This window comes from Cervus canadensis, chromosome 22 (genome assembly GCF_019320065.1).
Source record: "Cervus canadensis isolate Bull #8, Minnesota chromosome 22, ASM1932006v1, whole genome shotgun sequence".
NCBI lineage: Eukaryota > Metazoa > Chordata > Mammalia > Artiodactyla > Cervidae > Cervus > Cervus canadensis.
In genome coordinates this window covers 34,126,381-34,198,469 of record NC_057407.1, presented here as the reverse complement: position 1 = coordinate 34,198,469, position 72,089 = coordinate 34,126,381, and the positions used below count along the sequence as shown (strand labels likewise).

Genomic DNA, 72,089 nt, shown 5'->3' with positions numbered 1-72,089 from the left:
CTATTCTTATCTCCTTTACTTTATATTCACATCCAGCAAAGTCTGACTCATCCTTAATGGATCATCTCCAATGTTACCTCCTCCTTGAAATCTTTATTAATCTCCCCAATTAATATCTGTGTTTTTCTCCCTTAAATGTTCTCAGTGCTTTAATCTCACTGAGTGAATGCAGAACATTGTCTGCTTTACATGGTATTCATTAGCATAATAGACGCATCTCGGCTTTAAAACTACAAACTCCAGGATAGAAATTTTTCTAGTCATCTTTATATTCCTGTTTGATAGCATAATGCCTGGTCTGGAGAGGCTATTCAAAAAATATTTGTTAAATTGAATTGGATAGGAGCATTTAATACAAGTTATAAAGTTAGCACTTATTAGCAAGAAGTTGTATCACAAAGAGTCAGACATAACTTTATACATATGGCTAATATTGAAAAATTGCAATTAAAAGTTAAAAGAGTATTTAATAATCTGTGACTGTATATCTTATCTTTCTCTAATTTACTTTGGAACATAAATAAATAAAATATTCTGAATCATTCTTATTTTCAGAATGGATAAATTTGATTTCTTACAGGCTATTTGCGTGGTATGTAGGCACTGGGGAGATTCACAGAGAGAGGAGAAAGCACCATCAGGTCTCAGAGGTAATTTTCATAGAAATGCATGTCTTGAGCTATACCTCCACTTACCTAGTGTTCCCTGAGTGTTAATTAGCAAATCCTGAAGCCAGAGACCTCAGAAAGGTATATCTGATGTATTTTTACTTTAGCATCAAAAAAAGTAGATCAGAGCTTTGGAAGTACAATTTCTCTGACTAACCATAGGATTTAACAAAGGCATAAAATCTGAGATACCTCTATGGAAAACAGAATTTGTGCCTTTTTTCTCCTTCATCACAGACTTACTTCTCAGTCATCTAGATTATCTTTTCTTAATCAAAGAGGATTATAATATTGAGGAAAAATCCACAAAGAGCAACAAATTTGATTTTTTTTTAAAAGAAATTCCTTCTCATTTACCACAGATAATAGATATTTTACCAACTTCATGTTAATACATGTTAGAGATGCTCAGGTAATTAAGTATCTAAGGCCTCTAGAGAAACCAAAATCATTCAGGGACTTGGCCAATATTTAAGTTAAAAAAGATATAGCTCTCTATAATTACAATTTGCTGGTAGTCAGTCTTAAATAACATTAATATTAAATAACATTAGTTATCTTAAATAGTGCTTGGCACACTTTTCCTTGAGTGTATAATCAAAGGACATAGATGTTTATTTAAAGCTGAAAATTTTAATGATGATGACATTCATTCATTTCAGTCACCTTTTTTTGGAGTAGGACTGTTTGAACAGTTTTTCTGCTAGAGGTAACAGGGAAAGCTAGAGTCTCTTTTCACTTTTAATAGGTAGATTATAATATTACATGCTCTTGAGGAACTGACTTAATGTTGAGACAATGGAGCATTTCAGGCTTATAACATTAAACTATTAACATTTGGCTTTCAGACATTAATTATTCTTTGTTAAATGGCCTTAGGGTCAGAATTTGCTTATACATTTGTCCAACTCATAGAATTATGCACCAATAAATAAATACATTTTCGTTTCTGTAAATTACACCTGAAATAACCTGTCTTTACAAATAAAGTGTGGCTAGGAGATGAGCTGTCTAGGAGTTTTAGAGATGGGAAAATGTGTTTTGATTTTTACTTTGGGAATGCTGGAGACCTACTTGAGATTTAGAGTTAAAGAGTGAAAATATGTGACATAATGATTTATTTGTTTGAAGCATATAGGATGGTCCTTCTATAGGTGGGTATATGATTAGAAGGGATGTGTGTTGTAAATTTCCTGTTGCTACGGTTGCTGAGGAAACATCATTCCTGGTAAACCTATCTACTTTCCTCTTCTGAAAGACAAGAAGGCACACTCACCAAGGAACCTACTTTTTGTCTATCTATCCATCTGTCCATCCATCCACCAACTATCTATCATCAATTTTAGCTTATATTATTCTTCATACAATGAAGTGTTCTTTTATTTTTATTAAGTATATTTTAATTTTTTTATAAAATATAATATTAAATGCCACCGTGCTTTATTATTATTGTTATTAAATCTAACTGTCTAAAGTATGCTCTTCTTATAGACATTTTAAGAACTCAGGTCTTGGTGGGTGGTAGCATGACTTATTGGAGAGGCTATGGGCATTGGAGCAAAATGACAGGCTGCGTAAAAACTCTGTTACATACTATTGATGGATCTCATGGAATTGTGTTTACCTTCTTGGCATCATCCTGGTAATAAATAAATAATGTTAATAAATTTCCATCATGTAGGATTGTCTCATTTTAGCCATAAAACAAACCTACATGGTGAGAATTACTAGTATATGCTAATAATATATGTCTATAGATAGATACATGGAATGAGTACCTATCATATGTTATTCATTATATGTCAATTCTTCCTCCATCCTCTGACCCTCTTTGCTAACCAGGACAACTTACATGATTTAAACCTGTTAATACTTTCTAAAACAACTTGTTTGACTCATATGCTGAACACAAAAACCTAGTAATTGAAGTCTACAAACTAAATTCCATATTTTTATGAACTATATCTTATGCTATACTTATAATATATTTACTTACAGGATAACTTATCTTTATAGACTTGAGATGTTAAAGTCTCTGATATTTCTGTTATGCCATAATATAATAGTCTATGTATCTTCCTTATTCAGAAATGCTATGGAAGAGGAAAATCAACATATTAGATAAATGGGGAAAACTGTCTAAACCCTGCATAGCCATTTGTTAGATGTCTCTTCAAACAATTGAAAAAGACCAGGCGAATGAGTATTTTTAGTCTTAAGTAACGATTGGTCTTTAACCAATCTCTTTATTAGTTATCTCATCTGTACTATGAGAATACTGGACTAATCGTGGCATTGCTGGAATTACCTATTCAACATAAAATGCTGCTTCTTTTACTGTTATACGATTTTCCTTCAGGAAAGCACTCAGCTTCAATTCTTCATATGTTTCTACTGTACTGGGGCTCCGCCACCGACTCTAAGGGTTTATTTAAAACCTTGGCCCAGGGAATCTGAGCATGACAGCTCACTTGCCCCTAGCGACTAGTTCAGGGATGAGGGCAGGGCCCTCATAGCCCACAATATAGATTGTGGAAACTTTTTCTAAGATTCCTGAAAGTAAGAAGTAATATTTTTTTCTACTAAATTTGATAAGTTATGGGTAGCCATCTCTCATCACTTAGAATGTTGAAATTAAACCAGCATAGGGGAAAACTGAAACAATATAAATTAAAGCTGGGTCCTAATGACATTTCAAACCACTAAAGCCAGTTATGCCTGAAGTTATAATTGTCTGTGAATTAAGTTGCATGTAATATTCACATTACATATACATATTTATAATCACATGCTTGTATGTATTACATGAAAATGTGGAATAAGTGTTTTAAATGATCAAGTTGGCTAATGTATGAAAAGCTTGCACAGAGAAATAGTGACTTCCCTTTACAAACCAGATAATTAAAAAAAAGTAGGCTAGACATGTCACCAAAGAAGATATACAGATGGCATATAAACATATGAAAATATGTTCCACATCATATGTCATTAGGGAAATGCAAATTAAAACAGCTAAATAGAACTACATACCTACTAGAATGGCCAAAATCCAGAACACTGACACTCCAAATGCTGATGAGGATCTGGATCAACAGAAACTCTTCTTTAGTACTAGGGGAATGAGAAATGATACAGCCAGTATGGAAAAAACATTGACAGTCTCTTATAAAACTAAATATATTCTTACTATACATATGATCCAGCAATTATGCTCCTTGGTATTTACCCAAAGTTATTGCAAATGTATGCCCACACAAAAACCTGAACACCATAGTTTATGGTAGTAGCTTTTTTCGTAATTGTCAAAACTTGAAAGCAATTAAGATATACTTCAGTAGATGAATGGACAAATAAACTGTGATACATATAGATAATAGTATATAATTTAATATTAGAAAGAAATGAAGTATCAAGAAAATGTGGAGAAAAATAGTGCTGTAATGAACTTTGGGGTGTGTGTATCTTTTTGAATTATGGTTTTCTCTAGCACTATTATAGCCAAAACATGGAACCAACTTAAATGTCCATTGATAGATGGATAAGAAAGATGTGGTACATATATACAAAGGAATAATTTGCAGCCATTAAAAAGAATGCAACAATGCCACTGCAGTAACATGGATGGGCGTAGAGATTGTCCTATCTAGTGAACTGTCTAACTCCCTGGTGGCGCAGATGATAAAGAATCTGCCTGCAATGCAGGAGACCTTTGATCAGTCCCTGAGTTGGGAAGATCTCCTGGAAAAGGAGATGGCAATCCACCCCAGTATTCTTGCCTGGAGAATTCCACAGATGGAAGGACCTTGGTGGGCTACAGTTTATGGGGTCTCAAAGAGTCTGACATTACTGAACTACTAAGCACCCACACACATACAGAACTAAGTCAAACAGAAAAAGAAAAATATATGATATTGCTTATATGCAGAATCTAAAGAGAATGACACAAATGAACTTATTTACAAAACAGAAACAGACTCAAGGGCTTAGAGAAATAACATGGTTACTAGAGGGAAAGGGTGGAGAGAAGAACAGATTGGGAGTTTGAGATTGACATGTACATCAGTTCAGTTCGGTTCAGTCGCTCAGTCGTGTCCGACTCTTTGCGACCCCATGAATCGCAGCATACCAGGCCTCCCTGTCCATCACCAACTCCCGGAGTTTACTCAGACTCATGTCCATCAAGTCGGTGATGCCATCCAGCCATTTCATCCTCTGTTGTTCCCTTCTCCTCCTGCCCCCAATCCCTCCCAGCATCAGGGTCTTTCTGCTGTACTTAAAATAAAAAATCAACACGGACTTCTGTATAGCACTGGGGAATTCTGCTCAATCTCTGTAATATTCTAAGTAGGAAAAGAATTTGAAAAAGAATAGGTATATGTATAACTGAATCACTTTTCTCTACACCTGAAACTAACAATGTTGCTAATCAATTATGCTCCATTATAAAATTAAGAAAAAAAAAAAAAGAAAACACAGAGACGATGGTCATGACATTAAAAGTTACTAAAAGCAAAAATCATCATGTGAGACTAAAGTATTTTTTTATAAACCTATATGTATATTTTTATTTTTATTAAATATTATTATATATATTTATTATATACAGATGGCATATAAATATATGAAAATATGTTTTATATGTATCTATATATAAATATATATAAGTATATATTTATATAGAAATATATATAATATGTTTATATATATTTATTACATATATTATATATATTTATTTATATTATATATATATAATTTTATTATATTTTTTATAAACCTATATTTATAAAGGTGAAATAAACAACACTGTTTTAGTTTTAAAAAAGGAAAAGAATAGTGTGGGAAAGAAAAGAAAAGAAATACCAACCAAAGATAATAATATCCATTTTGGTACATATTTTTTCTTTTAAAGTATTTTTTTGATTACATTTAGTTTTCTGAATCTTTCTTTTAGCATAAACCATGCTTTTCCCCATGCTATTAATTTTTTTCATAATTATTATTTTTAGTGGATAAATAATAGCACATTGTCATGTGCCACGTATCAACATTAACATAACACTATGTTAAATGTGTAATATGACACTATGTGTTTAAATTTAATGTTTATCTTATAAAGAAAGTTACATCTCAGTCTTAAAAAATAATTATAAATAATTATAATTTTAAAAAGACATGAAGGAAACAAATGCATATTACTGAGTAAAAGAAGCCAATCTGAAAAATCTACATGCTAAAAATTTCATCTTAAGTGATGTTCTGGAAAAGGAAAAAATTATGGAGACAGTACATACATCATTAGTTGCCAGAGATGGATCAAATGGAGAAAATGATTAGACAGAGCAGAGAGGAATTTTGAAAAGTGATAGTGAAGTCACTCAATTATGTCTGACTCTGCTACTTCACAGACTGTAGCCTGCCAGGCTCCCCTGTCCATGGAATCTTCCAGGCAAGGATAAGGGAGTGGGTTGCCATTTCCTTCTCCAGGGGATGTTCCCAACACAGGGATTGAACCCAGGTCTCCCGCACTGCAGTTAGACTCTTATACCTTCTGAGCCACCAAGGAAGCCCTTCTAGATGGCTTCCCTGGAAGCCATCAGGGAAAACAGAGGAATTTTAGGACAGTGAAAATGCTCTGCGTGACGCTATAATGATGGATACATGTCATTATACGTTAGTCTAAACGCAAAAAATGTACAACAACAAGAGAGAACCCTATAGACTTTGGTGATTATTGTGTGTTAGTCAGTGTAAGTTCATCCTTGTTGAAAAATGTAACAATCTGGTGAGTGATGTCAATAATGAGGTTGCACATATATGGGGGAGATGGTATGTAGGAAATCTCTGTGCCTTCTTCTCAATGTCGTTGTAAGAGTATAACTGCTTTTAAAAAATTGTTTTTAAAATTTGTTTTTAAATAAGCTAGAAACATTTTTTCCTGAATTGTAGTCCTAATCCTTTTTCAAACAAAGTGTTAATTATATACAAAGGTTGTAAAATACAAATCTTCAGTATTATCAGGATATAATAAGTCTTCATAACTGATGGTGAATAATCACTATGTGTGTCAAGCCTATGAACCAAATTACACCTTTGCTAATGAATAGTGATGAACTTTTTAAGTAAAGTGTGTCTACCTTCAACTTCCTTGGTGGCTCAGATGGTAAAGTGTCTGCCTATAATGTGGGAGACCCGGGTTTGATCCCTGGGTTGGGAAGATCTTCTGGAGCAGGAAATGGCAACCCACTCGAGTATTCTTGCCTGGAAAATCCCATGGATGGAGGGGCATGGTAGTCTACAAGTGTCTACCTTCAGATTGTGAGTCAACTTTTGCTCTCTATCCCCGAATCCCAAGTCACACTTTGGAGACAAGTTTGGAGATTTTTTTTTTTTTTTGTCAAAGCCAGGATTCCTCACAGTAGATCATCTACAAATTGCTCCTATTATTTCTTCTGGAAAACTTAATGAGGGAATAAAATAACTTGGCATACCTTCTAGTCTCACAACGCCATTAAAATGTTTTATCTACAGTTCCCTGAGGTTGAGGTGGGGAGTCAGGGAGTGGGAGAACCAAGAATAGTGGTACATGTGTGTGTGTGCACACATGCATACACAGTTGGTATTTCATACTCCCAACCAGATAGTCTGTGCTGAATTACTTGATTTTGTTGCATATTCTTAAATCTGTTTTCTTAGATAATGTTTAACTTATATTCTTATAAAGCCTTATTGGTTACAATGCTAAACTCACATGATGGGCTTAATAAATACGTACTCAGTTGAATTAATAGTGATCTTAATAGCCCCACTGATGGGATAGTGATCGATATTATGCAGTTCATTGGAAGAGCAGCATCAATAGTTCTCCAGTTATACAGGGACCCATAAACAGTGGCTACATCAGGCCAAATCCAGATCTTTCTTGATTTTATAAATAAAATTTTTTTGAAACAGCTACATAGTTAGAACCATTTGTTTATATGTTATCTGTGGCTGCTTTTGTCCTACAGTAGCTGAGGTGAATATTTGCAATAGAGACCCTATGGCCCTCAAATCAAAATATTTACCATCTGGAGCTTTCCAGGAAAATTTTGCTGTCCCTTGTCCCAGTATATATATTTCCCATGTTGTCTATCATGGTGAAAATGTAACTTTGGTCTTTATCCAAAGATAAAGACTTTGTAAACGTAAAGGTTAAATGATTAAGACATAAGGACTAGATTCAAATGATGGAGTTAATTAAACAAATGTCAATAAATATATAACAAAAGCATATTGTTTTCATATTTATTTTCTGTAATAAGGTAAATTTTATATAACACACTCTAAGTAATTATGATAAAATAGTGAATGTAAAAGGAAAGCAATTAACATGAAGAAACCAGGATATTCTATGTGTTTAATTTCTTTGAACTTAAAATTTTATTATAAAGTATTAAAATATTATGCAGTGGGGTATGATAGGAAGTTTAAAAATTTAAACATGTATGTCTTTTGCCAAAACATTAAAATATGTCCAGTGTTTAGAAGATATGTAGCAATAGAATAAGCCCCATATGTTACGTGAATTTTTTTGTGGCTGGAGATCCTTAAGCCCAGTCAGATGCAGAAGCGCTGTTATGGAAGAAATTCAACACAGTAAGGAGGGTCCTCCAGATTCCTTTCAGTTGAGGTTTTTGTTTGTTTGTTTGTTTGTTTTTACTTGGCGATGATTGCTACTGTGCTGTCACGTCCAACTCTTTGAGACTCCATGAACTGTAGCCCACCAGGCTCTTTGTCCATGGAATTTCCCAGGCCCCAGGGATCGAACCTGTGTCTCTTGTGTCTCCTGCATTGGCAGGCAGATTCTTTACCGTTGCGCCACCTGGGAAGCCCATGGTGATGATTAGGTCAAATATAATAAATAAGCTCAACGGCCACCACTGAAAAAAGGGGAAAAAAGCAAGAAACAAAATCTGTGTGTGTGTGTGTGTGCATATTTGAATATTTTCTAGAGAATTCGTTTTTAATCCTGTGGGTTTTTACTAAAGCACTTTTCTACTCCATGAAAGCTACAAAATATTACATGATGTGGCTCCTGTCCTCAAGGAGCTTAGATTTGGCTTCAAGATTTTTGTGGAGAGACTGCTTTTGTTAGCTCGTCCATTTAGGACACTCAGTTATGAAGGCAGCAAAATCTGAACAGTTGTTCAAAAGAGTTAAGATTTATATAGATAGAAAAGGCACAGGTAAAAATGAAAGGTATAGTATACTTTCAATAAGAACAATTTGACTACATTGACTGAGATCATAAGAAATGAAAATCAACAATATGGGACACCTGACAATCCATCATGTAGAAGTAATCTCTATTCAATTTTGTTACATGACCTTCTGGTCTTTCTATGTGTTTGCACACTTTTGCAAAATTAATGCATATTGAACACAAAGTTATATAACTTCCTTTTTCCACTTAGCAACATAAAATGACTATTTCCCCATATCATTAAATAATTCTTTCTAGCCTAATACTTTCCCTTGAATAGTTAAATCATAACTTAATTAATCCCAGCATTTTCTATTTCCATTAAGATGGTTAAAGAGAAGCATGATTTGTATAAATTTGTATTGCCCATAGACAAATCCGATATTGGAATATACAATATCCTAAACAAATTTTGCAATGACCAAAGACAGTTGCCAGTGCTATTTTTGAGCCAGTTACCTTATAAATGTATTTGATAGCTTTTGTTTAACAGAGAGCCTAAGGAAAGGAAGACATAGACAGACTTAGTTTAGCTTACTTTGTTTGAAAAGCAAGTGTGGCATATTATGGTAGATGTACCTTAAATGCAGAAGGTAATCTTAAATGAGAACCCCTTATTTTAAGGCTATAGCAGGATTCAATTGTTTCTGTTTGATTGGTGGGTTTTAGAGATAGAAGATTTTGTTATTATCCACACATAGTTGGACTGTCTGTAGATTCTAAGGGGATGTTCACTTTCACATTTCCTTTGCCAATAGTATTATTTTTGTCTGAAGAGAAGCAAGATGAATTGTATATGTGTCCCTTTTGTCCGGGATTTTCTCCTATGTCCCATTACCAACCGACTCGTTTTCTCCTCACTTTGTACTTTTCTGTGAAGCTTTCATATCCTGTGCACTGGGAGAATAATATCTTTGGCAAGAGTGTGTTATCTATATTTTGTAAAAAGAAATAAAACAGGGAGTGTGTTTAAAATATATATCAATAGTTTAATGAAGAATTGATAAAAATACAAAAAAATTATTCTAGATAAATGTATTTTGAAGATAATATGGTTGTCCTCAGGAGTAGAAAATTCAGAGTAAAAAAAAAATTCTATGTTTTTTTTTTATTTTATTATTGAATCTATCTCTGTAGCACTTTCATGTTCTTTAATCTCTTTTTCTTCCTTTTTTATCACTTGGTTTTTGAAAACTTAATTCTCTGTGCTACACTTTGAGCAGTAAAAAGTATATCCAGAATGAGAAAACTTCTTAAGTTTTGCTTTTTTATTAGAGCAAAGATCCATGAATGGAACAAGAGAGAAACAAACCTTGTAAGATTGATGGGGGAAGAGAGAGAGAAAGAGACGTTGAAGAAACAGAGGTGCTAATAATGAGAATTTGTTTGGTCCCAAGCTGCAGAGCATTCTACCGGGCTAAGCACAAATGTCTTTTCCTCTTGTTCTAGGTCAGAGAGTCTCCTCTTAATCATAGTGCTGTTTCTCAGCAGTTACAAATATAATTTTTATTAATAAATGGGGAAGCAGTTACAAGTGAAATTTCTGATCAGTTTTTTTTCTAAATCCCAAAAGATGCTCTTGTACATGGCTTTTCTTAGTAAATTAATAACATGCAATCCTATTTTTTTTCTTGGTTTGAACTCACCGTATATGTGATGATTTGGTTTAAAGTCAGTTGACAAAAAGTAGGGGCTTCCCTGATGTCTCAGACAGTAGTGTCTGCCTGCACTGTGGGAGACCCGGGTTCGATCCCTGCGTCAGGAACATCCCCTGGAGAAGGAAATGGCAACCCACTCTAGTATCCTTGTCAGGAAGATTCCATGGACAGAGGAACCTGGGAGGCCTGGGAGATTCCATGGACGGAGGAACCTGGCAGGCTACAGTCCATGGGGCCGCAAAGAGTCAGAAACAACTGAGCAACTTCACTTTCACTTTTCACTTTCATATGTGATGATTTGATTTAAAGTCAGTTGATGGAATAGTAGGTTGGTAATTATCTATCTATATAAATCTTACAGTGTGTTGATCTGCCAAACCCATATTGACAAATAATTGCTATGCATATCCTTGGCAAACTATATCAGGTAGGAAAGTCATGGTTGAAGTCACTCTCTTACAAGTATAATATTTTGGAATAGTAGCTTTATTGTGAATTCTTCTACTTAGAAAAAAAAAATCACTGATATTCACTATAAATTATTAGTGAATCAGCCTATCTACTTGTCAACAGTTTGTAATTTCTTTCCTAAGCTAAAATAAATCAAGGTAAATTCTGAAAAATGCTCCTATTTTTGTGGGTCTAGAATTCTTTGCTTCAGGCACTGTGCAAAACCAGAAGGATACTTGAGATTAGATGTTTAGGACTTCTCCTTCAGTTATATGATTATTTAACAGAGTACTTTTGTAAATAGATCTGATTTCTTTACAAATATCATAATTATGAGATTAGTGATAGACAAGGGAGTGTAGCTTTGTGGTCTGGGGAGTTGGATTCAGGCCTCAAGTCTAGATTGCTGATTAAGAGTTGTTATGCTGGTAAGTCATTAACTGGTGCCTCATCTGTATGATTAAGAGACTATTATCTAGTGTATATAGTTATTATTAGGAGTGAATAAGATGATGCCGTTAAACCACTTAATCTGCAGTAGCTCAATGCATGGTAGGTCTCTCAAAATCTTCTCTGGAAAACTACTTGGAGATCCTATCACAGTAGTTTAGTAACTCCTCTGTATGATGCCATGAGGGTTTTGGACAATAAGGTTAATTTCTCATTAAGAACAAAAGAAATTGGAAAGATAAATATTTATCCATTTCAGGTTCTGCTCATCTTCAACTCCTCAATTTTATTTTCCATCCTTTTGGATTTTATTTATTTCAGGCCTCACAGCTGTTATCTTAGGTGGGACTGCAAAAAATTTTTAAAACATCATAAAATTAAATTTGGAAGTAGCTACAAATAGCACAGTGGCAGAACTGCTTTTTCTCATAAAAATGCACACATACATATGGAAAGTATTTATTTTTTCTTAATCTTTTTGTGGTGTTAAATATCTTCAAATAAACAGAAGAAATTGATCACTTCTAAGTATCTGAGAAATTGCAGGATATGGCACTCACACTTAAGTCATAACTGATATTTTAACACAAAAATATAAAACCATATGTATCATTATAGCTAATAAGTAATAAGTTAAAGTAAATTCTGACTCTGTGAATAATAATCCTGTGTCAAAATCAGATATGTAAAATCCATGTAAACTGATGAAATAGTTGCTCTCCTACTGTTTGTTTTCTCTTGTATTACAGAATATTAAAACAGCTTCTAAAGAATTTTCCTATCTAATAGTTATATTTTATATTGTGATTATTTAAGCATATTTTTAGTAAGCATGAAAGCCTAGCCTTCACTGAAAGAAAGCTTGTGAACTAAAATCTAATTCTTAGGGGACTTTCCTGAAGTCCAGTGGTTAAGACTTGAGCTTTCACCGCAGGGGCAATGGGTTCAATACCTGGTTAGGGAACTAAGATCCTGCATGCTGTGAAGCACGGCCCTAAAAAGGGAAAAACCTAAATCTTAGGAAAATCATGCTTATGTCAAAATAACTTAATTTTATTTTGTTTATAAATGTGCTTCCCAGTGTAATGCAAATAAAAGCTTCTATCAATGGACAATTTTCAAAGTTACCAGATTTTAAAAGTGGTGGTAAGTTAATGTAAAATAAGTATACAAATCCTAGCTAAGTATTAAGTTTTGTCTCTTTCCTAGGAAGCAGAACTATAACAGAACCAAATTAAAATTACTTAATATCAAACTCGGAGAAGGCAATGGCAACCCACTCCAGTACTCTTGCCTGGAAAATCCCATGGACCGAGGGGCCTGGTGGGCTGCAGTCATGGGGTTGCTAGGAGTTGGACACAACTGAGCGACTTCACTTTCGCTTTTACCTTTCATGCATTGGAGAAGGAAATGGCAACCCACTCCAGTGTTCTTGCCTGGAGAATCCCCGGGACGGGGGAGCCTGGTGGGCTGCCGTCTATGGGGTCGCACAGAGTCGGACACGACTGAAGTGACTTAGCAGCAGCAGCAGCAGCGGCAATATCAAACTCCTCAGTCTGGCTTATCTGCCATGGGTTGTGTTTGGGATTCTCTCTATCCAAGTCTTTGCTGATAAGGTCCTTTTGTAGAAACCCCATAATCGATGTGTTTAACCCATAACTCCAGCTTAGGCAGGGCCTAGATCAACTAAACCATGATTTTATGGTATTAAACTAATCTTAAAGCTTAAAGATTTTTTATTAGCACAATGCCTCTGGATTGTTAACTGCCTGTTTTCAATTAACAGTAATCTTCCTTTGGTGGTGAATAGGTAGATTCCTTTGGTACAACCTGGCCATTAGTTGTTGAAACCCTTGTAGGAATTTAGTTACATGGGTCAGGCTTCTTTTATCTGCAACGTCAATACAGTACCTATCAGCTAATTGCACTCATTTCTGTGGCAGCCACCCATTGTGGCTGCCATTTTTTATTATAGTCTTTTTTTTGTTTTGTTTTTACAGTCCAGGTCTTTTCTTTACACCCATCATGCTGTGAATTCAAGGAAATGGACTCCAGCGGTTCCGGCTTGGTTCCATTTGTTCTCACAACGTGTTTCTCTGGATGGAGCGCACTGGCACTTCAGTTGAACCCAAGTCCCTTTCTCTTTGGCGTCCTACTTTTTCTGATCATTTTCCTTCATGTGTTTTAGGAAGCTGCCTTGGCTCTTAGAGTGCTTAACATGCTCAATATGCACATTAATTCTCTTGGCAAGCACCCTGCCCTTAACTTGTTTGTTTACAATGATGCCAGCAGCATGCTGGGTAACATTATAGACTCTTCTAGTTTTCCCATGGTGATATTAACAGGGCATTCCTGTTTTGAACAATGCCACTGATATCTACAATGTTACCTTTCTTGTAGATTCACGTGTATGTGGCTAAAGGAACAACTCCACATTTTGTAAAAGGCCTAGAGAACATGAAGTGGGTGCCCCTCCTCTTTCCCTCTGTGTTGGTCATCTTGGCAAATTACTGAAAGATGGCAGTTCCTACCATCTTTTCTGAGTTGCAAAGAGGTAGTAGGTATGAACCACTGTATTGTGAATATCCAGACTCCTTATAGGTCTGCATGACATAACCCTTAACTCTCTCCCCAGTTTCATCTTATACCACTTTTCCTCTGGTTGAAGCTCTCTCTACCAATGTTCTCTCAGATTCTTAGGCATAACAGCCACTTCTTGCCTGAGGATCTTTGCACATGACATGGATGAAGAAGAAGCCAGCAAGGGTGTTGTTTCAGGTCAAATCCTTTGAAGGACTGATCTTTGCAGGATGCTGGGAATTCACACCAGCACCACTATCAATCCCTGGCTAAGGGCTTTAGAATAGCATGGAGAAGGAAATGGCAACCCACTCCAGTATTCTTGCCTGGACAATCCCATGGATGGAGGAGTCTGGCAGACTACAGTCCATGGGGTCGCAAAGAGTCGGACACAACTGAGCAACTTCACTTTATAGCAAGGGGATGTTAACTCCCAAGTACTACTCTGGCTCTCCATGCCTATGGGCAAATTGTCTCCAATAACCCTAGGAGAGGCTGCCAAATAAGTCTTGTACGTATTAATGCAGCTAATTGAAATCAAAAGCATCTTGAATCTGGAAGAAGGCCACTCAGAAATGAAAAATGAGGAGTCTGGATGTTGGATTAGTAGGGTCTTATAACATCTATCCTTATAGATAGTGTTTTATCTCTGATAACGATCTATTCTGAAAGTTTTCCCTTTTAACGATGCTCCACTAAAAGGAAACGTGTTATACCTTAGTGCATTGTCCAAACAGCATTGGCAAATAGAATAATAAGTATGGAGCTTAAGATAAAGAATGAAAACATAGAGGAGGAATCAAAACATTATCAATTGCAACAACAATGGCAAAAGGGGATATACAAAACAGTGAATGCAAAGTTCCTTAAAAAATCAAAGGCTAAAAGAAAACAAAAACTGTGAGTGTCAGTGGAAGGCTAGTTTGTCAAAGTAATTCCCAGTTTAGCAGACCTCTTCTCTGCTAGAAGGAACACTCTTTAATCATATTGATAGTCCTGCTAGCAAGAGAGGTGTGCTAATTGGATGTCTGTCCCCATTGCCTAACGTTGAGCAACTACTTTATTTCATAAACTGGGTTTTGTTTTTTTTTTTTTTTTTTAATAGCAAGTCTGAATAAGCAAGGAGAAAAACACCACTTTTTATATACTCCAGGTAAGAACATCTTAGAATATAAAGGAGAACTGGTAAGGTGCACTGAGAAGAGTAAGAAGGCAAGTTTACTGTTTTCTCTTTTCTATTGCAAAATATCACCTGCTGACACCTAGGGATTGGCTAAGGCAATTCTGAGACTTGGCTAGGATCCTGGTAGTGTTCCCTCTGAACCCCACAACCCATCCACACCGGAGTGTTACCTGAGTTTCAAAGTCTCGTGTTTATTCTGTACTTTTTGCTAGAGCCCTGGTTTAAGTAAGCCAACAAATGACTTGTTTTGCAATTCCAAACGCTGTCTTCTTTTGGAGACAGCATAGTGATTTCATTTGGGGGAATCACCTCCCTCCCATTACAAAGCAATATGGTGGATCTGCCAGTCAAGGTGATGTACTTCTCTTAATCAAGAAGTGAATATGTGATTTAAGCCGGGTTAAGCCAACAGTCTTCACATCCTCTGCTAGTCTCAGAGTCAAGTGGAGGGATTCAGAAAAAGAAAAAAACAGCTGGAGTTGATGTATGCTAGTGTCGGTGTTCAGGTAAGTTTGCTAGCTGGATAATTGGAATAGTCATTGTTTCTGCCCTGTCTGTGGTCCATCAGCCACTTGTTTGAGTCTATAAACTATACTGTGATCGAACAATAAGCATAACTGATAATTAAAAACAAAGGGATTTGGTTGTTAACTAGCCTGCCTATTTCCTCTCTGTTAAGGCACAGGCTAAACTTCAGTATCAAAGCTTTTTTGTAATTTGATGCAATTAAACCTTGAATGGGTTGACTATTAGTGCTATTCTTGAAATATATGTCATGGGATGAAAGCTTTAAGAGGGCATTGCCCAGAACCTTACAGACCAAGCCCTTAATAAATATGACATTTCACGAGAGTAAATTGTGAAGAGAAAAAATATCATATGAGTTATCTTGAGCAAGTAATTTAGTGCTTTGGGCCTTTCTCTCCTTAGCCATGAAAAGATTGGATTTAAAGCTGAAAAATTCAATGCTCCTTCAACATTTCCTCCCTTAGTGTAGCCAATAATTATTGCTTACTTTGTGCTGGACTCTAATCTTAATTCTTCATATTCATTACTTCGTGGAATCTTTATGACAACCCTATGAGAAAGACATTAATATCAGTTGGGAATTAATTTAGTTCCAAGTGGCAGAAAACCACAATACACTTGCCTAGACCCATTAATTTTTCTCCCTTCACAAGAAGTCTGTGTTGGTAGCTGAGGTCTTGTTGATATAAAAATTAGAACTTTTGCTCACATATTCATAAGATTGCAGACCTACTCTTTGCACTGTGTCCTTGTTTGATGCAAATAAAGCAGAGGAAGGTAGAATAGTCTAGAAGCCAGAGTTTTGTTTTTGTTTTTTCCTTCATGAAGAAAGAACTTACTTTGCTCACAATCCACAGTTGACTTCCACTTACATCTTATTGGTTGGGACCATTAGCTTGAAAGGAGCCAGAAAAAGGGACTATTTAGCTGGGCATATTTCTAGATCTCTAATTGAGGTTCTGTTGCCTAGAAGAAAGGGAGGGAAAGATGTTTGAAAGATGATTGACATGGTTAGCTGCAATGTTTAATTTTTTTTATATATTATGGTTGAGAAATGAAAGCACCAAAAGGAGAATAACAATATCATAAAGCTAATAAATAGTGCTACCCTGTGGCTCAGACTGGGAATAGTCTTCCTGCAGTGAGTGAGACTCACATTCCATCCCTGGGTGGGGAAGATTCCCTGGAGAAGAAAACAGCAACCCATTCCAGTATTCTGGCCTGGAAAATCCGATGGATGGAGGAGCCTGGCAGGCTATATAGTCCAGGGAGTCGCAAAGAGTCAGACATGACTGAGTGACTTCACTTTCATTTTCAAAGCTAATAAATGGTGAAGAAAGGAATTTGAAGCCAAGGACCTGGTTGCAAATCCCAACACTTAACAAGGGTAGGGTCAATACAGTAGAGGACTATCAAGTGGCAGCCATGACTGTTTAGAATATCCAGCTCTTTTGATCTAAATGTAAAGAAAACATTTGGATCGATGGAACTAGATGATTAAGATTTACTTGTAAATCTGCATGAATTATGGCAAAACCTTTGTCATCTTCTTGTGCATACTGGATCTTAAATCAGTCTCTGTTTAAGGGAATTCCATTATATCTTTCGGATCCCTATATTTATTTCGATATCATAAGCCACATCCCCCTACAAACCATAAGCTTTGGGGATGAATATGGGGTGGTAAAAATAGCTTGTTTTCAGGAGGCCGAAACTTAGGTTGAAGCCTGACATATTCCTATGTAAACCTGTGTTAGTGAATTATAATTATCCTTGGTTTCTTCATGTGCAAAAGGAAATGACATCAAACCATTTTCAGAATAAATGCATATGAAATTTTAGCAGAGTATGTAGGCAAATTGTAAACATTCAATAAATGGCACATATTATTTTAATTACTTATGAACTTCTGAGTTTGGGTCTATTACCAAAGAAATTACATACTTTAGAGCAGATGTTTTAAATGCAAAAAGTAAAATCAAGAAAATAAAATCACCAGTAATCTCCTATAGAGCAGTAAAGATCAATATTATTCTTATGCATTCTACCCAATTTTTTTCTCTTTGAGTATTTATTAGAGTAATACATGTCTCAGATAACTAATGAATTTGTACAGAAAAACTTTCTATAGAAAACCTTATCTATATTCTGATTCCTCTTCAACACTAGTTTCACTTTTTAAGGAAAACTCAACTTTTCAATAACACAATTATACAACTGTTGCTCAATCTTGCAACTGTAGAAAATAGCTCTTGACTCCTAAATGCTAAAAATAAAGTTTTAGTTTTCTTATAGTATTATTCCTTAATTTTTCTTTCCAACTGCATTATAATTCTTTCATTGATTACATTTTCAATATTAAATAATATGCTTAAGACACAATTTTTGGTTCCATTACTATTCAGCAGTTTCTCTTGATGTTTTAAAATAAAAATTTTATCACCCTTACTCTCTCTTCCACTTTTTTTCCTACTTTCTCTCCCATGTTAATGTACTCCTTTCTGTAAGCTGTGCTTTAATTTGTACATTGTTTATGTTTTAATATTAATAGTTTATATTGCAAATTCAAAAGTTTATTGTGTTGTCCTTGCTGCTGCTGCTGCTAAGTCGCTTCAGTCGTGTCCGACTCTGTGTGACCCCATAGACGGCATCCCACCAGGCTTCCCTGTCCCTGGGATTCTCCAGGCAAGAACACTGGAGTGGGTTGCCGTTTCCTTCTCCAATGCATGAAAGTGAAAGTGAAGTCGCTCAATCGTGTCCGACTCGTAGTGACCCCATGGACTGCAGCCTACCAGGCTCCTCCGTTCATGGGATTCTCCAGGCAAGAGTACTGGAGTGGGGTGCCATTGCCTTCCTTAGGTTGATGCTAAAAAGTAGTTTCAAATTTTATGATTGTATAAATGTTTTCTGGTTGGTCAACAAAATGCTTTAAGAATCCATTTAGTTGTTCTCTGATCCAATATCTTCACTCTGTGTCATGTACAGGAGAATTTTCTTAGCATTGTGTTCAAATATATCATTTGTTTAATTGACTAAAACCATTGGATTGGTTAGCTTGTTTCACAATTGGACCAAGACTGTCATATACAACATTGTTTTTCTTAGTTTATAACTGTTTTTCTTCTCTCTCTATTTGTCATTTTCCTTTGTACAGTCATGCTTTTCTAAAGTTTTAATACTACTCCCCATTCTGTGGCTTCACCTTCTGGATGCCTCCTTAACTAAGACTTCCTCCTATTTTTAATCTGAAATGGTTATACAATCCAAGTTGTCTGAAACTTCTCTCAATAACTTTCTTGGCCAGACTTATTGTTTTAGGACCTTGTGTGTTCATTTTTCTTGGATTATTTGGTCTTGATTGCTTACCCTGAAGTGACTTTTAAAGAAAGTTTTGTCAGAAGAAAGACACCAAGGTCATTTCATATATTTTTTATTAAGTTTCACATTTGATTTTTAATTTGACTAGTATAGAATTCTAGGTTAAAATAATTTTTTTCCAAAAATTTGCAGTTCTAAGACCTCAGAAGAATACAAATAGGTATGATTGATTTTTAAAATTTGTTTCTGGGGCATTTACAAGTCATTTTGATCTAAGTTTTAGTGCCTATTTTCAGTTATAGGAAATTTTCTTTCATTATTTGTTTGATAGTTTCTTTCAGTTTTTCATTTTGTCTTGTTTGGGTTTGTTTTCTCAAATATTTCTTCTTTCTGAGGGACCTCCTTTATTGGTATTTTGTATCTCACATTATTTCTTTACATTTTGAATCTTTTTCCTTTTCCTAAGAGAACACAAGTCTGTTCTCTAAGTCTGTGAATCTGTTTCTGTTTCATAGATAAGTATATTTGTGTCATGTTTTAGTCTCCACGTATAAGTAAGGTCCATCTAGTCAAAGCTATGGTTTTTCTGGTAGTCATGTAGGGATGTGAGAGTTTGACTATAAAGAAAGCTGAGTGCCAAAGAATTGATGCTTTTAAACTGTGGTGTTGGAGAAGACTCTTGAGAGTCCCTTGGACTGCAAGGAGATCCAACCAGTCCATCCTAAAGGAGATCAGTCCTCAGTGTTCATTGGAGGGACTGATGCTGAAGCTGAAACTCCAATACTTTGGCCACCTGATGCAAAGAGCTGACTCACTGGAAAAGACCCTGATGCTGGCAAAGGTTGAAGGTGGGAGGAGAAGGGGATGAGAGAGGATGAGATGGTTGGATGGCATCACTGACTCAATGGACATGAGTCTGAGTAGACTCTGGGAGTTGGTGATGGACAGGGAGGCTTAGAGTGCTGCAGTCCATGGGGTTGCAAAGAGGTGAACATGACTAAGCAGCTGAACTGAACTGAGCAGATAAGTAATATCATATGGTATTCATCTTTCTTTCTGACTTACCTCATTTAGTGTGATAATTTCTAGGTCCATCCGTGTTGCTGAAGATGGCATTATTTTGTTCTTTTTTATGGCTCAGTACTGTTTCACTGTGTAAATGCACCATATCTTCTTTGTCCACTCATCTGTTTATGGACATTTAGGCAGTTTGCATATCTTGGCTACTGTGAACAGTGCTGCTGTGAACATAGGGGGTGCTTGTATTTTTTTTTAATTATGATTTTTCTAGATATATGACTAGAAATAGGATTGCTGGATCATAGGGCAGTTCTATTTTTTTAAATTTCTGAGGCGCCTCCCATACTGTTTTCTGTAGTGGCTGCAGCAAATACATCCCCACCAAAAGTGTAAGAGGATTCCCTTTTCTCCACCATCTCTTTAGCAACTGTTATTTGTAGACTATTTAGTGATAGTCATACTGACTTGTGTGAAGTGGTATCTCATTGTAGTTTTGATTTGCATTTCTCTAGTAATTAGCAATATTGAGTATCTTTTCATGCACACACAGTCTTAATGGATTATGACCCACCCAACTCAAATGCAAAAGACTTGTGAATCTGTCACATGGTTTCACATCACATATATGGTCAGGTAGACACAAGGCTAAGAGAAAAAGAACCAAAGAAAGCGAGACTCCAGAAAAACACTATTCACTTTTTCCTTCCTTTTACTGTCTGTGTGAAAGCATTATAGTGACAGCAGAAATGACATCTTTGTACAAAAGAGGCAGTTGGGAAAGCAACAATAATTTTAAAGATGGGCAGAACTGAAGCAAGTGCATATGCTTTGAAGAAATGGGGGAGAAAAAGAACTTATGCTTCTCCAGGGACTGAGAATAAGTCTAAATTAAAACAGATCTTTAAGTAGAAAGCAAGACTCTGTCCATCAGTTTTTGTTTTAGCGGAACTATCCTTTCTGGAGAATATTTTCTTTAATAGAAAAACATTTAAGATACCAGATGCTATATAGACAAGGTAGATAGTGTATTACTCATCAGTTGTTTGAAGCAGGGAACTAATATATGTTAAACACTGTGAAATACTAAATTGCATTATGAATAACCTGAGGATCTGTTGACATTAACCAAGTGGGATAAATATGCATTTATACATTTTTAAAATTGATATCTACTGACTTGAGCTGCCTAAATCTTTTTTTCTGTGATACATACATACATACATACATACATACATTAACTACTTAATATATTAATACTTATATTAATATGGGTATTTATAACACATACATCAATATCATATAGGACATATGTCTTAAAACATGTAAAATGTATACTGCTTACAACTCTCTGACCTTGGGTAAATACCTTATCCTGTATCTTTATTTATGAAGTTAAGTATAATATCCACCATATCGACTTGTTGTGAAGGTTTAATACAGTAACACACAAAATGTAATTAGAAAATTACAAATTATTATATATGAATGATAAATCTCATTTTACTTTGGCTGAAAAAGTCTGTAGCCCTTTATTATTCATGCAATATTATGTGATAAAATTATTGATGGAAAAATAATCACTATTTCATTTTTTAAAAAATATTTATTTATTTGGCTGCATCGGGTGTTAATTGCCATATGCAGACCCTTTCTTATGGCACACAGGCTTCTCACTAGTAGTGACATTCAGGCTCCAGACTGCACAGGCTCAGTAGTTGTGGCACGCAGACTTAGTTACGGCAAGCAGACTTAAGTGCACTGTGACGTCTGGGATCTTAGTTTTATGACCAGGGATTGAACTGATGTCTCCTGCATTGGAAAGCAGATTCATAGCCACCAGACCACCAGGGAAGTCCTAAACTAATTATTATATCACTGAAATTTTCCTGAGATAAACTTGAAACTTGGTATTACATAGCTTTTGAGGTAGTCAGAGACTGACTGCTTCATTCATTCAGTCATTCAAATAAGTAATTTTAGGCATATATTTTGTGTCCAGTGCCATGCTGTATAAAGCAGATGCAGAATGAAAGCAGGTGCATCTGCTCCAGGGTCTCATCACCGTGGCCCAGCCATTGAGAAAATGGTTTAAAGGATAGAATTTAAATGGAAAAACTTCTGTGTTCTGCATGAATACAATTCATGTCTGTGACTTATATGATCTCACTTAAACATGGACTCAAACAGAAGCAAGAGAAAAACAAACTCATAGAAAAAGATGTCAAATGGGGTTATGGAAGGCAGAGGATAAGGGGAGAGAAACTAGAGGAAGGTGGTCAAAAGGTACAAGCCTCCACTTATAAGGTACATAAGTACTGGAGATGTAATGCACATCATGCTGACCATAATTAACACTAATGTGTGTTATTTAGGAAAGTTGTTAAGAGCCTAAATCCTGAGAGTTCATATCACCAGAATTTTTTTTTCTTTTTTCTTTTATTTTAATTATACCCATTTGAGAAGATGGATGTTGAGCTAACTTATTTTGGAAGTAATTTTACCATAGAAGTAAATCAGACTATCATGCTATTTCTGCTGAACTTTTACAGGGATGTGTTATAGCAACTATTTCTCAATAAAACTGGATTTTTAAAAACTTTTATTTTACATTGAAGTGTAGAAGATTAACAATGCTGTGGTAGTTTCAGGTGGACCCCAAAGGTGCTCAGTCATATATGCCTCTATCCATCCTCCCCCAAACTCCCCTCCCATCCAGGCTGCCACATTACTGAGCAGTGCTCTCTGTGATATATAGTAGGACATTGTTGTTTATCCATTTGTTGTTTATCCATCTGGATGTAAACACATCCAGCAGTGTGTACATGCCCATCCCAAATTCCCTAACTATCCCTTCTCCCTATTCTTCCCCCTGGCAACCATAAGTTCATTCTCTTAGTTTGTATGTCTGTTTCTGTTTTGTAAATGAGCTCATCTGTATAATTTCTTTTTAAATTCCCCATATAGGAGATGCTGTATGATATCTCACCTTCTCTTCTGACTTACTTCACTCAGTATGACAATATCTAGATCCATCCATATTGTTGCAAATTGCATTATTTCATTCTTTTTAATGGCTGAGTAATATTCCACTGTATTACCACATCTTTATCCATTCCTCTGTTGATGGATACTTAGGTTGCTTCCATATCTTGACTATTTTAAACTTCTTCAATGGCCATTGAGGTGCACATATCCTTTCAGACCATGTTTTTCTCTAGGTATATGCTGGGACGGATTTCTTTTTTAGGTTGACTATAAAAGATAAATGAAGATTTGTGATATTAAGTTCCCAAAACTTTTAACTGAGCTGTAGGGAAGTTGAAATGAAGTAGGATGTTGGATAGAACATTTCTATAAAACAAAGACAATCCCAATGTATTTCAAAAATATAGTCATTGATCTTGTAAATAGCCCTCCCTTTTTATCAAGTGGAGAATAGTATTCTTCTTCTGATATTAATGACTTCCTTTTAGAATGCTTCCCTTTCCTAGAAAGAAAATGAACTTGACAATAGACAACAATCTGAAGTACTGAATGTTCAGTGCAGTAGATAAAGGGCTTACCATTTTGATAAACAAAATGTCTTCATTTGAATACCCCAGATTGTCCATTTCTATTAACACAGTTGGTTTTTATCTAGTCAAATTATATAAACCACGTGGCTATACCCTTAGTATTTTACTGGATATTATTGATATTAGGACTTCCCTGGTGGCTCAAATGGTAAAGAATCTGCATGCAATGCAGGAGGCCCAGATTCAATCCCTGGGTTGGAAAGATCCCCTGGAGTTGAAAATGGCAACCTACTCCAGTATTCTTGCCTAGAGAATTGCCCGGACAGAGAAGCCTGGCAGGCCCCAGTCTACAAGTCACAGAGAGTTGGACACAAATGAGCAACTAACATATTGATGTTAGGTCTTGTTATTGCTAGATACATTTCCATCATCACCTATTTCCCTATATATTTGTTGTCCAAATTTAACATCTATTTCTGTTCCTGTGTTTGAGGACCACCAAGGTCTTTACATAAAGACTTGGTAAAAGGCAGATTCACCATAAAACTGGAAATATGAAACATGTGTGTACCACTTATTTCCTGACTCACCTTACCCTTCTTCCCAATCATTCTGAGAGGCCCTTAATACCTATTTAATAAATTCCTTTTCCACTTGAATTACCTAGAGCATAGTACATTTGGGCACAAATAAAAAATACAATGTATGGAAAGAAACAAATGTTTTGAAAGTTCCCACTATATCCTAGGAAGTGTTAAAGTTTCTGAAGCATATTATCAAGAGCAACAAATAATAATATTGTATTCACTATGTTATTATTTATAAAGTTTTTCATTTCCACTATGCACATACTGAAACAACATAAACTTAAAGTTATAAAAGAATTATGCACTTCAGAAATCCACAAGACACTCCAAAAACCTTTCTTCTTTTCTGAATGGCTGAGCATAATACCAAGCTTTGCCAAATTTGTGTTAATGAGGAAAGAAAAAAATTTTACACGCTGAATCCTGAATCATGTCTCCTTGTTAATATTGTTATAAGCTGTTTTAATCTTTACAGCAAATTTCCATTTGTGGATCTTTGAAAGAAGGCAGGGGAAATTTTTGTAGGAGTTCATCATTTTTCTGTCCCTCTCATGAAGTTTGAATAGACAAGTGTCTTGCTGTGCCATTCAGTTATTCTAAAAAGTTAAAATAAAGTAGACTCTTGGGTTTGCTATACAAATATTCATCCATAGCATTTGATGTAGAACAATTCTAGGCGGCTTGTGTTTTACATTTGCTACTTATTTCCTGAGCCCTGACCTCAGCTGATAAACATTTTTCACTTTTAGTTTCAAGTAAAGGAGCAGAAAGAAAGCTGGTCTCATTTGGGGCATGTTATAGTCACAACTACTTCATGTTCCCAATGCCTTTATTCACACCTAGAAATGTGCAAAATTACCTTGATAGTGTGTTGGGTAGCTTCCGTTACTTATTACTGTGATTATCTATGAGTCTTTCTGTCACTAAGAAAGTAAAATTTTGCTTCAGTTCAGTTCAGTTGCTCAGTCATGTCTGACGCTTTTCAACCCCATGGGCCGCAGCATGCCAGGCCTCCCTGTCCATCACTAACTCCCAGAGTTTACTCAAACTCATGTCCATTGAGTCAGTGATGCCATCCAACCATCTCATCCTCTGTCGTCCCCTTCTCCTCCTGCCCTCAATCTTTCCCAGCATCAGGGTCTTTTCCAATGAGTCAGCTCTTCGCATCAGGTGGCCAAAACATTGGAGTTTCAGCTTCAACATCAGTCCTTCCAATGAACACTCAGGACTGATCTCCTTTAGGATGGACTGGTTGGACCTCCTTGCAGTTCCAAGGGACTCTCAAGAGTCTTCTCCAACACCACAGTTCAAAAGCATCAATTCTACGGTGCTCAGCTTTCTTTCTAGTGCAACTCTCACATCCATACATGACTACTGGAAAAACCATAGCCTTGACGAGATGGACTTTCGTTTGCAAAGTAACATCTCTGCTTTTTAATATGCTGTCTAGGTTGGTCATAACTTTCCTTCCAAGGAGTAAGCGTCTTTTAATTTCATGGCTGTAGTCACCATCTGCGGTGATTTTGGAGCCCAAAAAAATAAAGTCAGCCACTGTTTCCGCTGTTTCCCCATCTATTTGCCATGAAGTGGTGGGACTGGATGCCATGATCTTAGTTTTCTGAATGTTGAGCTTTAAGCCAACTTTTTCACTCTCCTCTTTCACTTTCAACAAAAGGCTCTTTAGTTCTTCTTCACTTTCTGCCATAAGGGTGGTGTCATCTGGATATCTGAGGTTATTGATATTTCTCCTTGCAATCTTGATTCCAGCTTGTGCTTCATCCAGCCCAGTGTTTCTCATGATGTACTCTGCATATAAGTTAAACAAGCAGGGTGACAATATACAGCCTTGGTGTACTCCTTTTCCTATTTGGAACCAGTCTGTTGTTCCATGTCCAGTTCTAACTGTTCCTTCCCAACCTGCAAACAGATTTCTCAACAGGCAGGTCAGGTGGTCTGGTATTCCCAGCTCTAAGAATTTTCCACAGTTTATTGTGATCCACACAGTCAAAGGCTTTGACATAGTCAATAAAGCAGATACATGTTTTTCTGGAACTCTCTTGCTTTTTGGATGGTCCAGCAGATATTGGCAATTTGATCTCTGGTTCCTTTTCTAAAACCAGCATGAACATCTGGAAGTTCACAGTTCACATGTTACTATGATTACAGATAGCTGGCTATTTCTTCTCCTTGTGAATCTTTATTCTTTCTTTCTTTTCTTTTGTAAGTACTTTATTCAAGTTCTTTGCAACTGATTGTGAATTATGGTTTAGGTAGCTTTTTCAGATTCAAAATAGAATTTAAAATAGGGAGAAACCAAATCAAGTGCCAGGAAGGAAGTATTAATAAATAAAGTTTGTATCTTAAGTCGAGGCCACTAGGTCCCAATACCTTACACCATGTTTCCCTTACCCAATTATTTCCTAACGTTGGGGAGAAGCACTCTGCCAGTAGACTGAGGTAGTCTGGAGATTATCAACATTTTAGCAACTATAGTCCAGGAAGCAGAGAAACCAACAGCTGTACCAGAAAATCATAAATTATATTTGAGGCATGTTTGAAACAGATCATTCCATTTGTGGTGCTATTTAAAATCTGCACTTAGCCCCAGTTATTTTGCAGTGAATCAGTGATTTCAGAAGGAAAAGAAGCCTCTCCAGCAAGACAGCAGTAAAGAGAGGAGACGTTTACAACAAGCAGCTTGGGGAGCTTATATCTTCTTTGTGATATACAGAAATCATGGTTTAAAATGCTGTAAATCTCCAAGTCACCCGTGACCACAGTATGAAGTCAATTCAGAGTTAGCAATCTTTTGGGAGGTCATTTTTTCTATCCAATATCAATTTGATGGGATGGGGAACACATAGCACATAGGATTAACATAATGCTTTATGACAACAAGACCACAGATGTGAAGGACAAAAGTAGCAAATTTCTCCATAGTGGAAAATACCATTTTCCTGGTAAGTTCTAGCATTCTAAACTAGGGAAGGAGAAAGCTTCCATTCTCATAATTCACAGATGATCACCACCAACAGCAAATAAATACTCGAGTCCAAAATACATTGATTTAAATTATTTCAAAACATAATTGTGTATTATAGAATCTGAGTTGCAGAGAGCTTAGAAAGCATAGTTAGGTATGGCTATGTATCTGTCAGAAGAGTGGGAAATCATTAAAAAAGTAAAGAGACTGACAACAGTTTTAGAACAAATGGCAGCATCAAACTGGAGACAGTATCAACTGATCTCATGATTTAGAATTATTTGCCTTTGTCTACTAAAGTAGACATGAAATTAAAAGACGCTTACTCCTTGGAAGGAAAGTTATGACCAACCTAGATAGCATATTAAAAAGCAGAGACATTACTTTGCCAACAAAGGTCCGTCTAGTCAAGGCTATGGTTTTTCCAGCGGTCATGTATGGATGTGAGAGTTGGACTGTGAAGAAAGCTGAGCACCGAAAAATTGATGCTTTTGAACTGTGGTGTTTGAGTAGACTCTTGAGAGTCCCTTGGACTGCAAGGAGATCCAACCAGTCCATCCTAAAGGAGATCAGTCCTGGATGTTCATTGGAAGGACTGATGCTGAAGCTGAAACTCCAGTACTTTGGCCACCTCGTGCGAAGAGTTGACTCATTGGAAAAGACCCTGATGCTTGGAGGGATTGGGAGCAGGAGGAGGAGGGGACGACAGAGGATGAGATGGCTGGATGGCATCACCGACTCAATGGACATGAGTTTGAGTAAACTCCGGAAGTTGGTGATGGACACGGAGGCCTGGTGTGCTGCAATTCATGGGGTTGCAAAGAGTCGGACATGACTGAACGACTGAACTGAACTGAACTGAATTAAAGTAGGACATGTGTATCCTCTATTACCCATTAATTGCATTCTTTCAATATTTAATCAATAGAAATATTTGTAATGAGCATCAAAAGATAAGGAAAAAACATTCACAGTAGCATGAAATCTAAGAGCCCCAAATTGATAAAGTCCAGAGGTTCATCATTGGTTGAATAGATAAATAAAGCATGGTAATTTATACAATGGAATTTTATACATCAATGAAAATGCAGCTATACACAATAAAACAGTATATATTCTTGCTTTCATTTATAAAATGTTCAATTAAACCAAAAAATAAATGACTTGTAGTAATAGACATTTATTGACTCATGGTTCTACAAGTTAGAAGTCCAAGACCAAGGTAATTTTTCGGGCCATAGTCCCTCTGACAGTGCTAGGAGAACATCTCTCTTTACTTTTTCTGCTTCTGGTATGTGCCATAAATCTTTGGTGTTTGTTGGCTCATAAATGCTTTGTTCCAGTCACATGTCCATCTCCTTCCTCTGTGTCTTCACACCTTATATCATCTCTGCATTTCTGTCTTCATGTTTAAATTTCTTCTTTTTATAAGGATCAGTTCAGTCACTCGGTTGTGTCCGACTCTTTGTGACCCCTTGGACTGTAGCACACCAGGCTTCCCTGACAATCACCAACTCTCAGAGCTTACTCAAACACATGTCCATCAAGTCAGTGATGCCATCCAACCATCTCATCCTCTGTCGTCCCCTTCTCCTCCTGCCTTCTATTTTTCCCAGCATCAGGGTCTTTTCCATTGAGTCAGTTCTTCCCGTCAGGTGGCCAAAGTATTGGAGTTGCAGCTTCTGCATCAGTCCTTCCAATGAACATTCAGGGCTGATTTCCTCTAGGATGGACTGGTTGGATCTCCTTGCAGTCCAGGTCAATTAGAGGTCTATCTTATTCCAGTATCTCTTCATGTCTACTTCTACATATCTACAAGCCCCTATTTCCAAGTAAGTTTACATGCTGAGGAACTAGGAATTAGAATTTCAACAGATCTTTCTGAAAGGGAAACAGTTCAGTTCATACATACTTGAAATTCTCTGTGAAACAGGTGATGTGAATTGAAAAAAAACTCCAAGATTGGATACAGACCTCAATGTACCCAATGTTGTGTTTATCTATGGCCTTTACAATGCCCTGTTTGTCAGTAATACCTCAGGTACTAATGTTAAAGGATGATTTCTCTGAGCACAGCTATTATTTCACTTTCCTATATTCTACAGTAATGTATGTGTAGACAGCACTGGCCACATCTTTAAAGTTATGTATATATTTCTGGGTCAGGTATCAAAGGTCTCATAGTCAACCCATCTCTGTTACAGGACTAATCAGTGATTCTAGGATATTAAGAGTCCAGCATCAAGCTATGAAAATATTGATCCAGTGCAAGGATAACACACATGGGAGGGGAAGTATAGAGCATTATAGTCTATATCCAAGCTCTTCACAGACCTTGAAAAGGGAAACCAGAGTACACTTCAAGAGAGATCAGACCAGACCTCATCTTCCATCTCAATCCCACATTCTAGGCAGCCTTTTCCCAATTACCTGGAGTTGGTATGTGAGGTAAAACCTATGATTAGTTCATACTGAGCATGCAGGGTCAGTCAAAGGCTAAATGATCAGATCAGGTAAATTTGACCTCTGTGACCTCTTTCATACCTTGCATTTGGGCTCCTTTCTTATTTGTAGCATTATCCTAATATCTCTGCTTCCCATGTGTCAGTGGTTTGTAGACTTGAAAAAGGTTATTCACCATTCTAAGCTTGTACCTGCCTCCACTCTTAGCCCTCAATTTCTGCCATGTCTAAATTTGGTTTCTAGTTAAATGGTAATATAGAAATTGCAACCATGACTATTAATAGAGTATGTTATTGCTGTACATATGGAAAATCACACTGACCCTAAACATTAATTGAATTTGGTAATAAAGATGAGACATTGTTATGGTTATGAGTTTTGATGCTTGAGTGTCTGGGTTCAAATTTTGCAATTCATTCATTTTGGACAAATTGCCTTTCTGTTCCATGCCTTCATTTCTGCCTCTGTATACTATAAATAAAGTGCCTATATTATAGGTGTTGTTGAGATGAATGAATGAGTTAATACAGAAATGTTTTAAAGCATTTTTGGCATATAGAAAGCATTGCACACCAGTTAGATAATTTAATAATGTAATTGTGCAAGCAGGAATCCTACATATGATGATTAAAATGTAAAGGCTGAAAAAAATTCTATTTGGTTTTTTACCTATATGTTTGGCACTGTGTTAGATTTGAGAAATATATGTATGCTGTGTCTTGAAGGAGAATTTAATGAAATAGACTCAGAAATTGAAATATGGTAAGTGCTATAATGTTTTTATTTGGCTTTTGTTATGAGAACACACTGACATGATGTCGCAGATTTTTTTTTAACTTTGAAACTATTTACTCTTGCTGTTTTCTTTTTTTACTGTACTGTAGAGAAATTTTCCTGTTAAAACAATGAAGTGCTTTTTACAAAGAGCTGACTCTTATCTTGCTGTCTTTTCTCCCTCCCTCATTCTTTCTTACTCCATGCTCTTCTAGCATAGATTTTTAGATATTCTTGAACCACTACACTTTATAAACGAGTGGGATTCTTTAATATGACCTTCAATTTCTAAGAAATGTCACTATTATTTAAAGTTCAGTTTACTTATGAGAAGTTATGATGTTGTTCAGTCACAAAGTCGTGGACTGCAGCACACCAGGCTCCTCTGTCTTTCGCTTCTCTCCCCAAATTCCTGTCCACTGAGTCAGTGCTATCTAACCATCTCATCCTCTGCCAACCCCTTCTCCTGTTGCTTTCAATCTTTCCCACCAACAGGGTCTTTTCCAGTGAGCCAGCTCTTCACATCAGGTAGCCAAAGTATTGGAGTTTCAGCTTCAGCATCAGTCATTTCAATGAATATTCAGGGTTGATTTCCTTTAGGATTGACTGATTTGATCCCCTTGCAGTCCAAGGAACTCACAGAATCCTCCAGCACCACATGATGTTGGTTAGCATTAATTCACTTGTACTTTAAAAAGGAAATGTATGTATAGACATATATGTGTGTATGTGTACATATATATATAATTTAAATATTGGCTTACAGAAAAGGACATATTATTAGACATTGCAGGTAATTTATTACAAATATGACATATTTTCTCTCATGCTTTAACTCAGCAATTCTACTTTTCATAGTTCCTAAATCAAAAACATTTTGTTCAGGATTCAAAGGTTCTTTTTAATCTGAAATCTCTTTCTAGCATACGATACAATTAGGAAGAAAAATATCATGAAGGTTGTTTTCATATTTAAACTTGCCTTTTTAACATAACAATGAAGTACAAACCTTTTAAAATATCACCAAACATACAGGGTCAGATATGATTGCAGATCCTGGGTTCTAAAAGCTTCTATTTCGTATACACGTTGTCATTCAGAGCACCGAGTTGTTGGCCCATTTTGAAATAGAAATGTTATCTTTAAAGTTTAAAATCCACAAAGTTACTTGCTGTAGGCATCTGGTAGAATTCTATGTTGATAAAAATAAAAGTTATTAAATACCAAGGTTATAGGCTAATGTTCAGAAACATTTTCAAAATACTCCACAGGCCAACTCTTTGTTAAAGATTTGACTCTAATTGTTTAATAGAAGATACTTTTTTGTGGTTAGTATGAAAAGAATTCTAAATTTGCCATTTCCTCTCATGTCCCCTCCAGGGAAACATTGAATGAAACCATCCTCAGGATATTAAAAGAGAACATGTGTTGGAGAATGAATATATATGTTACTCTAGTTTCTTCCTATTGACAAAGTTAGTTATGCAAGTAGATAATGAGTTCACTACATTTCTTCCAGATTCTCTTCTATTCTAATCTCTTTAGCATCTCCCCATGCTTTTCTTAAAACCTTAGCAATCTATAAACTTGGCTTTCTATGAACTTTTTAAGGATAGTTCAAACAGCAGATGCTGCCCTTTGAAATCTGCTTTGAAATCTGTTGCAAGATGTAACCAAAATTAAGCAGGTAGGAGAGGGAGGACATACCTATATTTGCATTGTATTTTACATTAGCAAGAGACTATCATAAAAGCATAGTTTCTTACCACTATTTTGTTAGAAACACTGACCTTTCTGCAGTAATTAATGCAGAGCGTGTGGTTTCTATTCTGCAGAGTTTTAAATTTACTGTTAATGTGTGTGTTTGCTGAGTACTTTCAGGCATGACCTGTGCTATTTTCAATTTTAATTCAAACTAACATGGGAAGGTCTTGAGTCAACCTTTAGAAATGCAGATGGGTTGTCATTATAAACAATACAAGATGGCATTCAATAACGGTTAGGAAGGAAGGAACAACATTGAGTACAAACACATTTTGTGAACACAGGTTCTCGATTATTGTCCTTTGGAAAGCAAGAGCATTAGTATGTTGAACACAATAAAGAGTCGTTTTCTTAACCTGAAAATATTTGTGTCCATCTTGGATTCGCCGAAGCTTTAGATCAGGTTTGTATTGTTGCCATTGCTGAAGCAATGATTTAAAATCAACCAAAAATCTCAGTGCCAAGTGGTGTTTAAACTTAAATGTTACTTTCATCTCATCACTTTAGATTAAACAAAATTTATTTCAGATATAAAATTTTCATGAATCAATGGTTTGACAATGCCAACTTGGTGAAAAATTTCAAATGTTTAAAGTGTTTTCCCCAAACCTAATAGTAACTCAGTAGAATACAGATTTTAAGAAATAACAATGGCACAAATTTTAGGGCTTTCTATGTTAAATTATTCTATATTAGCATTCTTAATACACATACCTTATGTAAGATGTTTCTTTTTTCTCTTTGATTACTCTTAAAACTCTACCAAAAAGGAAATAAACTTTTTTGAGACAGGGGATTCTGTTTTGCTTTCAGGATTTTTAAAAATGCTACCTTCCTTTACACAAACTTTAAACACCATCAGAAAATGAGATATTTCTCTCCCTCTTCCCCTTCTCCCAACGCTATTGTAAAGAAAATGTGGAGGGTTAGGTCTGTGGAGCATATAAAGAACTGATCCTCGCAACACTCATAGGCAACCCAAGACCCGTTACCTAACAGGTTCAACCTTTTCACATGGGAAGAATGAAGCACTGAGCTGAAAAAATCACAACCAACATAATCCAGTATCTGCATGTGTATATTCACTGTATTTAATAATAATAATGAGGTTCAACTTGTTTCAAGGAATTGTTTATATTCTAAGACAAATGATTGTCTAGGCAAGAGCCAGTTTATTTGTTAACTGGTAATGTGCTGTATTGTGTCAGTGGTTTAAACATGGCGTTTCATATGTTTTTTGAAATTACAACATTGTTTCAAGCATCACAGTGAAAAAGCCCTTCTAAATGCCACAAGGAAATCATTAGTCTAGTAGAGTATATTTTTGTATAATTGATGACAACTGCGTAATGATGTGGTAAGCTGGCAATTAAGCATAATTTGCTTATGCAAGTGAGTTGAAAAAACGGGAATCAATATTCAATCTACACCTATGTGAAAAGCAATTAGTTTAATTGATGGGGAAAAAAACCTCAATAATGGCTAATTATTCCAAAATGACCTGAAACACTCATGCAAATTAGTAGAATTAATTATACATGAAGGATTAGACTATATAAATCATTTTTAAAACCTTGAAGTTTCTATTGTCATTCATAAAATGTGGTAGAAAAGGTAATATAATAATATAATGGATGCACCTTAGAGAATAATCATCATATTTTGCTTACAATCTGTTGGCATAATATCATCTCAAAATAGACAATAATGAATACAAATAACACACATGTCATGGCTTTTCATTCAGGTATAATAGTTCAACAATGAAACATTTATCCAATAAGATACTATTTTGTATAATTACTATTTTTGTCTCATTCCTACTGGGGATCTACAGGAACTCCAGAGAAACTTGTTCCATTTTGTTTTCTCTTCAAAAGTAAAGCTCAAATATCTTATAAAACTCAAATATCTTGATTTACTTATCACCAACCCTGGTTTTTATTCATGAAATAGATGACGATTTATTCTGTATTTATTCTGCATTTTATTCATCACACAATCATGCTATTCTTATAATTTCTTCTATAAAAAAAGCAGTTTCATGGATGTTTGAGACAGCAAATTTGCTATTCACCTGAAATTAATTATAATTCAGGTCTGATTCACATTGTCAATGTATTAGTCTATAATCTAAATACATATGGATTCACTAATGACTTGTTTTGAACTCCCATCCCAAGCAACATAATTGATTTTGAATAAATTAAGGGAAATCCCATGGACAGAGGAGCCTGATAGGACTACAGTCCATGAGGTCGCAGAGAGTTGGACATGACTGAGTGACTAACAGTACTACACTGCTACTCAACTACACAAACAAAAGCAAGTATTGGGGTCCGACTTCATTCTCTGATGTAAAGTTATAAGACAAAAGTTCTGTTGATATAAGACATGTGTTCCAACTGAAGTTGTTTTTGATATAGGCATATTATTTTCAGGAAGGAAAAACACACACACAGAAGATGGGTGAAGCCCTAACTAATGTTGTCTTTTGGCTCAGCTGGTAAAGAATCCACCTGCAATGCAGGAGACCTGGGTTCAATCCGTGGGTTGGGAAGATCCCCTGAAGAAAGGAACGGCTAGCCACTCCAGTATTCCAGCCTGGAGAATTCCATGGACTCTATTATAGTCCTTGGGTCACAAAGAGTCGGACACGACTGAGTGACTTTCACTTTCTTTCACCTGCTTTTTAGAATATCTTTAAAGTTATCTCAACATCTTTTTCTGCAGAAAGTAAAAAAAACAGCTCACACAATGATTAATTTTCTTTTATAGGTTTGCCTTCACAATGATGCCAGTTTAATTCTAAGATAAGCCTAAGCATCTTCACTATTTTTAATGTTTGTTGGTTGTTCTATCACCAACTCATCAGTGGCCCCTATAAAATCTTGCTTTTTAACTTGCAGTTCTAGTCTTCATCTTTCTCTTCAACATCATAACTTTATCCTTATGTAAGTCAGCCCTGCTGCCCAGTGGAACAACACAATATTATTAGCCTCCTATAAGCACTCTGCACACAGTCTCACAAAGATGCTTTGCGACCCCATGGACTGTAGCCCTTCAGGCTCCTCTGTCCATGGAATTCTCCAGGCAAAAATACTGGAGTGGATAGCCATTCCCCTCTCTAGGGGATCTTCCCAACCCAGGGGTCAAATCCAGGTCTCCTGCATTATAGGCAGATACTTATCTGAGCCACCAGGGAAGACCCATGAAGCATGAATCTTTAGAATGCCCAAGTGCATTTCATAGCTCTGATAACACTCTTGAACTCTTATATTTTTGTTCTGAATGCAAGTCCCTCAGAGAGGAGGTAAAAAAAATTATCTGCTGTCAAAAAGCCTTGATGTGCTTCTGGAAGTTTCACACTTGAGAACTGAACATGGTTTTATATGGAATATTCTGACCTTCTCCAGAGAATGAATAAGTATGAAAAGAAATAACAGAAAGTGTTGGGCTCTGAGCTCTGCCACTGGCTCTTGGTCATTTCAGGTCTTTTCAGTCACTTATTGAACCCATAAAACTTGGAGTTAATCAGCCTTGTAATTCATCGGAGTCCTGTTATCTGGATCTTGAAAGGTGACCAGAGGCAAGATTTCTCACCTCAGCATTGCAGTAAGAATTTCAAATTCCTGATCACCTTTCTGAATTTAAGTGGAAAGTCAATAGTTTTGGAATATGCTGTTTTGTGTTTATTTATGTGCTCTTAATTTTCTCATCATCTTTACCACAACTGTATGACTTAAGTAAAGCATTGTATATAGGCGGTGTTGAGTCATAGATGAAAAAAGAAAAAGAACCCTATGATGAGAAAATGTTTACATACAGTGGTGGCCCCAGAATTAAGATTAGTCTATGATATTTTTCTTATAGGTGTGGAAGCTGTTGCTAGATTAGGTTGCTCATCTAAAGGGTTGGTATGATTCATTGAGCTCAGTAAGCAGAGGTCCCAATCACTGTTCCTGCGTCAATTCCAGCTTCCCAATATACAGCCTACACAAAATTCCTTCAGAATCACAAACATCTTAGAGCTTAGGAAACAGGAGAAATCTTAGAGACTATCTAAAGCAGCAGTTCTCATCCTGACTGTCATTTAGATCCTCCTGGGAAAGTCTAAAACATTGACACCTGGGTTCTACCCACATCTGTTTGTCTGGAGGGCATCCTGGACAGTGGAATTTTAAAATTTCTCCAGAATATTCATAAGTATAGCCAAGGTTGGGAACTGTCATTCTGAGGCAATATTGTAGGATTTAGAAACATGTAAGCCTATAGGAACCAAAAGAGGGAAGTAGGACAGGCATAAGAAAAATAACACCACTGTCTCTTACTGCTTATATTTTCTACTCTTAATTGAAATATGGATAAGAGAAATACTATTTCACTATACATAAGAAAAACAACCATGCAAGGTCAATGTTAAATGGTAATGGACACTTATACTTTATAGGGAGGTCATAGGGAGTGTCAGGGACTGTGCTTAACTAGAGAATGCATGACCATCATCTAAAGGGACAAATGCTCTTAATCTCCAGCTAAATTTGTGCCTAGGCTGTCCAGATCTATTGATTTTGTCAAACAAATAAAACAATTGTTATTTTTTAATTTAAAATTGCTTGTTGATTTAAACACTGCTTCATTTAGTTAACTAATTAATTTAAAAAATTAAACAAGAGAGCTTTATTCCCAGGTGGCGCTAGTGATAAAGATCATACCTGCCAATGCAGGAGGCATAAGAGAAGTGGGTTTGATTCCTGGGTTGGGAAGATTCCCCTGGAGAAGGAAATGGTAACCCACTCTAGTCTTCTTGCCTGGGAAATCCCATGGACAGAGGAGCCTGGTGGGCTGCAGTCCATGGGGCCGCAAAGAGTCGGACATGACGGAGCACTCCATAAACAAGAGAGCTTTACAGTTGGAGTGGAGTGTCAGAGAAATGAGTGTCTGAGGAGGAGGACCTCCCAGCTCTTATCCACTTTTTTTTTTCTTTTAAACTACAACACTGTATTGTAGTGAAGTCCAGTCTGCACGTGTGGTCTCCACTGACGCTACCCTGGGAGTTGGAAGCTTATTGTCTGATGAGGAGAAGAGATACAGTTTCCTAGTCTTCCTTCTCTGACACCACCTGATGGGAGTTTGTAGCACCTGGATGCAGCCTGGTAAGGGTGGTCTCACCTCTGGACTTGCCTTTTGCTTGTGGGGGTGGGACTACAATCTTTTCGGTGATGTTTGACTAGAGCAAGGTAGTACTGTCAGAATATTGTCTTTCTTCCAAAGTTACCTCATTTTTCCTCCATTGGCTAGAGAAAGCATGTTTTTGCTGAGCCATTTTTTTGTACATACATTGACCTTCCTGAGTTGCTGTCTTCTTTACTATAGATCTGTGCTATAATCTAGAAAAATGATACTGGTGAACCTATTTGCAAGGAAGGAATGTAGACACAGACATAGATAATGGAGTTGTGGACACTGGGGGATGGAGAGAGTGAGACATATGGAGAAAGTAGCATCAACATATATTCACTACCAAGTATATATGGCAGGATGGATAGCTGGTGAGAAGTTGCTTTGTAGCACAGGAAGCCCAGTTTGGTGCTTGGTAATGGCCTAGAGGGATGGGATGGGAGGAGGGGAAGGAGACTAGGGAGGCGGGAGACGTATGTATAATTATGACTGATTTGTGTTGTTGTATGACAAAAACTTACACGACATTGTAAAAAAAATTAAATATATTTAATTTAATATAATTTAATATTTAAATAAAAAAAGAAAAAAAAAGAGTGAAATAGAAAGCTCAAGGAATTCACCACCATAAGGTCCTTGGGTCTCAGGATTTTTAGCCTGTCTACTTTCCTCCACCTTCAGTCTCCCTTTGTTTGTTTTGTATCAATATCCAGGGCTTTTAACTTTACTTAATAGAAACACAAGAGCAAATTATGTCTACTGCAACTCTGAGTGTGGAACTCAGTTACAACATAATTTTTAGAAAAGAATTATAAGAGATCAGTTAGCCATCACTTGTAATATCTAGTAACTGTTAATAAAAATACATTTCATCATAGACAAGTTGCTTTTTTCCTTTTAAAAATATATCTTCTCCTCCTGGTGGAGAGTAGTTGGGGCATATGAAATGTAATTCCTCTCAGTGATTGGGTTTCATTTCTATGGTATAAATCTAGCAGACTCTACCTCACTACCTTAATCCCCGAGAAATCTAGCAGAGAGCAATTTGTATTTACAAAGCTCACTGACAGCATTAACTCAACTATACCCAGCTGGCTTATGTGAAAATTTCAGCACTCTATGACATTCTCACCCATTTTCCTCCCACTGACACTTAAATTTTCGATAGTACAAGAACTTGGATGAGGACTGATCAGAGCTAGTAAAATATAAACTAGGGTCTCTTCATTAATTCAAACCCTACAAAAACTGGCAAATATGACTTCCCATTGGTATTTTTGAGCCCACAAAAATTGTACACAGTAAAAGCATTTCCATAAAACTTTCATAATTATTATTGTAAAGTGTATTTTCAGATTGGCAGTCTAAATACAAAGCTCTCTCAGAACTTCAAAATCAGCATGTTGTGCTTATTTACGAGCATTGTACTGCTCTAATAGTGTAAGCTTGTGAGTATGTCACTACCTAAAACTGTATACCCAGTACCCAAGACATAAGCTCTACCCTTGTTAAGATTTAGCATGAGTCTCATTTCTTTTCCCCAGGAGAGATATGATAGACCCTTTTGCATTTTTGTCAGTTGCTATCTTCATGAACCTGAAGGATACCACCCTATTTTTGACTTGCTCATCATGGGCTTGGGATCGTGTTTTTCATTCTGCATTCCCTTTCGACAGCAAGAAGGTGTTTGACTGCTATGTATTTCCAGATCAGATTGCTATTTATTACCCCAGTGCAAGGTATCAAGAAATGCCTGTTGATTGAAAGTTGCATAACTAAGCATATATTACTACTTCCCCTTCCAAGTTGCCATCCTGGTGTTTAGGAAATGTCGCCAGTGGTCCAGAAGAGTAATACTTGGGTGCTCGTAACTGTAACATTGAGTAAATGCTTTGAGTACTCAATGTTTGTGCACATTTCATACTACTTCCTTGTCTGACAGAATTCCCCTATTAATTTCCAGTCTCTTGATTTGACATCACTCTAGGTGTGTCAGTTCCTTAAGAAGCTATATTCTTCCTATTTCATTTGGCTTTCTTCTGGGATTTTAAATTTTATGAGCCTGCATATCAATGTCTGTCCTTGCTAGTTTTGCCTTGGCATACAGCCTGTCAAGGTGATTTTATTCAGCTACCCCATGTGTCACGGTGGGTCAAGAAATGTTCTATTGTGGAAGATTGCTGAAATCTTTTGACTAAAACCACCCCTTCCATGTCAGTGGGCAGCAGGAGCAAATCTCTCATGATCTGGAGGTATATAGAAATCAAGCACCTTCCTGCCGTTTTGAGGACATGCAGAAAGAAAAACACAGGCACAAGCCCATGCCAGGAAAGTCAATAATACCTTGATAAGCAAGTCAAAATAGGATGGTTTACTTCAACTTCATGAAGATAGAAACCAACAAAAATGCAAAAGGGTCTATCATCTTCTGTAGAGGATTGTCCTATGAGAAAGGAAATAGACTCATACTAAATATTAACAAGGGTAGAGTTTATGTCAACATGTGGAAGTTCAAGTGGATGAGCTCAATCTCAATATGAGGAAGAACTTTCCAAGTGAACAAATTGACTTGTTTGAGAATGGAATCACTCAGAAGGCAGTAAGCACTCCCACTGCAGCTATTTGAGTTTAAACTAGACATCCAATTCCACATGTAAAAACCAGTTAGTTTCTTCATAAGGAAGTAAGTTTTAAATGAAATTAGCAGAGTTAGGTTAAGCTTCCTCCTAATACCAGCATTCTGGGATTCTGTCAAAGAAGAGCTTGGACTGCTGATGTTTGCCTGTGGAGTCTCAGAAAGAAGAAACAAACCAAAAAAAAAGCCAAAGCATAAATAACTGAAAATAGATGCCAACATAGAAGTAACACCTACTCTACAACTAATTGCTAGTGTGATTCTCCTCTAATTGCTTAGCTGTGAATGTGTCTTTTCTTTTTAAATCTTCTGCCAAGATGGCTAAATCCAAGCATAGTTTACAGCGCTTCTAATAGGGAAATATAGTTCAGAGTAGAATTTGTTGAGTCCTTGTCAGTACCTGTCATTATTTTATTTGATGTTATTGACTTCAATAGCATTCTCAGGTGATATTTCCAAGTTTAACGAGCGGATTGTTTGCAGAGAGGAAAGTAAACACTTTTCTCTTAATGAAATGCATTAAAGAATTAACTTTATGTCAGTCCATTTTATAGAAGTGGTATTTCTAAGCCCTGTTAAAATTGTTTTATAGACTTCCCAACTGCTGAAACACATTAGGGGGTAATCACATTAGATGTTGCCTGCTGAGCCTGGAAAGACTTGGTCAGTAGTTTAAAGGAACTGTTCCAGTAACACAGTCAGCTCACTAGTAACTGGGTGACTCTAATTGAAATAACCTGACTGTGCCATTAGTTCAAATGAGCACTTCAATCCTATTTATGCTTCATTTGAAACTAAGATTAAGAAGATATCACTTATAAAAATGAGCTTCATTATATTATCTTCAAGGATCAGGATAGTGGGGATATATTATAGGTGAAACTTCATATTCATATGGATATTTAAATCATATGTCTGCTACTTTTTGATTACAGTCACCTATTACCTACATAGTTAAATCATAGAAATTCCTGTGATATGATAAATCCCAATATAAACATTTCAGTTGACCAATATTAGATGAAGATCAAGCAGACTTTAATTTGTGACTCCTGACAAAGCCCAACCCCCAGGGTGTTGATGGAGACTATACCTTAATAACTGTAGTAGCTAGTCTCAAAGATCCATACCACCTCTCTTGCCTCCCATGATCCCACCTTCCTGCTATTCAGACCCTTTAGTAGTTTCTCCAGTGGATTGCCATTTCCTTCTCCAGGGGATATTCCTGAGCCAGGGACCAAAGCCAGGTCTCCTGCATTGCAGGCAGATTCTTCACCATCTGAGCCATGAGGGACCTTAGTATTCTCCTACATTGTACCATGGTTGGTCTGTGTGTCCATAGAATACAGCAAAGATGACGATATGTCACCTGTAAGAGTAAGTTGGTTGCTTCTCTCACATAGCTCTTCCTGAGGGAAGTCAGCTGCCATATTGTGATACTCAAGCAACCTACAGAGAAGGCCGTATGGCAAGGAAGTGAAGTATCTGGTCTCAGAAAGTATGCAAAATAATAAATGTTTGTTGTTTTAAACTATTAAATTTAAGATTATTTTCTATGCAGTTATAGATAACTAAATTCAGATTTAGCATTCAGAAATGGAATGCTGCAATAATAAAAATTTTAAAATATGAGAATGACTTTGGAACTGAGGCATGGGAAGGAGTTAGAAAATCTGTAAAGATTTTCAGGACTGTGCTACTGAAATCTTAAAGTGCCTTGAACATGAGTATTTAAAAAAAACTGAAGAAAATCTTATGGAAAACTGGAGTTTAGCAATACTGATTCCTGCAGTAATGTACAAGTTTGAAAATGTGCCTAAAGAGCTGGATGATCTTGGTGAAAGACTTTCTGAGCAGAGCATTTAAAGTGTCCCTTGATTTCTCCTTGCTGCTTGTAAGAAAATTTAAAAGGAGAGATAAACTAAAGGAAGGATTGTTAAACAAAAAGAGATCATTATCATGCTAGTTATATTATGTTAATAAATATGTAATGAAAAGAAATGACATGACAAATTCATTAAAATAAGCAAGAATAACAAATTGAAACAGACTCATTTACATGAAATGAATTGGTAGTTTAAGACTTATTTCCATTCCAGCAGCCCTTATCCACCCTAATTTAAAAAATAAATAAATAAATAAAAGCTAGATAGATTCAGATGAGAATTGCCAAACTATATGCAATAATTTATTCTATACTTATTAATTTCTTAGGGTTACTATAATGAACTAGCATATAATATGTGGATCAGGGCAACAGAGATTTGTTTTCAGAGCTGGAAGTCCCAAGTCAAGGTGTTAGCAAGGTTATATTCTCTCTCCTAGCTTTTGGTGAACTTTCAAAAAAAAGAAATAGACTTTATCTTTTAGAGTTTTATTAGATTCATGGCAAAATTAAGTGGAAGGCCCAGAGATTCTCACACACTCCCTGCCAGCATAGCTTTCCCCTTTATTAACATCCCCCACAAGAGAGGTGCATTTATTGATGAATCTACATTGACACATCATTATCAGTCAAAGTCCATAGTTTACATTAGAGTTCACTTTTAGCATTATGCATTCTGTGGGTTTAGACCAATACACAAAGATATATCCCCACTGCTACAGTATCACACAGAGTAGTTTACTGAGATTTTAACACTCTGTGTCTATCTATTCATCATTCCCTCTTCTCTAACCCCTGCCAACCACTGATTATTTTATGATCTTCATATTTTTACCCTTCCTAGAATGTCATATAGTTGAAAGCAAACATTAGATAGTCTTTTCTGATTGATTACTTTCACCTACATTACATATACACTTAAGTTTCTTCCATGTCTTTTTGTGACAATAGCTCTCATTTTTTAAAAAATTCCTGAATAATATCTTATTATCTAGACATACCTAGTTTACTTATCCATTGACCTGCAGAGGGATGTCAAGGTTGACTCCAAGTTTTTGGCAATGATAAATAAAGTTGCTATGAATTTCCATATGCAGGACATAAGCTTTCAACTCTATTAGGTAAATACCAAGAAGTATGACTGTTTAGTAAGAATATGCTTAGTTTTGTAAGAAGCTGCCAGATTGTCTTCCTTAGAGGCTCTACTATTTTGCATTCCCACCAGCAATGAATTATTCCACATCCTTGCCAGTATTTGATGTTGTGAATTTTGGCCATTCTGATAGGTAAGTAGTGATATCTTATTGGTGTTTTAACTTGCAGTTCTTTTATATATGATGTGGAGTAACTTTTTTATATGTTTATTTGTCATCTGTATCTCTCTCTTGATGAGATATTTGTTATGGTCTTTGGCACATTCTTTAATCAGGTTGTTTGTTTTCTTATTGGTGAATTTTAAGAGTTCTTCTTATATTTTGGACAACACTCCTTTTTCAGATATGTGCTCTGCAAGTATTTCTTTTCCCAGTCTGTGATGTGTCTTTTCATTCTCTTGACAGTGTCTTTCACAGAGCAGAAAAAATTAACTTTTATTCAAGTCCAGTTTGTCAGTTATTTTTTTCATAGACTGTGCTTTTATTGTTGTATCTAAAAAGGCATTACCAAACTCGAAGTCATCTACATTTTCTCTTATGTTATCTTCTAAGAATTTTATATTTTTGTATTTTGCGTTTATGTCTTTGATCCATTTTGATCCAATTTTTATAAAATGTCCTGCCATTTTCACAGGCTCCCTCTCCTGCGCTCTGGTCCTGTGTCTTTGCTGAAAACCCACCCCACTGTTTTTGTTTCTCTGATTCTTGGCCATGGTGGGAACAGGGACTGCTGATAGTGGGGTTATGTCACTATAGGACCAGTTTAGGTCTGTATTGTTAAGGACAAGCATTCCTTGTGTTAGACAAAACTACATTAAATCCCATGTTTCTTTTAGAGACTCTCGGTGTTTAGACATCATTCCCATATCTGTTGATGGAGCATTTAGAAAAGGAAAATCATGCTCAATAAAATTCACGTTAAGATATATGTACAATCAGGGATTGATGAATTGGATTAGTGAAAATAATGAATGATTGATTGAAAAAGCTTTCATAGAGAAGTCTGCCTGAATTAGAGAGTATAATAATCCAGATATGAAATGACCTTTCTTATCAATAAACCTGATGGTAAAAATATTATAGTATTAGTAATGGATACATGGGAAAGATTTGATAGTCAACTTTGAGAAATTCAGGCACAGTATTTGCCTTTATCAACTACTAACCATTAATTCAGTTTATTTAAGATATATAAGTGTATTCAGATTGTATATTTCTTGTGGAAGTTTTGGCAAAAATGTGTTTTGAAGGAATTGGTGCTTTTCATGTAGGTTACCAAATTTGTGAGTTTACTGCTAAAGCCAAAATTTCCTCTAAGTATAATTAACTCAAATAGTCTCAAAACTCATCATCTAAAGCATCAAAATCAGTTCTGAGTGAGATGCTGGATATGGTTCATCTGAGGTCAAAATTCCTCTCCATCTGTGAATGTCTAAAACACAGACAAAAATATTATCTATTTCCAAAATTGAGTGCTGAGCTAGGCATAGGACAGACAATCCTATTCTTAAAAAAAAAAAAGAAATTTGAAGGGGAAAAAAATCACAGGTACCAATCAAGTCTAAAACCCAGCATGGCAAATTCCATTAGATTTCAAGGCTTGAAAATACTTCTTGTGACCCTGTCCATTGGGCCTCATCAGTGCATTTCCACCCTTTCAGCCACATAGCAACATTCCTGCCCTGTCCACCCATAATAGTAGCAACCACCATCTCTCAGTCCTTGAAAATCCTCCTGGTCTCTGAATCACTCATTGGGTCTCTCTTCTTGTTTCTTAAAGATAACACATGTGTGTTGCTGGGTAGCTGTAGCCACATACTTCCTACTACAGCGAGCATCCCACACATCCATTACGTTTCTTCATTATTCCTATCTCTGTCCTCTCCTATCAAAGCATCTTTTCTGCTGAGATAGTTGATTGGATCCCTGAGTCACATGCCTAATCTAACAAAAAGTTTATCCAGGCACACTCTTGGTGTTTTCTCTCCACAGCACATTGGGTAATTCTTTGAGATATGGATAAGGTGAAAATTTTCCAAATTATCAAGCTTTCTGCCACTTTATAACAAGGATCATATTTACCATTTCCATCAGTAATCTCACTAGAAGCACCTTTAACATCCACATTTCCACCAAGAGTCTCTTAAAGACAAACTAATCTTTTTCTAGTGTGCAACTGTTACAGACTCTACCCATTACCCAAGTTCAAGGTTATTTTCAAAATTTTAGTTAGATGTTGTAATAGTATCCCGTTTTCTAGTTCTAAAATCTGCATTAGTTTCCTAGGACTGCCATAATAAACTCCCACATATTAGATGGCTTGAAACCACTGTTTTGTTTTGTTTTTTTCTTACAGTTGTGAAAGTAAAAAGTCCACAATCAAGATGTTGACAAGGGCATGCTCCCTTTCCTAGCCTCTGGTGGTTACCACTGTCTTTGGCATTCTTTGAGTTAGAGCTACACAAATTCAGTCTCTTCCTCCATCACACGGCGATCTTCCCTTTATGTGTCTTTATCATCACAAAGCATTCTCCTCCCTCTGGATCTGTGTCCTTCTCTATTCTTATAATAAGGGCATCACTTATAATTGATTAGGGACAACTCTAATCACCTCATCTTAATTTAACTATATTTACAAAGACACTATTTCCAGATAAGACTATATTCATGGTCGGGGTTAGGAATTCAACATCTTTTGGTGGGTGGGTGGTGGGGCGACACAATTCAATCCAGAACACACACATTTTACTTTTTTTCTGGGACATTAAAAAAGGAAAAGCTGTTTAGATTATTTTATGATCTATATCAGATTATATAAGAAAATGCTATTGATTATGTAAGAAAATAAAAATTTAACCACATTTTGCTTATTAATATAATTAAAAATACCAGCAATAAAGTATTAGTTAAACTAATCCCACAGTACATCTACACAACTTAGAGTACATTCTGATGAATGTGGGTTTATCACCAAATGTCAAGAACATTATTAGTTGGGATAAAAGTTTAACTGAAGTAATGAAGAAACCCCAAATTTTGGTGACTTAAATGGGTTGTTTTATGGGGATTCTGACCAGTTTGTAGTAGTGTCATAGGGCTTCCATGCTTGATCCATGGCTTCTAAAGTTATTTCATTTGCAGACACTAAGAAAGAAGGACTGGTCGATCCAGGGAAGGTGGTGCATATGTTAGAGATAATCTGTAAGTCACTCGTAATAACTTTACTATCATTCCAATTCCCATATTCAGTCACAAAGTCCCAATTAGCTGTAAAGAAACCTTGCTTGAAATATAGTAGAAACAAGAAAACACACATACAGATTGAGAGGGTTTGCACTGCATAAAATGGCAAGATATGTATATCCAGAATATATAATGAAAGCAACAAAAGATTCAAGATTCCAACTAGAAAAACAAAAAAGAATGTGAAGAAGTATTTAAATGAAATGAGAAGTCTAGGTTTTAAAACTCATAGAGAAAAAGCTGAAACTAATTTTACACACATTAGAAGGTCAAATATGAAAAGATGGCATGACAGATGCTGTGACTGGCTCTTTCAAAATCCTCTCCACCATCCTTTTAATGTGTATTTCTGTATTTACAGACGCCAGAAAGCTAAAATCACATCCCCCACACTCCTTTGCAGCTAAGGTTCTGGAAATAAATTAAGTTCTACCAGTAAGGCAAACACTCATCCACTTAGAGGATGAAAATATGACATAGGATCTCTTCCTGCCCTTTTACCCATTTTCTGCTAGTGGGAACCAGTCAAGAGGTATGAATTGTTTCTACAACTATGTCCCATTCTCTGATATTTTTAATATCTTTGGGAGATGCCAAGAAGTATTTGCGTCTGTCATAATGGTGGGACTTCTTTCCAGCTTTAGTTTCCTGAAACACAGAGAACTATTAAAAAAAGTGAATTAATGGTTTTATTTATTTGCAACAAAAGAGTAACCTACATGTACTTAGGATTACATTAATTCAACCCTCTATGCATGCATGCGTGCTAAGACACTTCAGTTCTGTCTGACTCTTTGTGACCCTATGGACTGCAGCCACGTTCTTCTGCCCATAGGATTCTCTGGACAAGAATACTGGAGTGGGTTGCCATGTCCTCCTCCAGGGGATCTTCCTGACCCAGGGATAGAACCTGCATCTGTTACATCTCCTGCATTTGCAGGTGGATTCTTTACCACTAATGCCACCTGGGAAGCCTTCATCCCTCTATACCTGCAGTCAAATAATTAGAATTCCACATAACTAACACAGAGCAGTTACAGACTGAAACAGTTGTAGTATACATTGTGGTGTCTATGTAGAACTGATGGTACCTTCCACTTCCTCCCACCATTGTGTAACATTCTTGTGGTTTGATGGGATCAGTAAAAGGTATAGGGTATAAATGACAAATTCCGAACAGGATATTCCTATCCACCCTTGACATAATAATCACTGTAGCTAACCTAAATCTAAGTGTTCTACCCTTGCCTAAAGGCTGATTTCATGTCCGATCCAACCTACAGGAAGTCAGGATTTATGCTTGAAACATCCGAGTCTCAGATTTCTCAAAACTGCCATTGACCTTTGCAAACACGAGAGACGTATACAAGTAAATCTGACACTCTTGAAAACAAACCTAGGAGTCTCGTGAGAGCAATGGCTCTGGACTTTATATTTACATCAGCCAATAAATCTTCTTAATGTTTAAATGAGTTAGAGTTGACTTATACAGAACAGAGAGCACCCTAATTCATTCAGCAAGTACACACTGCTTTATCACTGATTTTATTCTTCCTGTTGTTTATGTGTGTGTGTGTGTGTGTGTGTGTGTGTGTGCACTCAAGCATAAGAGTGTGATATATGCACACACGCATCTCTATGACAGCAGTGTTACTGTATAGTATGAAGAGTGTCAAACCTGGTGTCTAAAGAACTGGGTTCAACATGCAATTACATTTCCTACTGGCATTACCATTGTGAATTAATTAATTAATTAATTAATTGAGAATTAATTCACATTAATTCTCCATGTATTCTTTAGGGAAAAAACATAGGCTAGTCCCAAACTATTTCATGTATGCCAGACTACTTTAAGGTTCAAATGAAATTACATGAAGTGAAAGGGTTTTTTAAACTCCAAGTTATGATATAAGTAATTATTATTACTTCACATATGCTGCAATCTATAGAAGCATCAGGGCTTCCCTGATGGCTCAGCAGGTAAAGTATCTGCCTGCAAATGCAGGAGACACTGGAGACATGGGTTCAATCCCTGGGTTGGGAAGATAACCCTGGAGTAGGAAATGGCAACCCACTCTAGTGTTCTTGCCTGGAAAATTCCATGGACAGAGGAGCGTGGTGGGCTACAGTCCATGGGGTCACAGAGAGTCAGACACGACTGAGTGAGTGTGTTTATTTGTTTTTACAGAAACATTTAAGAAACTGAAATTCCAATCTCCTCAAGTTTATCTTGTATTCTACTCAACTTCCTTTTTTTTTAAAGCTGCACAGCGAAGGACAAAATGTCATCTTTTCCTTTGAATTCCCTTTCTTTTGTGAATGGGTTTCACAAGCTTCACTTCATTTAAGCATAGTTCAATGGTAAATTTCTATATATAACTGCACTTTTAAGTTGCTTAAAGATATAGCATAATTGGGTGTACCTTTAACCCAGTGTTTTAAAATCCTACAGGAATTGTGTGCACACAACATCTTCTAGTATTAAATAGCCTGAGATCAAATAAAATGCAATGAACAATGTCTGCTCCTACTGAACTGGAAATGTTGTTAGTGAGATCCAGGGCACAGATGACAGTGCTACCTCAAGAAACATAATGAGGGAATTTTGACAAGCCAAACCTTTTAAAATGTTTGAACTCCATAAAAACCTGCAGGCATGACAGATTAAATGTAATGCTTACCTCTGATTCTGAGCTGCAGCTTGCATCATCTAATTCCTGTAAATAAGAACAGATGTGCTGTTAGGAGGTTTTGATTTGTGTTTTTATTTTTCAAAACCCATCTAGCAGAGTGAGGTTTCTCCATTTGGGGGATGGTGGAGGAGCTTTGTTTTCTCTTTCAAGCATGTCAGAAATGGGAAAATAAGTCTCACTCATCTCCATCCTATTCAAAGAGAGGCTCAACACAATTTGTAGAGTTGGGTGTGTGCTTTAAAAATGGATGAAAAGGGACTGAGCTACTCAAATACATCTTCAGATATTTAGAGCAAAAGAAAAACTACTTTAGCAAGTTTTGAAACTTAGCAATCATGAGTTTCAGCTTGTTACACCAGCAGCAACTTACGTTGTTAAGCACCCAGAGCAAATAAACAAGGTAAAAACACTGCAGGCATCCCATTTCCAGGCACGTTTGCTAGGCCTGTAATCACACACTCTCCACTTTAAGGATATATGTTGCTATTTTTTAATAGGGCGATTTCTCTAGCAAAACAGAAGTCTCAACTTTAACACATATAAAAAAATATAATTTACAAGTTTCACATTTTCATTTCTGCTGATGACAGTTTTGTAAGAGCCTCACAAATCTAATTAAATAGTTCACAGACACACATTTGAATTTATTCACATGACAATGATATGAAAAGGATGATGATAATACTTTTCACTTATTTGAATGCTGCTTTACCCAAGAAACCCAAAATAATGCAGTCAAGTTTACATGTCCAGAGTGGAGTCTGTTAGGCTTAGAGTTACCTAGCCGCCTGCAATAAAACAATACATAGATATCTTTAAAGTCACGATTTTTCTGAATAATCACATTTATGTGCTAACTATAACCCACAAATTAAAATTATAAGAGGGAAAATTTGCAGATCTTTTCCCATGATGCCACAAAAATAACTAAAAATAAAAAATAGCTTATATGGATTATCTCCCTACTCTGAAACAAAATTACCTTTAAAAATAAACTGCAGTTGATTTATATTATATTAGTTTCAGGTGTACAACATAGTGATTCAATGTTTTTATAAATTATAATGCATTTAAGATTATTATAAAATAGTTGTTATATTTCTGTATATACATACATTTGTCAACTTACATTTGTAAGCTGTCAACATACATTTGTAGCTTATGTATTTTGTAAATAGTACTTTTTACCTGTTATTCTTATACCCCAACCTTAGCCCCCTTTCTATCTCCCAAAGGGTGACCACTAATTTGTTCTGTATATCTCTGAATTTGTTTCTATTTTGATATATATATTCATTTGTTTTCATTGTTTTAGATTTTCCCATATAAGCAATAGCATAAAGTATTTGACTTACTTCACTAAGCGAAGCAAAATGACTTTTTATACTCAGTTCAGTTCAGTTCAGTTCAGTTTAGTCGCTCAGTCGTGTCCGACTCTTCGTGACCCCATGGACTACAGCATGCCAGGCCTCCCTGTCCATCACTAACTCCCGGAGTTTACTCAAACTCATGTCGATTGAGTTGGTGATACCATCCAACCACCTCATCCTCTGTCGTCCTCTTCTCCACCTGCCCTCAATCTTTCCCAGCATCAGGGTCTTTTCCAATGAGTCAGCTCTTTGCATCAGGTGGCCAAAGTATTGGAGTTTCAGCTTCAGCATCAGTCCTTCCAATGAACACCCAGGACTGATCTCCTTTAGGATGGTCTGGTTGGATCTCCTTGCAGTCCAAGGGACTCTCAAGAGTCTTCTCCAACACCATAGTGCAAAAGCATGGATTTTTCAGCACTCAGCTTTCTTTATAGTCCAACTCTCACATCCATACATGACTACTGGAAAAACCATAGCTTTGACTAGACAGACCTTTGTTGGCAAAGCAATGTCTCTGCTTTTTAAAATGCTATCTAGGTTGGTCATAGCTTTTCTTCCAAGGAGCAAGTGTCTTTTAATTTCATGGCTATAGTCACCATCTGCAGTGATTTTGGAGCCCAAGAAAGTAAAGTCTGTCACTGTTTCCATTGTTTTCCCATCTATTTGCCATAAAGTGATGGGACTGGATGCCACAATCTTCGTTTTTTAAATGCTGAGCTTTAAGGCAACTTTTTTACTCTTTTCTTTTACTTTCATCAAGAGGCTCTTTAGTTTCTCTTTGCTTTCTGCCATAAGGGTGGCACCATCTGCATATCTGTGGTTATTGATATTTCTCCCAGAAATCTTGAATCTAGCTTGTGCTTCATCCAGCCCAGCATTTCACATGATATACTCTGCATGTAAGTTAAATAAACAGGGTGACAATATACAGCCTTGATGTATTCCTTTCCCAATATGGAACCAGTCCATTGTTCCATGTTTGGTTCTAACTGGACCTGACCCTGAGACAATTTACCAGCTATGTGATTTTTGACAAATTTTCTAAGTTCTGAAATGTCAGTTTACCAATCTATTGGGCTTGTACCATCTACCACATAGGATTGCTAGGAAAATAAAATAAGGAAATATGTTTAAAGTGCTTTGTGCTGTAAATAGATGGGGAAACAGTGGAAATAGTGGCTGACTTTATTTTTGGGGCACCAAAATCACTGCAGACGGTGACTGTAGCCATGAAATTAAAAGACACTTGCTCCTTGGAAGAAAAGTTATGACCAACCTAGACAGCATATTAAAAAGCAGAGACATTACTTTGCCAACAAAGGTCCATCTAGTCAAGGCTATGGTTTTTCCAGCAGTCATGCATGGATGTGAGAATTGAACCATAAAGAAAGCTGAGCACTGAAGATCTGATGCTTTTGAACTGTGTTGTTGGAGAAGACTCTTGAGAGTCCTTAGATAGTGAGGAGATCCAACCAGTCCATCCTAAAGGCAATCAGTCCTGAATATTCATTGGATGGACTGATGCTGAAGCTGAAGCTCCCATACTTTGGCCACCTGATGCAAAGAGCTGACTCATTGGAAAAGACCCTGATGCTGGGAAAGGTTGAAGGCAGAAGGAGAAGGGGATGACAGAGGATGAGATGGTTGGATGGCATCACCGACTCAATGTACATGAGTTTGAGTAAACTCTGGGAGTTGGTGATGGACAGGGAGGGCTGGCATGTTGTAGTCCATGGAGTTGCAAAGAGTCAGACACGACTGAGCGACTGAACTGAACTGAACTTTGCTGTAGATGCCAATGCTAGCCATAATTTAGAATTATCATTATTGGTAAGTCAGCCCTGAATTGTCCTCAAATAACCCTATTAGATTAATTTTTGGATTTCAATTATTAATGTTATCACCCATTGAAGTCTGGATTTCAACACAGAGGACATTTATCTTAGAAATAGGACCATTATGTGATAAAGTAAGAGAAAAACCTCATTACGTTCTTGCATATTTATAGATTTTGGTTTAAATGCAGAGAACAGCATTTGTATAAAGTCAGTGAAATAATATTTTCCTTTGAAAGAGTACTAAACTCATGTCTCTTTGATCTGTTGCTTACAAAGTGACAGTCCTTGTATCAAAGGTCACAAGCGATAGTATGTCATTTTTCATACATATTTTAAATTTTACTAAAACATCTGAAGCCCATTGCTCATAGTACTGCTCCTGGCTGTTCTCTGTGAGTTCACAATGTGTGCAGCCCTAACTCAATAGACAAGGATATCCTCTTTAGAGAAATTGTGAGATACATGGGCAATGGAAGAGATATTTTAGGATTAAAAACAATGCTCACCAGAAAGCACACAGAAATAGCAGCAAAAAGATCAGAAGACTTATATATTAAACTTTTAAAAATAGATAATTAGTCACCTGGATCAAAGTCTAAAAATACAGCGATATATGGAGAAAATTCTCCCCCGTCCTTGTCTTCCATCTGCTCAATTCTACCCTGAATAAGAAAATTTTTCAATATCCAACATTTAATTTCTGAGTTCCTTTAGGCAAAAACATGCAAACATTAATATATTTCCTTATTTTCCTCTTTCTTGTCCAAAAGAATTCATAATGCTCATTGATGGGTTTCTATGTATTATGTACTTTGTCAATAGATAGTTCTAAATCCACCACCTCATTTCATTTCTACAGAAATCTAATAAGAAGGGCTCAATTTTTTTTATGATTGCAGAGATGAAATCTACTTGTATGAACACTGTACATGAACATTCATCTCTTCATGAAGTTGTCTGCCATGTCTAATCAACAAGTACTAAAGTCCAAAGAAAAAAATGAATTGCCCCCCAACCATCCCCACATGGTGCTAAATGGATAAATGCATTCAGACTAGGTCCATTTGCACAGAGCAACAACATTAATGGCTTCATCCTTAAAAATATGAAATAGATCTGTGCATGTAAGATGCATCTATGAGAACCCCTTATAATATAAGACAAATTCCATCAGTCAAAGTTTAGTCTCCATATATAAGCTAACATAAAAAATGAACTAAGGGAAAAGGCAGAAAATTTTAAAATGAAGATTTATCTTCTTTTCCTCTTCTGAATATACCTCAGTAAACATCTTTTTTGTCCTTAATTGCAATATTCTGTAATTGAGAAAGAAAAACCTAAAATAAAAAATAGAGATAGGATAGGGAAGCCTGATCTCTGCCTCCAGGTACAGATTATGAGCAATGATCAGTAAAGTTAAATCTTATTTTATACAGGAGAAATGATAATCAGCAGACTATTGTCTTTTGTATGTGAGGTGAAAATGAAAATGATGGCCATTAGAACAGAATAGTTTGAAAATAGTTCCACAGGAAAAAATTAAAAAGAAGAAGGTAACATCATGAAAGCTACATTTTAGCAATTTGGAAAAAGCTATATTTTTAGATGGGTTGCAAACACTTCACAAAAATCATAGTTAAAATTTCATGTTGAGATTACACACTTATGCGTTTTTTTCCCACCTAAGACAGGCAGAATTCTCCATCAAGATTAGTTTTCTCTGGGGCAAACTTGTGACAAGGAGGCTAAAAATTATATGGAATGCTCTGATGTTTCTAGTTTGAGTTGACAGAATTGAAATTATCAAGAATTGTGTACACTCTCTTGCTTTCAAAATTAGCCACTTTTATTTATGGTGTTATATTTTTTGAAGCAGTTTACATTTCCAATAAATAATTAAGTCATATTTCTTCTACAACTTATCCTTCTGTTTCTGGGAAAAAATATTACTAGAGAACAAATGACACATATATTTTAACTTGAAGCTATCAGGGGGAAGTAAACAGAACACAAGGAAAGGTTAGGTCTTTACTACCTTTAAAAGAGATGAAAGCTGTCATTATCCCTGGTTACCCAATAATTTATTGTTTATGGACAGTGTTCTAAAAACTGCATACTGTGTGATCTAGGATACCTGCTAATTTTATTTCTGTTTGCCATTTCCTATCTCCTTGAAATCTAACTTGATCATTATAGCTCTATGTGAGCTCTTTACTTTATAGCTCCATTGAGGTATAATTGACATACAAAAAAATTGCATATATATAGGTGTACAAGTCAATAAACTGTGTCATATGTATAATCCCATGAAACCACCACAACCAATATAATATAATAAACATATCCACCACCTCAAAGGTTTTTTTCATGACCTTGTTACAGTTTACTCTATCCAGGCAATCATTCATCTATTTCCAGTTAACAGAGATTAACTTTAAATAATTTTTTATAAATGGAATCACACAGTATCTAGATTTTTAGTCTGATATATTTCAACACAGTTGGATTGAGATCAATCTATGCTGTTTCATGGATTAATCATTGATCAGTTAATTTCTTTTTTATTGCAGAGTAGTATTCCATTGTATCACTATCCTACCATCTGTTATTTCATTCACTTTTTGATAGATATTTCTGTTGTTTCTACCTTTGAATGTAACTAGAAGCCAATGTTTTACAAAATATAACAGCCCTTTCCAGTCTTCATTTTCTAACCATTAGCATTTGTTGCTCTTAACCACACACTTGCATTTTGAGCCCTCCCTTTCTGAGGGCTTTACCATTGCTGTTGTGTTCTGTACCGTTTCTAATAGGTCCTCCTGGGTTCTTCTGGGAAGCCTTCTTTCTCTGACTTCCAGAAGAAGGCCATCCTGCTCACTGCCCTCATTGAAGAGTCCACGCTTCTTATTGAAGAATTAAGTACTCCCAGGCTTTCACTGATCTTATCATGTAGATGACTCCTTGTGTCTGAATTTCCAGTTTCAGATGTCTCTCTTGGTTTCAGGCCATTATCTTATTTCCTTTGAAAAATGCCCTTTAATTTACATCACTCTTAGAAATTGCACTTGAAAAGGTAGCTGATGGTGAACTCAATGACTTTTTTCTTTTCTCACCCCCTTTGTCAAGCATCTTAGGTTCAGCATTTGAATTAATCTTCACTTTGTCCTTTGCTTTCTCTCTTATGACCAGTCTCTAATCATAATTTCACTTGAAATTTATGTCAGAATAATTCCTTTTTCTGAATGTTTATACCTCTCACTCTTTCACAAAATAACTCTCATTATTTTGTGTTTTCTTCCCACATCTCTCAAGTTCCTTACTAGTTTCCTCTGCTCATTGCTATAAAATCTCCCCAAACACTTTATTTTGTGTCCTTTGACCCACACATCTTTTGTGGATCTCAGTTGCTTTCTATACCAAAAAAATACTAGCTTCTTTCTCCCATAATCCAGGAACCATCCTACCTAGCAAATTAGTTTCTCACTCTTCCCAGTTAATACCTCCTTCTGTTTACAATGCAGGACACCCAGGTTTGATCCCTGGGTCGGGAAGATCCCCTGGAGAAGGGAATGGCTACTTACTTCAGTATTCTTGCCTGGAGAATGCCATGGACAGAAGAGCCTGGTGGGCTACAGTCCATGGGGTCTCAAAGAGTCGGACATGACTGAGTAACTAACACACTGTCTTATTGGCAGCCACCTTATCTTTGCATGTTCCTTATTGTATTTGTTCAGGCTACTTCTCTTGCTTTGAAGATTGAGACTGAGAGGGTAACAGACAGGAAGGCCAGGGGCCTCCAAACAGGAAATAGGCTGCAATTGTCAGAAATTTTTTCTCTCTCTTAAATGGCAGGAAGAAACAAACTAGTGTTATATTTTTTCCCCTTGTCTATACAAATTTAAAAAGAGGTTTCTCTTAAAATTCTGTTGGTCTGTTGCCATAATGACACCTGGTTCCACCTGAACTTAACTTTTCTCAAACCTTGAGCTAACCAATGCATTTTTCTTATGGAAATGTTTGTCTTAAGCTATGTTAACGTACTATGTATTTACCCTAGACTCTGTCTTCAAGTCAGTTCCACCTAAAGCTCATAACTGACTTGACAAACCAGTATGTTTTACTCATACACTGTTCTCCTAATCTATGTTAATGAGACTGTATTATTTGTTTGGAAATCTGCCTTTCTTCAAGATTCATGTCAATCGTTTTATGGCCTGGGATGACTCACCTGGTGCCGATGTTATCTCAATGCATGCTGTGGGTGAGGGGCCTGCTGCCATCTCTGAGTTTTGAGACATTTCCTTTTTAGTAGCTATATAACATCTGGCTGAAGACTAGCGAGGGGGCACTCTTTCTGCACCCTTCTGATATCTATGTCAGAAGCTTTCTCTATCTCTTTTATACTTTAATAAAACTTTATTACACAAAAGCTCTGAGTGATCAAGCCTTGTCTCTGGTCCCGGATTGAATTCTTCTCCAAAGGCCAAGAATCCCAGTGTCTTCTGTGATTCAGCAACAACCTTTCGAGACTATGAAGTCTAGATTCTAGAGATTAGAATTCTGGCATTATGAATTGCTGTTTAGGTCACTTTGGGTGTCACTGCCTCTTTTCATCCACATAGTAGAGTTGTGAAGATTAAGATAATTTGCATTAATAAAGAGCTCAAGCATATATTAAGTGATCAACAAATGTTAGCTATTATGATTAGGTAAATCCTACTTGTTTTCATTGACTAGCTCAAATGTAAAAGAACAAGTTGACTTAAACCTAACAAATTGACTTAAATCTAACTTTATTTATTGCGGAGTTTGTGAGAATTGGCTCTTGAGATGGACTTACTGGATTAAAATCTGGCTTTACCATTTTCTATCCATGCGTCCAGGATAAATTCCTCAGATGTCTGTGCCTCAGTTTCCTTATTTGTAAAATGAAGATGATATTAGTATTTGCTTTACAGGGTTGTTCTTTCCCGTTTTTGCCTGTAAACACCATTTATTGAAGACACTATCTTCTCTCTATATATACCCTTGGCTCCTTTGAGATAAATTAATTGATCATATATGCTTTTGTATATGTGCATATGTGATTTATTTCTGCACCCTTTATTCTGCTTCATTAATCTTTGCATCAGTTTTTATGCCAATACCGTACTGTTTTAATTGCTCTACCTTTGTCATATAGTTTAAAATCAGGAAGCTTGTTGCTTCCAGTTTTGTTCTGCTTTCTCAAGGTTGCTTTAGTTATTCAGGGCCATTTGTGATTTCATACAAATTTTAGGATTGTTGGTTCTGTTTCTGTAAAAAAAAAAAAAATGTCATAGCAATTTGATAAGGATTGCCTTTTACCTGTAGATTGCTTTGGGTACTATGAACATTTTAATGACATTAATTCTTCTAGAATATCTTTTCATTTATTTGTTTCTTCTTAAGTTTCTTTCATCAATATCTTATACTTTTCACTGTATACATCTTTCTCAGTGTTGGTTAAATTTAGGGGTTTTCTGGAGGAAAAAATAAGATCATCCCTGGGAGGAGCTGAGAAAATCTCCTGGTACCATTCTCATTGCTTACTCCAAATTTTGTTTCTTATCAGACTAAGGTCTATGGTAGTTTCTGTGCTTATGTTTCTGTGGGATATATTTATCATCAAACTACATCTACCTTTTATGTAAATTGGGTTAATTTTCCCCTTTGCCCCATAACGATGAAAGACATACAAAATCAAAGTTTTTTTTTCTAACTATAGATTCAGCCCTAGTTAAGGTAGGCCCTCTTCCTTACATGGGTTCTTATTAGTGGTTCAGAGTAAACATTTGGTAAAGATTCATTTTTAAGTGATGGTATCAGTGTTGCATTGGTTTTATTCAACTTTTTACATGCCTGATCCTAATAATCTTCTAGAACAGGCTCAGTGAACTACAATTCATGGACAAAATCTAGCCCACTTCCTGACTTTATAAAGAAGTTTAAATGGAAGCCTGCCAAGTTCTTTCATTTGCATATTTTCTGTGACTGTTTTCACTCTAGAAAAACAAAATAGAGTAGTTGTGACAGGCACCATTTGGCCTCAAAGCCTAAAATATTTACTACCTGACCCTTACAGATAAAGTCTTCTAACTCTTGTTCTAAAAAATTAATTTATTCCCTAGTGAAAGGGGGATGTTCTTTCAACAAAAGCTTCCAGATGTGGGATTTCAATGGCTCAAACTTTTTTTTACTACTTTGCTATATGTTTCTACTGTGAACACATATATACTCTACTATGTTAAGTGTTTAGCTTGTATTTATACTTGCCTCAAACAAGCCAACTAATTTTTCTTTTAAAGTCATTCAGTCAATTTTAAAGCATTTTTTCTAAACCAAGGAAACGGTTTCTCTGTCAACATGTAGTTAAAAAAAAAAAAAATTGAATAAAAATGCTTTACTGGTTGCTGTCAAATGCATAAACAACCTTACAGTGAGCTATACTATCAGCATTTATATGAATTATTTTTAACAATCCATAAAGTCATACGGGTAGTAAAGCAAATCAGAATTTTTAGGCATTCATGTCCTACCAAGATATTTTTAACCATCTCTCTCAGCTGTCTTCAACTCAAATGCATACTCCCACCATCCTAAACATCTGAAGAGTCTGTCATTATCATATCTTCACTAAAGTCATCTCTCTGCTTAAAATTCCCCTCTGCCTAACACTATTTTTATCCCTAAAACACTCTATTGATAACATTCCCACTCAAATGTCATTCACTGCAAGATATTTTTCTACAATTACATCCAATATTATTTTTATGCTACTTATTTCTATTGTGTGTTGTAGATAGTTCTCTTCAATGATTACATTGTCAATTTCCTGAGGACAAAAAACAATCTGTGGGATTTAAACACCAGGAACCTAACTCTAGAAGTCCTGCTTATAATGCTCCAAATAACTCTGAAGACTGGGAAAGAAATGAGGGCCTAATTGTTTCCAGATTAGGGGAGCTGAAAGATAAATAACTAAGAAGTAAAAATTCTGATGTGGGGAACAGTATTGGGAGGAAATCACTCTGTAGCTTCCCAATTAGTAGAAATCTCCCGAAGACTATTTAGACATCATTGTAGAGAAGCTGATGAAGACATCTGCTCAGTGTTTAACAACTGACATATCAATAAATGATTGTTAGACTCATTCAGACTTAGATTTCAACAACTTTATGTAAAATGATGATAATTTTCTCTGTGAACATGATTTTAATGTTAGCCAAGTAATTTTAAAAATACAGCTGAAGTAAAATAGAAATATAAAGACTTGTTCCTGAAAAAAATATTAGATATTCAGAACTCCTACCATGTCTTCTCTCATCCAGGTCAACATTTTCAACTTGTTAAAAAATGAGACTATATATGCATATATGCATATATATATACATGTATATATTATGGGATATGCATATATACATGGGGCTTCCCAAGTGGCTCAGCAGTAAAGAATTCATCTGCCAATGCAGAAGATACAGCTTTTATTCCTGGGCCAGGAAGATTCCCCTGGAGGAGGAAATGGCAACCCACTTCAGTATTCTTGCCTGAAAAATTCCATGGACAGAGTAGCCTGGAGGGCTACAGCCTATGGGGTTGCAAAGAGTCAGACACAACTGAACAACTGAGAACATGCATGCACATACATTATGGGATCCCATACATTAATATATGTGTACATATATATATACACACACGTATATATATAACTCACAAAATACCTTCATTAAAAGTAATGATGTAAAAATTATAAGTGAAATAACACCAATATGCATAATTGGTACCATATCAACAATCCCCATTAATACTTTGATAGACATAGACACACACAATTCTTTCTTTCAGTTACACTGCCCCCTCCCAAAGTTTCTACATAAATCTGAACAGGAATGAGAGACAACCCAGATCATCATGCTCTCCTAGTAACACCATCCTTCCTTCTCCTACAAGATCACATTTGCTATTCTACTGCCGTCTGCGTCTCAGACCAGAGTTCATGCAATCATTTCTGTTTATGTTAGTGACTGCAAGAAGCCTTTACCAGCAAGGCTGTTTTCCCCATATTGCACTAAAGATCTTAGTCTGACCCACCTCATCCTTTCTTGATTCCTAAGGCTGTTATGGTCTTGTTCAACCATTGGACTTCTTGGCTCCAGCAAATTAACTCATATTTTCAGCCTTTTTTCTGAGTATCACCTTAACTACTTACCTGGAATTGAATCTTAATTCTTCCCTAAGGACATGGCTTCCTCATGTCCTTCTTTAAGCTGTGGTAGTTTTCTCTCCCATAACTCTTTGAGTCTGAAGTTAGGATAGATACCCCTCTTCAGTGTTCTAAGCTTCTTTCTGATTATGATTTTTCTCTGTTCCCTAAAATATCCAGCCTTGTAACTCATGTCATTATATTCTACAGTCTGTCTCTCTTCCATGTCATAACCAATGACACCCCTTAGTTTCCCCCTTCCCCATTCCTGAAGATTTTAGCATATAAGCCATTGTTACTTTTCCCAATCTAAATTTTGGGAGAATTCTTTGTGATTTTAATAGTGGTCTGAACACTTCTTCCAGAACCCTGGCTTCTGAATTCCTTGACCCTTCATCCTTCAATAATCTTATCATCCACACTGTTACCCACTCTCATGGACATAATCTTTATATTTTCATTTTTAGTAACTGTATCACCTCTACAATCTTAGTTTCAGTTATTCAGTTTTCCACTTATTAGCTCATTATCCATCCAGCTGCAACAAGCCTTCAAGCCCTCAAGACTTATTATCTATTGATCTTAGTGATTTTTACTCTTACAAGGTGAAATAGTATAATCTCTCATTTGGATGAAGCTTCAACACCTTTATCTACCTCTTCCTTCTTTCTGTTCTAATTACTTTCCTTATCCTCAGATGACAGTCTTATTTCCTATTTTACCAATAAAATAGAATCACATAGAAGGGGACTCTAGTTGTACTAATAATCACATCTATTAGTCTATTTCTATAGCCTACATATACTACATTCAATACTACTTTTATTATGGATCATCCAACTTCAGCCCCTATAAAGACCATCCACCTCACTTACGGAAAGGAATCCAGGTCCTCTCTCTCATCCAGCCATTGTTTCTTCTATCCAAAGAATCCTTGATGTTTTCTGTAATGCATTTTTTACCATCAGCATATAAACATGCTGTGATATTGTTCATGAGAACAGCATCAAAACATGTATATTATCTATAGTGAAACAGATCACCAGCCCAGGCTGGATGCATGAGACAAGTGCTCGGGCCTGGTGCATTGGGAAGACCCAGAAAGGATTGGGTAGAGAGGGAGGTGGGAGGGAGGATCGGGATAGGGAATACATGTAACTCCATGGCTGATTCATGTCAATGTATGACAAAAACCACTACAATATTGTAAACTAATTAGCCTCCAACTAATAAAAATAAATGAAAAAAAAAAAAAAAACAGAAACAAAAACCTTTCTTCACCACACCCCATATTTTGCTACCTGTTGTTCCCTATCTGAGCTTCCTTTCAGGAAATCTTCTCTTACTCTTTCCATGTCTTCTTCCACTGTTTTGAAGCCACTGCAGTTAGATTTTCATTTTTACCACATTACCAAATTCTCATCCAAATGCCACCAATGATCTCCATGTTGCCAAATCACCTTGCCAATTTTCAGCCATCTTACATGACTATAAGATTTATTTGAGAGAGTTCATCTAAAACTCCCACTGGAATAGCCACACTTGGTTTTGTTTCTCTACTCTCTCGGTTCTCTTCAAATCTCACAGTTGAATGTTTTACTTTTGCTGATTCTGCCTTATCTGAGCAAGCTCTACATGCAGGAGCATTCCAGGATTCAGTCCATGGATACCATCTTTTTCTGTCTATATATTAGCTCTAGATGATCATACAGAGTCATTCCTCTAAAAGTCATTCAATACCACCTATGCACTGATGACTCGAAAATTTCTGTCTTCAGTCAGACTTATATATCCAACTGCCTCATCTTTATTTGATGTAAAATAGGCAACTTGGTCTTAATATGCCTCAAACTAAATTTCTGATTTTCTCTTAAATCTATTCCTTTCTTAGTCATTTCCATGCACCCTTTTACTTGGTCAGGTTAGCGACTTGGGATCATCTTTAACTACTTTCTTTCTTTTGCTCACTGTGTCAATTATCTACAAATCTTAATTGTTCTATCTTTTAATTATTTCTTCTCTCTCACCACTATCATCCTGTTCTAAGTCACAAGCATTTCTTATTTTGCTTTATGAAATAGCAACCTAACTGATCTCTTTGCATCCATTCTTGCCATTTTAACCAAGATATGGGAACAGTGTAAGTGTTCATTAATAGATGGATGGAAAAAAAAATTATACACACACACACATGCATATACCTACAGTGGAATATTATTCAGTCATAAAGAAGATGAAAATCTTGCCATTTGCAACTACGTGGATAAAATTTGAGGAAAATACACTAACTGAAATAAGCCAGACAGAGAAAGGCAACTACTATATGATTTCATTTCCCTGACACATTTATAAAATTCAAACTCATAGAAACAGAAAGTAGATTGGTAGTTGCCATGGCTGAGAGGAAGGGGGAAGTAGCTGAAGATGATTAAAGCATACTATCTTCCAGTCAGAAGATGAAGTTCTGAAGAGCTAATATATGGCATGTTGACTATAATTAACCGTATTGTCTTGCATACTTGAAAGTTGCTTAGAGAATAGATCTTAGGAGTTCTTAAGACAAACAACAAGTGATTCTGTGAGGTGATAGATGTGTTAACTACCTATTGTGGTAATAATTTCACAGTATATACGTATTTCAGATCACCATGTTATATCCGTTAACTCTACTCGGTCATGTGTCAATTTTATCAATAAAGCTAGGAAAAAAAGAAATTCTTTATCCACAGATAAGTGATGCATTTTAAAAAGTCTACTATATAAAGACATTGTTCAATTCATCATGCAGATAGTCTAAGGATAACACTTTGTCTCACTGATAGAGACAATGTATATGATACATCAGATCATTAAAAATAAAATCATTTTAACAATTGATTTTTCAAACAATGAGTCTGCTTCTACAAAGAAGTCAGTATTCTTTTTATGTTTTCAGGTCACAAACCATTTGTTGGTTTACAATAATTATAAACTATTTACTCTCAAATTTTCCTGAGGGCTGAGTATTATAATGAATTACAAATAAACATGCTATGGTGTTCTAAATCACAAACACCTCTGTTAAAGTCACACAGCCAAAGGCTAAAGGTGAACAATTTTGGTAAGCAATAAAATAAATGTTTCCTTTTTTTTTTTTAATGAAATGTCCTATTAGTTTTTTGACCCAAAGACTGATTTAAAAAGAAAGAGAAAAGTCTTGAACAAGTAGTAATGTACTCCAAATACTTAAAGGGAAAAAAAACACCACTGAAAGAATCCAATTTGTTAAATTTGTCTTTTCTACATAATTAGGTTAGGGGTGAGCCAACACTTACCATTGAGTGGGTTAGTACTAAATTACAAAACTTCATATGCTACAGCAGAGTCAGCAGGAAGGATCTCATCTCTCCAGGGCTTGTAAGTGCAACTTGTCAGAGCAAGCTCAGTCTGTTTCTGATGTAATATTTATATTACATGTGCAGTGCTCTTCATCACAAGAATTTGTCTCTAAATTAGCACAGACCCATGACTTCAGTTGGGGCCATGACCTCTAATTTCCACCTGCCTGTGTTTTGAAGTTCCTTTGTGAACACATAAAACTGTAAGCAGGTGAAATTTTGCTGGTTTGGGGGCAATCAGGGGACAGAGTTTAAATTGTAGACTGAATTCTTATTCAAACATTTTAAAAACTTGCTATTGTGAATTTTTGTTCTCTCAAGTATTTGTGATGTCTGTGTTTAATTCATCAATGCCACTGAAGCTGTTCATGTTACAGAAGATAATAATAGTAATAATAATATTTCATTTATAGTAATCAACATAGGAGGCTTCCCTGATGGCTCAGAGGTAAAGAATTGGCTTGCATGGCAGGAGATGCAGGAGATATGAATTCAATCCCTGGGTTAGGAAGACCCCTGGAATGGAAAATGGCAACCTACTCCAGTATTCTTGCCTGAAAAATCCCATGTACAGAGGAACGTGGGTGGGCTACCATCCAAAGGGTTGCGAAGTGTCAGACATGACTGAGTGGCTCAGCATGCATCACAATTAACATAGTAATCATTTATTTAAGCTAAAAGCCCCCTCTAGGGTGTAAAAACTAAATTTCATAATTTTTCACTTTGTCAGTGTGATATTTGTCCGTTTCTGACTACTATAGCTAAGCTTAGTGACCCAAAAGCAAGAAGTATCCCTAAATCTTTCCATATTTAGAGAAGTCGTGTGACTCTGAAAGTAATCAAATTTATTTATGAAGTTAAATGGAAATTATGCCTAATATCAGGAAGACATAAGGAATGTTAAATAATATTAGCCTTACAATTGACTTTAGAGCTCAATATACTCCATCCTCTTATTTTACATATGAGAGAACTAGGACTCAGAAAGGTATGTGATATGTTCTTTAGTGACTGGTTGGAGACACCAAGTTCCTTGGAACTCTGTCATCTTTCCTGTTTGCCATTCATAGCGTTACTCTTAGTTTAGACATTCAAGGACTCTCGGCACACTTTTGCTTCTCAGAAGCAAAGAAGAACCCAGTCAGATGACTCAATGACATGCTTTTGGCTCAAATTTGGCATCTCCCAGAAAGTAGCAACCATTTTGCCCACTAACTTCTTTAGTGGAAATGAAAGATCATGAGGCTGGATGGGTTTCAGTGTACTAGTTATGATCGTGTAACTAACAAATTTCTAGCTCATAAGAAGTATTAAAACATTTGGTAAGGGTTTTATGGTAGTTTTCAATGGAGGAGACTGTGTAGATCTTAGAAACTGAGTTCTACTTCTTTCAGAAGAAATATCCTCAGAGTGAGAGTCGTTCAGTTCACCAGCTAACATAGAAATATCCCTTAAAACTCTCAAATCCCGTTGCTCACAAAACAAACTTCTGGTCTATAATTTGATAAACTGAAGGGATTTTCTTACCAGAAAGGTTATGCCCCATGAAGACAAATAGTTCAGGGTTATAGGCTAATATATCTCCAATTTTAAGCCAACTGTCATTCTCATTTTTGAGATATTCTCTGGTGAATCTAGTTCACTTCAGTTCCTCAGATGATTGCTGAGCAAATGGATCATAAAGAATTTCTCCATGTACAGTCACTTCATGCAATTATGAAATGATTTACTATCATGTTGGGCAAGGAAACAGTAAGTGGGTTTTCTTATGTTAGACAAGTTCACAGAAACCTTGAAGGACTATCTCCCAGCAATAGGGCACAAAATAGTCCTCCAATGGGTAAAGTGTTGGGTTTGGAATTTTTTTACACTTCTTCAAGTTCTGAGATTTCCTGAAAGGACAGGAAACAGCACAGTAAAGGATCAGAATTGTCTGTTGATGTCACTATATATATATATATAAGGAATTTGGTGATGGGGTATCTCTGTTGGATTTTATGAGACTTTTTACTTGATTTAATCCTCTTGGTGATTCTGAGGAAGATAGAGATGATTTCAGTTACAGTCCTAAATCCCATTTCACTGTTTATCAGACCGGAAACAGAGATACAAATGTTTTAATCAAACAGTACAATTCAGTTTGCCACTTCTTTTATATAATTTTATATGTGTTCTGAATGGAATATCCTCTTAGCACTTGGGGAGATTTCAGCAGAGACTACATTTGTTCCAACAATTTTTGAGAGTAGCATCAGCCTTTTGACTAGAATCAAGTTTTAATTTGGGGCAAAATTGCCCCACTTTTATTCTTGTTGGATAATCAAAATTTTTGTTAAAGATACATTTATAAATTCATAGTTGTTGTTCATTCACTTAATCATGTCCAACTTTGCAACCCTTGGACTGCAGTACGCCAGGTTCCTCTGTCCTGATTATTGCCAATCAATGATCACATTTATTGTCTATTTCTTCTAAACTATCAATTCACGTAGCCAGAACTCATATCCTTTTTATGCAACATTGTGTACCCAGCATATGTCCTACTGCTGCTGCTGCTGCTAAGTCACTTCAGTCATATCCGACTCTGTGAGACCCCATAGATGGCAGCCCACCAGGCTCCCTTGTCCCTGGGATTCTCCAGGCAAGAACACTGGAGTGGGTTGTCATTTTCTTCTCCAATGCATGAAAGTGAAAAGTGAAAGTGAAGTCACTCAGTCGTGCCCGACTCTTAGCGACCCCATGGACTGCATCCTACCAGGCTCCTCCGTCCATGGGATTTTCCAGGCACGAGTACTGGAGTGGGGCCCTACTAGAGCTTAATGAATAGTTATCAGTGAGTGAAGAAGATCTTAATATGTGAAATGTTGAAACCAATCAAGAAGAATGCACTATTTCTTTTTTTTTTTTTGGTCACAAAATTCCTTTCAGTGTACTTAGTTGAGAAACTGTTCCATTTACCCTTACATGAGCCAAAGAATCTTGCTCAAATTAAGAAATAAAAAGTGTCATTAAAAGCAATAACAACCATTTGCATCTGTCCTATTTAAATGATAATCTAAATAGTATTCATTTAAGACAAACATAAAGAGAGAACAATAAAACCCTTTAAAAGAGAGTTCAGTGTTTTGCTTTTCTATATAATTTTAAAGAATCTGGGAGAATTATTAAGCCTTTTCTAAATTTATCTTTTATGTGATAATAGTTATCTGATAGTCTCTTTATCCTCATTTGTTTAGTGAGAGTCATGGATAGATTTATATCCTGATTAATATATGTTACATGTACTATAAAATACATTAACTTTTAATTTTACAGTATTTATGTGATAACTATTTCTTCTCATTTACCCTGGGGATACTGAAAATAAAACAACTGAAGTATATTGTGCTGTGTCATAAACTATTATACTTTGTATAATAGGGCCAGCATGGGAAGTCAAATGTTCAAATGCCAAGCTCATGTGTTCTTTCTACTCCATCAGGGAGCCCAAGATTCCATAGTTGGTCAAGATACTGGTATGCCTTATTTCCAGCTTTATGATTCCCATATCAAGTATAATTCCACCCGTCTCTACTGTCTCATATCTGAGTTCCTGGCATTCAGAAAAAATATCTCCAGTCTTTTAGCTGTTTGTTAAAAATTCGTAATAAGCAAATACATCATGTTCAAGTTCTCTACTTTTCTGTTCAAAAAAATGGCAGAGGATTTGAACTTTTCCTAATTTTGAAAATAAATTTTATTTGTAAATATAATACAGGCTGGAAATTACAAAAATCATTTTAAAAAAAGGAAATATAGAAAATATGTAAAAAGGAATGAAGGGAGTAAGGGAGGGAAGAAAGGAAGGAAAAAAGCGAGAATAGAAAAAGAAATTATACCAAGACAGATAAAATATCCTAACATTCCCCCAAAACCCAGCTGCTCTTTTCTCTGTTTGTGTATTAGTCAATTATAGATATTATAGTTAGCTATATATTATAATTTTTTAATAAAAATGAGAATTCACATGCCCTAAGGCCACTAGTATATATAATAGTGTTCACTATAGTAATTTTGTCACAGAAAAGAAATTGCTAATAATTTGAATATTTTTGAGTAAGAAATCATTGAGCAAATTATAGCATGTATTTCTCATAAAATATAAACCAATTATACTTTTCATAAGTTAGATTCATATATATACTAGCCTGGAAAATTGACTGTAGTAAAAATTGATAAGTTAAAAAATAAAAGCAAGTTTCAGAGTAATAATTTTAGTATACTCACATTTATGTGTAAAAGATTTTAAAAGATAGAAAAAGGCATTTGTGTTACTAGAAGCATAGGAAAAAAACTGGCAACATGTGTGCCAATCTGTTACTGCAAGTTATTTTAAGAGACTTAGATCTGGAGCAAAGAAGGAAAGTATATTCTATTTTATTCTCTTTATATACCTCTCCATTATTTAAATTGCTTGAAACCTGTATTACCTTAAAATTAAAAAGAAAATCGTCATGCTATGTTTTAAAATTTCTACTGAAATCAAACCTAGACTGCCATAGTATTATGAAATATATATACTATATAGTAATACAAGTAAAATAGAGTCAAACTATCTTTAAAAAAAAAAAAACGATCTAGAAAACCTCCAAATAGTTAATGACACACACATGCCCCTTGATCATTTTTTTGAAGTTTTTTTTTTTCCCCACTAAATATAAGTATAATTGATTTATAACACTGTATTAGTTTCAGGTATATAGCCTAGTGATTCAGTTATACATATATACTTTTTTTCAGATTCATTTCCTTTATAGGTTATTGTTAAATATTGAGTTTAGTTTCCTGTACTATACAGTAGATCTTTGTTTATCTATTTTATATATAGTAGTATGCGTATATTAATTCCAAACCTTTAATTTATCCTCCCCCTGCTTTCCCCTTTGGTAATCATGTTTATTTTCTGTGTCTAAAGGTCTATTTCTGTTTTGTAAATAAGTTAATTTGTATCATATTCTAGCTTCCACATATTAGTGGCATCATATGTCATTTGTCTTTCTCTTTCTGACTTACTTCACTTAGTATGATAATCTCTGGGGCCATCCATGATGCTGCAAATTACATTATTTTATTCTTTTTATGGCTGTGTGTACACACACACACACACACACACACACACACATATGTATGTATGCCACATATTTTTTATCCATTCTTCTGTCAGTAGACATTTAGGTTGCTTCCATGTCTAGGCTATTGGGAATAATGCTGCAATGAATCATGCTTTTGGAATACAATCAAATGTTTTATTAGGGTTCTCATAATTGTCAAGCAGCAGAGAGTTGAAATTCAAACACAAAGTTTATTTAATGTAGGTATCTTATACATTAGTAGAGAAATTGGGGGGACAATGTATTGAAACATAAGATTTTATATGAATGTACCACACAGCAAAGAAACACCTATGATTGAGCATCACCCCATCTCAAAGTTTTGGAAAGATATATGGATGTAATTTTTTCATTGCCTTTAGAAAATTGTATTACCTTAGGTTGGTTAGATTTTTTTAACTTAAAATTAGCTGGTGACCACATTACTGAGTCCAAGCTCACTCTACTAGCTACACGATAGGCCAGTGAATCCTAGAGATGAGGTGCTGAGGCAATGAATATGACTTTATTCAGAAAGCCAGCTGATGGAGAAGATGGCAGACTAATGTCTCAAAACCACCATCTTTAGGGTCTGAATGCCAGGTTCTTTTATGGATCTGAGATGAGGGGAAGTGAGGAAACAAAATAAAAAGGCCATTTAATCTTGCAAGTGACTCCTTGAATGGCAGGCCTCAGGCAGGTGTTAATTTCTTCCTTCCTGCCATCTACAAATGGATAGGGTTTGGAACAAAGGCACTTTAGATTAACAGTCAAGCAGAGGGACAGGTCTCTGAGGCAGTCCTTTATGTGTGATTATAATAACAAAAGCAGCCAAAGAAACAGATCTAGCATGGAGGAGTCAAAATTGACTCTTCCCTGTTACACAATCACAAAACCTTCAAAATTCCATTAAGTCAGAATCAAGACTAACATCGCTCTTGTGAGGTCCTTTATTATCTTAATTAAAAATAATATTATTTAAATCCACTGAGAAAATAAAAATATCCATATTTAGACATGCCCAACTACTACTCCCTAATTATTTGCCCCATCCCGTATATATTGCAAGTCCTAATATGACAATGTTATCAATGTGGGATAGGGTGAGGGAGAGACACAGAGACAAAGAGAGAATGACAAAAAGATGGAGAGAGAGAGATGGGATTGAAGGAGGAAACAGACAGAACAGGCTCCGTCTTGAGAGCAGGACTCCATCTTGGGCCAGACTGTAGACTTTGAGCTATATGCCCAGTATCTATGGAAACGACATACCAATGGAAAACCAGACCCCTGGATGAAGGAGCCTGAGGGCTTGTACCTAGACTCTCCAACGCCTAAAAGAATATGCTAATTATCTCTGTAATAGAACAAGGCCATAAATCCCATTATGCTTATTGGGGTATGATCACAGGCTTATTGATAAATGTCCACTGTTTAACTATCTAGGCTTATGACACATGAATCAGGGTTAACTTTGATCGTATCTCTCTTTTACCTTGTCCAGACTAGTTTCAAGGAATCTGGGGAGGTGGGCTTGAGCACATACACTTAGGATATATAAAGTTGTCACAAAAACTGGTCGGGGTCCTTGGCTAAGAGAAGACTCTGCCTTGGACCCATCAGTGTAATAAACTGCACTCCACTAGCTGCATTGTCCTTCTGAGTTAGTTTATTTCCTGGAACGTGTGGCTACAACTGTGTCCCCATGGACTGTATGTAGCCTGTCAGGCTCCTCTGTCCATGGGAATTTTCTAGGCAAAAATGCTGGAGTGGGTTGCTATGTTCTCCTCCAGAGGATCATCCCAACCTAAGGATCAAACCCAGGTCTCCCACACTGCAGGCAGATTCTTTACCCTCTGAGTCATCAGGGAGGCCCAGAGAAGTGCATAGACAGACAGTAAGAAATATTCAATATATTAAAGATAATAAATATGTTAAAAATAAAAGGAATTTTTGTTAAATCTATGTTTTGAGGTAAATGAATAAAAGTATCAATAACAGTTATTTCTAGGTGATACAGGTGTAATATTTTTGCTTATGGCATATCTACATTTCTGGATAGGCTATATTACTTATTAAAACAAAGTAAAAGTACAATGTTACTTTAAAAATAGGAAAATAAAATTCTATTCAGTTGTGATATTTGTGTAGCCTCATAAGATCATTCAGAGGTGTGCTGTATTTTGCACATGAATAGATGGGGATGGTGATGGAGATCTAGGAGCATTTTCTGCTTTTAGATCATTAAGTGCCCCTTGGTTGAATTTTTGAATGATTGGGAAAGATTTAAGAATACTAAAGCCTAGGTCCCAATTTTCAGAGATCCTGATTTATTTCATCCTGAGCTGAGGCTTGAGTATGAACATTTTTAAAAGCCCTGCCAGTGATTCTAATGTGCAACCAAGGTTGAAAGATATACCACTGAAACAAAGTCCAAGCTCACTCTTCTTGCCACACAATAGGTCAGTTAACCCTAGAGACAGAGGCGTTAAGGCAAGGAATAGGACTTTATTCAGAGAGCCGAGTGACCTAGAAGGTGGCAGGCTAATGTCTCAAAATGATCATCTTGTTGAGGCCTGGATGCCAGGTTCTTTTATGGATCAGAGATGGGAGGAGGTGAGGAAACAAAGTAAAAAGGCAATTTAATTCTTGCAAATATCTCCTAGAATGGCAAGTCTTAGGCAGGGGATGTGTTAGTTTCACTTCTTTACAGTTATTTCATGGGTGATGTGAAATAGAATATCTCCTGTCTAATAAACAAAGATGCCACAGCTATCCGTGATTTTGGTTCCCCAAATGTGAATTTCCGAGTCTCGCCTATAAGCAGCAGAGGAGGGGCACCATTTTCCACACAAAGAACTCAAGAATGTCACAGTCCTTTATAGTTGGGCAGGGTCAGGCTATTTCCTAGTGAGCCAAAGACACCCTAGCCCAAGGGTCGGGAAGAGCAGCAGGGCAGGGCTCCTTGAGGCAGGCCATTATGTTTGCCTATAATAACAAAAACAGCAAGAGTTAAAGATACAAAAGCAAATCCAGTGTGGAGTCAAAATTAACCCTTCCCAGTTACAACACTTTAATCTTTTCTTTTTGAAATAAATCTCATTACAAATCAGGGCCTGTTTCCACATTAAAACAAAAATGCCCAACTAGGAATGAGCCTTCGTTTATTCTAGGTCATGT

At 36.0% G+C, this 72,089-nt stretch overlaps 1 long non-coding RNA gene across 2 annotated transcripts; it reads right to left on the bottom strand.

Annotated features, from left to right (window-relative positions):
- Positions 1 to 25,880: 25,880 nt before the first annotated feature.
- On the bottom strand, positions 25,881 to 56,139 carry LOC122424897. 2 transcript variants are annotated; one of them, XR_006264603.1, is made up of 3 exons: positions 55,946 to 56,139; positions 32,308 to 32,312; positions 25,881 to 25,918 (listed from the first exon to the last, which is right to left on the bottom strand). It is a non-coding gene; the product is annotated as an uncharacterized LOC122424897 (long non-coding RNA). The 2 variants fall into 2 exon arrangements; XR_006264602.1 differs by lacking the exons at positions 25,881 to 25,918; positions 32,308 to 32,312 and adding exons at positions 28,007 to 28,040; positions 34,931 to 34,932.
- Positions 56,140 to 72,089: the final 15,950 nt, after the last annotated feature.